The sequence below is a fragment of the Anser cygnoides genome, chromosome 1 (genome assembly GCF_040182565.1).
Source record: "Anser cygnoides isolate HZ-2024a breed goose chromosome 1, Taihu_goose_T2T_genome, whole genome shotgun sequence".
Classification (NCBI taxonomy): domain Eukaryota; kingdom Metazoa; phylum Chordata; class Aves; order Anseriformes; family Anatidae; genus Anser; species Anser cygnoides.
In genome coordinates, this window is record NC_089873.1 from 153,039,469 (window position 1) to 153,111,557 (window position 72,089).

Here is a 72,089-nt window from a genome sequence, read left to right on the forward strand (position 1 = left end):
TCCCTTGGTGTCTGTCTTGGGACCAGTGCTTTTCAATATCTTCATTAATGATATAGACGATGGGATTGAATGCACCCTCAGCAAGTTTTCAGATGATACCAAGCTGAGTGGTACACTTGATGTGATAGAAGGGAGGGATGTCATCCGAAGGGACCTGTACAGGCTTAAGAATTGGGCCCATGTGAACCTAATGAGGTTAAGCAGGTCAAAGCGCAAGGTGCTGCACCTGGGCCAGGGCAATCCTGGACATGAGGACAGACTAGGAGAAGAATTCATTGAGACCAGCCCTGCAGAGAAGGACTTGGGGGTTCTGATGGATGAAAAGCTTGACATGAGTCGTCATTGCATGCTTGTAACCCAGAAGGCCAACTGCATCCTGGGCTGCATTAAAAGAGGAGTGACCAGCAGGTCGAAGGATGTGGTTGTCCCCCTCCACTCATCCCTTGTAAAGCCCCACTTGGAGTACTCCATCCAGGTCTGGAGCCCCCAGAAAAAGAAAGATGTTGATCTGTTAGAACGGGTTCAGAGAAGGGCCACAAAGATGATCAAGGGGCTGGAGTACCTCTCCTACAAAGAAAGGTTGAGAGGGCTGTGGCTGTTCAGCGTAAAGAGAAGGCTCCAGCGTGACTTCATTGCAGAATTTCAATACTTAAAGGGATCTAATAAAAAGGATGGAGAAGGACTCTTTACTTGGGTGGGTAATGGTAGGACAAGGGGGAATGGTTTTAAACTAAAAGAGGGGAGATTTGGATTAGAGGTTAGAAGGAAATTTTTCACTCAGAGGGTGGTGACGCACTGGAACAGGTTGTCCAGAGAGGTTCTGGATGCCCCATTCAGGGGCATCAGGTTAGATGAGGCCCTGAGCAACCTGATCTAGTGGGTTGCATCCCTGCCTATGGATGATCTTTGAGGTTCCTTTCAACCCAGGCCATTCTACGTTTCCATGATAAAACAAACAAAAAAAGCGCACGCACACACACACGCACACACACACACAAGCATAGAGAAAACACACACAGACAAAACCAACCAAACAAAAAACCCCACACCTCTAATAGACGTATGTTGTTATTTAACATTTTGACAGGGGTGGAAGACCAGACTAGCTGCAATCTGAAGCTTTTTCACCAACTCTTTGGTTAACAGATATCTATCCATCAAAAGGGACAGAGGAAAATACAATAAGTAACTGCTGTCCTTTTTTTAGTGCTCTGTTCACAACTTTCTCTCACACAGACATATTTAAACGTATGCAGACAGATAGGCGGACAGATAGCTAGACAAACACAGGGAGTTACAGAATAAGCACTACAGTTAAACACAGAAGCTTACACTGTCCAAAAACTTTTAACATTAAGGAATTTTCACAGTGCTCCAGTATGCGGTCATTACAATGACGTAAGTCAGAGAAGAGAGTTAGGCTATAAAGAAAAATGGCTACAGAGATCAACCAGACAATAATATAATTCTTTATTTTCAAGCAAAATAATAGCACATTTTTTTAAAAAATGAAATCAATGTACATTATCAAATGTCATATAGAAGTATGCCATCTGTATGTTAAATATATGTATATAACCATATACGTAAATCCTGTTATCATTTCCTCTCAAGAGACTATGTATAACTTCACATGCAATAGTAAAAGTCTTGGAGACAGAATTAAGAGAGTCTATACAAGTGAGATTTATCTTCCTCTCAAAAGTTCCTCATGAGAATGCAGATGAAAATATTATTGTGAATTTTTATTTTCCTTGTCATCAAAATAGGAATAAGGAGAATATCAGAGATATTCTAGACTAGAGATTAATATGATGTCTTTACTAAAGTCACTTATCTGTGGTAGTTATTTCATGCAATAAAAGATCCAACTATTTTCTTTGAAAAAGAGGCAGAATACAATAAGTAGTGGAGAAAAAAAGATAATAAAAAAAAAAAAAAGATCTAAAATTCAACTCCTGTTAATTTGTCACCTGCTAATTGCACATTATTCTCTTTGCTATTACTTCATTTAGTATTATTTTGTGTATAACAGATAAAATTGACAAAAGAACTAAACTAGAGTCAGTCATAAAATCCATAAAATTCCTTGTGGTGATCCATGCATTGATGAAAATGCTTAGATATAATAATACGTTGCTTATAGACCAAGTAAATTAAATTAGTTTCAGAATATATCATATTAGCTTTCAAAAAGGAGTCATTAAGATACTTCTGGCCTTTGAATTTGGATAAAGAATACAGGGATGAGAACTTGCCAAATCATACTATCCAAACTTTAAATCTGTCAAAGGTATAATCCTGTATTTAATTAAAATATAATAATTAGCAGTCATCCACCAAAGATTTAGTGTATGAAGTAATTTTTAAAAATACTATTTATGTAGTACATGGAATCTCTTGACCCTTTAAAGCGTTTTTTACAGATATTATTTAATGATCTAAAAAAGGGGACATGAGCAAGGAAACAGGACACAATAAGAGTATGTTTGAAATGCCAAAGAAATAATATGTATGAAAACTTTGTCAGTGACACAATTGAATTACTTGGTCATTCCAAGATTAAAATTATAAATATAAAATTCTACAATCCTGGTTCACGCTATGAATAGCATTAAATCAGGCAGTTCTATTAATTCAGTGATACTTTTTCAGTGTTAAGTACCAGTATGGATTGCAGATTCAAGCTTTAAATGAATGTCTAAGGAGAGTTATTATTCATTCATTCATTTGAAATACAGGCCAGTGCACTATATGCTCTGTAGTGAAATGGAGTTTGATCTTGATAGACTACAAACAGTTTTCATATGTGAGTTTTCTTTTCTTTTTTCTTTTTTTTCTTTTTTTTTTTTTTTTGGGGGGGGGGGATGTCTGGATGAGATGATAAAAGAAAAAATAACTCAGGCAGTTCAACATGTACTTTCCTGGTCATTGCTTCCTTTTAAGCTCTCTGTCTCTCTGTTAAGCTAAAATGTAGACTCACACTTTAAGTTCAAATGTACCAAGAGCTTTAATCTACTTCACTCAAGTAGAAGGAAATGATTATCTCTATTGCAAGAGCATGCAATGTTGAATGCACGTATCAGCCGCAGGTCACAGAAAGATTTAAGAATATTTAGTAGGTTGACTCTTTTAACTAGACCCTTTAGATATGCCCTTTAACACCTGGAGGAAAATAAAATAAAATAAAATAAAATAAAATAAAATAAAATAAAATAAAATAAAATAAAATAAAATAAAATAAAAAGTGAACAAGTATGTTATTTATTGAAAATAATAGAATCAACTTTTTGTTTGTTTGTTTGTTTGTTTTTCATTATTACTGTGCACATGTATGTAACCATAATCCTCTGATGCTTTACAGTTTTCCCCACCCAGTTTTCCAGATGCAAGGCATATGTGAACCTGCACTTACATGCAGAGCTGCTTAGATATATTTACTACTGAAGTTGTAAATATTAATAAGAAACAACCCTTCCACTTCACAAGCTATAAGTCTGCTTGTATTCTCTTGTATCTCTATTTTTCTTGCATAGCCACCTTCTACTTTTTCCTACGTTACAACAAATGGGAGAAAAAAGGGAATAAACCTACAAAACTTGAACCAAAAACAGTAGGTGAAAATGACAGAGAGAAAAAAAAAAATCATTACAGCTGTTGTCCAGACCTCTGCAAGGGACAATGGCTGGGAAATTAAACTGGAAATACTTTCAGATATAATAAATAAAGAGAAAAAGCTTCTGAATTATCAGATTCCAGCATTACAGACAATGATATAAAGTAGTGTTCCTACCCACTGTATCTTTCTTCAAGTTTTACATAGATTTCACAGCTTGGTCAGGGTATTAGTTCTCTCAGCCATTTGCACATTGAAAAGGCCTCACTTAGTAAAAAGTGAACTATCATTGTAAGTCAGTGGAACAAAACTACAAGCAGGCTTTAAGTTTATATGTAAATATGTCTTATCATTTGATGATTTACTAAACGATTCATCTAATCAGAACTTTTATTTTCTTTCCGAGGACAAAATACACAGACATAAAATGCCAGTTGAAAATCACAATGGCAACTAACTGAGTCTTTTTGTTTTGGTTAGTACATGCCTATAAGACCAGTGCTAATTTTATTTGATCGAATGTCCCACTCTTAAAATTAATACCTACTTTATTCATTTGACTAAGCAAGTCAGATAATCATTGACTTCATAACAGACTGAAATGTAACTATCTGATATATTTATTTGTCAGAATTTCTCTAACTATCATTTTTCTTTATTATTCATCTAGCTGTTCAAATATACAAGATACCATACTGTTTAATTTTGATCTGATTGCTACTGAAGGCTAGCTTAAAAACAACTTCCAGCATAAAAGCAACATCCTTAATTATAGTACTCAGGATTTGTAGGATTACTTGAGTTTTGATTTTTCACCTTTTCACTGAGATGTAATGGGCTCCAAGCAAATGTAATTTAAAGTGGACCTAACTTTATTTTTGAAATACTATAATTCTGTTCTCTTTCTGCCATTCTGTTCTTAAAAGGAAGCAGGAACAAAGAGTGGAACTATCAGTAATTATCCTTCTATTACCCCTTTTTTTTCATATCTGTTTGCTTATTTTATTTTAGATATCACCTGTGCAGCTATAATTTTTGAAACTGTCTTGGGACCAGCTTGGAAGGTAGAGAAATATAGGCTGTCATGATCTTGCTGCATTTTCCCATCTAATTTTCTCATCTATTGCTCTGACAGGGAAAACAACTAACTGTTTCAATTTAATGTATAAACTGCAAAATCAAATTGTTCTTCTCTTATAGTGCTATGGGTTAAAATGAGGTCTAAGACAAGGAGTTCCAGAATAATTTGTGTTTTTATTCTCAGTGAACTCTGCAGAGTTTTTTGTTTATTTGTTTGTTTGTTGATTTTGGTCTTGTATAAGCCTGAGCTTTTCTAAATATAAATTGATATAAATCTGTTTTGCAGTAATCTGACATTTGAAAATAAATAATCTCTGTGAGCAACAAACTGCAAGTTGTATTTTTTCCTTAAAAAAAAAAAAATACTGACTTTACTTCTATTTATAAACTATATTTTCAGTTAAGAGAAGGTTATATTTTCAAAGAAGATACAGAAACTCTTTACTCAACTTATACAAGCAAATAATGCTATTGAGTTTAGTGTTGTTTCTTTAAAAAGAAAGGAGCAGAATGATGTGAGAAGGAGGGTAAAGTATCAGAAATTATATTCATAGTAAGAGAAACTGTTATGTCACCAGCTGTTTTCTTACAACATCATTTGCTCTCTTATTTGGACTGCTTAGATTTCTGTCTTGTCTTCACCTATCAAATTTGAAATTAATTTTAAATAAGTAAGCCATCATGGCAATTTCATTTATGCAATCGTACTTGCGTCTCTCTTCACCTAAAATTTTGTATGATAATGAATATTCCTAAGTAGTAGTTGTTTGAAGTGGATGATTTATCTACTTGTTGATTTACACAGATAATTTTGTGTGGTCCAAATACTCAGGTCTGTGAGAATACAGACTGACATAGCATTGTCATGTGAATGTCAAAGAATCCTCTATTCCTTTCAGTTAAAAATAAACAAAAACTAACATTTTAAAAACAATTTTTTTTCCTTCTCATGTAAACACAACTAGTTACAGATCAGCAGATAATACAACCCATGAAGAAAATATAAGTCACTGTTACAAGCTTTCTATGCTTTAAATACTTAGAACTATCATATATTACTGTATATAATTGCTAAGTTTGTTGTTGTTGTTTTTTGTGTTTTTTGTTTGTTTGTTTGTTTGTTTGCATTTTAATGTCTTGCATTTCTCAGCTTTGTAGTTTTAACAATGGTCCAGCACTAGAACTTTCAGCTTTAGTGAAGATTTTTTGTTCAAAAATTATCAAAATATGTTGCTCATATTACTGTTTCGCAGTGTGTCCTGCAGTCAAGAGTGATGAGATATAGATAGAGGTCCAAACAGTTGAAGAGCTGCACAGCTTTGTTCAGATCCTACGGGATATGTTATACCTGTCAGGACTGCTGGAGGGTTAAGGGAGCTGTCAGAGTAACATGGTAGAGAAAGTCATGAACTCTCAGCTGTGCACCTTACAAGGCAAGACTCCTGACTCTTATAATTCTGCAGAACAGCCCCAGCTCCTCTTCTGGCAATATGAAGATTATTATATTTATTTTTCTCCCTTAGTTTAATAATTCCTTGTGGAGCTGACATCTTTGGGAAATAAATAAATAAATAAATAAGTTGATTTAGTCAAGAGCAGAAATGCCAGGAAGGAGGTAAATGTTTAATTTACCAGCCAGGACGCGAAGCAAAAAGTAAGATAGGCAGAAATGTAACAGCCTATAGCTGAAAGAGCTAGTTCAAAAACTGTCCACAAATTCAGTGATACACCTATAACACTACAGAAATCACTTTCCTCAGCAAGTTACTCTCTTTTATTGCTGACCCTGACAAGTGTTCATTTCTCTAGGGAGAAAAGACAAATACAAGGAAATCTTATACTCAAATCACCATTTAGATTACAAGCACCATCAAGATTAGAAAGGTCAGAAAGGCTGTAAAGTGAATTGTCCTGAGATTCATTTAGGAAGATGAGCAAAAGAAAGAACTGATGAAGCAGTGTTATAAGACTGGGACTGAGTTATGGAGCAGCTGAGAGATGTGCCAGATTTCTCAAGCTGAGAGTACAGTGCTAGGCTGCCAAAAAGTACATGGAAGCCAGTGGCTTCCTGCTGACTTCAAAGGCTTTGGATTAAGATCAGGACACCATGAAAAGCTACTTTGTTTGTCTTACTGCTCTTTCTGGGCAATAATTATTACATCAAATTTTCTCATTATCAATTATTTATTCAATTCCTTTTTCTCATCATTTATTATTAATTCACTTTTGCCAGTGTTTAGAAAGCTCTTGCCCATTCATTTTCATACAGATTTATATAAATCAATCACTGTCACTTGAAAATTCTGTATTCTATTTCCTTTCTTCTTTTTAGTCATGCTGCTGACATATTTCCACATTCATAACTCTATTGTACTGTCCAAGGTCAAATTCTTTTTTTTGAATAAATTAAAAAATCGTTCATATTTAGATACTGTTAAAATACTGTTGTTATCAACAGTGAGTATATCATAAAAAAAAAAATGACAAACAACAGAGATGATTTCTTTTGCCTATAAACTCAGAGGGACTGTTGGTATCAAACGCTCTTCTGTCTTCTTTTTGTCATTCTTTAAGATATTTTATTTACATTTTGTTGTTATTTATTGTTGTGGTTTAACCCAGCCAGCAGCTAAGCACCACATAGCCATTCACTCACCCTCCCCTCTCAGTGCGATGAGGGAGAGAATCAGAAAAAAAGTAAAAGCTTGTGGGTTGAGATAAAGACAGTTTATTAGGGCAGAGAAGAAAATATTATTATTATTATTATTAATAATAATGTACAAAACAAGTGATGCATAATGCAATTGCTCACCACCTGCTGGCTGATGCCCATCCCATCCCTGAGCTGTGGTCCCCCACCGCCCCAGCCAGCCACCCCAGTTTTATTGTTCAGCATGACGTCATATGGTATGGAACATCCCTTTGGCCAGTTTGGGTCAGCTGTTCTGGGTCTGTCCCCTCCCAGTTGCTTTTGCACACCCAGCCTCCTCACTGGCAGGGCAGCGTGAGAAGATGAAAAGTCCTTGGTTTAGTGTAAGTGCTACTCTGCAACAATTAATACATCAGCATGATACCAACATTATTCTCATCCTAAATCCAAAACACAGCACCATACCAGCTACTAGGAGGAAAATTAACTCTATCCTAACCGAAAGTTATTTATTTAATATTTATTTAACTCAAAACAAATTGTATCTTCTATGGTTATATCTATGTTAGCATGTTCATCTTCATCAGAAGTGCATTCCAGAAGCAAGTGTTCCAGACATCCCTGCTGAGCAAGTAGTGTAGTGCAGTTCTGTGAAATGAAACAATGGATACTAAGAACCCAATGCTCACATGACACAATATGACCTTGAAGTAGTTATAGTCCAATCTCCAGCCACAGTCTCTCATGTAACTTTCAGTTTAGTTTCTAAAAGGTTCCACTTTCTGCTTTCCAAGCTATCCTTGTAGTAAGAAACAAAGTATAGTGAGAGTATGTAGCTGGGAAATATGTTTCCAAATTGCACACCTGATCCAAATGGAACTATCAATGTAGACATATTTTATTGTGTCTTGATTCACATCCTGGTGAAGTCTTAGAACACATGAACTGGATTTCTTTCAACAGAAAGTATACTGGAGAATGCACTTCATGAGCTTATCTAGCAAGTTCCAATTACTGTTTGAAATTTTGTCCACCAACATCAAAACACATATGATGTGTTTTCACATACCATAGGATGATAGGCCCTCAGTGTTTCCTGTTTCTGTGTTTTCCACAGCTACTTCCCTGTGCTATTTGCTAATATGGACATAGTCTATTCCACTGCAACACATTCTGACCCTTATCAGTTTCTCTCTGATGTATGTTTCCCAGCATTACAATTCTGATTTATACTATTTGGCTTTTTGTTTATTTCACTGACTGCTATGAAAACATTAAATAAGCTTTATACAACCAGAGGAGCATTATCAATAATCAGACAAATTATACAGTCTCATAAATTAATTTGAGAGCACTCTTAGTTCTTATAACATGTCAGGATACCTGTAATCTTTTATTAAATCTTAATTTGTAGAATTAATCCAGATGAATTTTTGCCAGTTAATGTAATTTATTTTACAGAATAACTGTAAACAACATACACAGTACTCTAATAATCCTGTACTAAATAGTGTAACTTCAGAGTTCATTCATTTATTTGATTTGTCTTACAACTAAACAGTAGCTCTCCAAAGTTTATGAAAAAATAATTACAAGAGAATCATAAGATTCTTGTTTTTATGACCAATTCTTCAGTTTTATAAAAAATAATCCTTATTTCTATTTAAAATGTAGTCAGATTATAGATAAAAATATGTAATGCAAACAGATGAGCCAATTGTCTTTACCTATTCCATGTTATTTGTTATCGTGAGGCCTATTAGCAGAAAAATGCAAGATCTCTAAGCTCTGATTTCAGACAGCTCATATAATCATGTTCTTATTAACAAATGATAAATTTGATATTACTTGAGACTATGTTAAATCATGTATGTAATTCCAATGGTCATTTTATACTTTGTTGCCTTCTGAAAGGAAAAATAATAATAATAATAATTCAATGTTGTGTAATGAAAGAATGGGTCATGTACCTTTCCTGAGTCCAGAAATCCTCAATTCTTTGAGGAATGCGAATTTACAAATATATATGTATATATATACACACATACATTTCTGCATTTGCACAAAGCAACCACAATGGATTTCCTACATGGCAGATAAGTAGGAGAACATAACACTAAATTCTTCCAAGCTCTTAGTCACATAAATATGTTGTTAAAGTAACCTTGGGACTAGAACAAGGAAGACAAATCAACTACCAGCAAGATCCAGTCTTTCATATCTCATCTGCAACTTCAGTGCAAGCTTTATAGAACTCAGAACTGAGCAAGAAAAAAAGTCATGTCCAGCTCTCCAACACAATATGGAGAGAACAAAAAGGCTTCAGCTTATATTTTAAATACTTTTCACTGTAAATATCCTTTCTGTTCCAGCATCCCACACCGGATCTGTTAGAAAATTAAAATAGAAACATCATAAGAACTCTAAAAGTAATAAAAATTTTCTTGAATTGATAAAGGTAGGTGTAGTCTGTGCACGAACTGAAAATGTCTTGATACTGTCTATTCCTTTCCCTTTGAGTTCAAGCATCTCCTAGACAATATACTTAGGAGATTACTGTACACAAAAAGTGCAGTTAAAATACATGGTGATAATTCAAAGTTACCCACAAAGTGGATGTAATTCCAGAAAAGTTAAAATAAAAATATTTTTTTTTGCGTGTTCTCTTATTAGTGGACAACACAAACTATATAATCAAATTTAAAAAAATATCTAGAACATTCACAGAAACATTAAAGTGTCCAATGCCTGCTGCACTGAATTTCATCAAAATGTAAGTAGAATTCTGACAATGTACTCCAAAACTGCCATTCTGCATAAATCATTAAGGAGTCTACATTCTACTTGCTACCTGCCTCTAACAATATCCTTACAAATTATCCAGAAACTTATGTATTTTATCACACTCACTTATCCGTATATTCTGTGTTCTCTTATATATATATACATATGTACATACATATTTATTTTTTATTTTTTAAATCAGTATTCCCATTAAATTCATGTTACTCAGTCAGGTCTGAAGAAAAAAAGGGAAATTTTTCTCACTTTTCATTCACACAATATAAAACATTGCAGTTCTGATTACATTAAAACTTTAGTCTCTCTTTAGCTTTTAGTATTAGACTGCAAGGTTTGTGTTTTCCAGTAAATGCAGAAAGCACTTCTATGTAAACTTCACCCTTTCCACATAGTAACCAAAATAACAACACATTTATCATTTACACCACAGTCAGCCTGACCACACTGTTGGTTTACTGTAAGCTTTTTCTGCAAATTGAGATTAGTGAGAGTCAAGGTCAGAAGAAAATGATCAAGCACAATGCAAACTCAACCATAGCTCATCAGCAGAGAATATTTTCCTTAATACTGTATTATCTATAAAGACAAAAGAAAATTAGAATCAATACATTATTGAAAATAAGTAGCTAAATTTGTAGTGTTTTCAAATATGATTGTCAACACTCTGATCTGTATAAAGCACTTATGATCAGTTATGCAAAATCTACTTTTATTTTATGTAAACCCTGAAGCAAGCAAATCAATTACAAATGTCATTCTCATTTCAGAAAACACACCAGCAGTAGGCTCATCTATCTCTCTTTTCACCATGTTTTGGGAATTAGCTTTCACTTTCCAAGTACTGGAAAGAGATTTTCTTTTATTTTTATAATCCTTTTTAATGAGATTTGGCCAAACATTATGTTTCAACTGATGCAAATTGCCTCATACAGCTGTTCAAAATCTTCTAAATGGAAGAAATAAAATGGTATTTAAAATAATCTCACTAGTAAAAGGGAGATGCAGTCCAGCTTCTTTCTTTACACCATAACTTTCTACAGAAAATATAGGGTATTCAATAGCACTTGATAACTTTATCTTATAATGATCAATAAATGCTGTCCTTCCTCCTGAAAATAATTTAGGGTGTAGTTTGAGACCACCATGTCAACTGCGTCCTTTATTATGGACTCACAAGACTATGGTCTGCTCATATGAAGCTCCATAAGTCACTTGAGGTGTGTCAAGTAGGTTCTTTTAACAACTGGATATTGTATCAATAAACGTGTTTACTCTGTGAAATGATTAGCTGTGACCTTGAGAATCAAATGTGAAGGCCAGGTTGGATGGGGCCTTGGGAAACCTGACCTAATAGAAGGTGTCCCTGCACATGGCAGGAGGGTTGGAACTAGATGATTCTGAATGTCCCTTTCAATCATTCTATAATTTTATATACCTAGGGGTAGGCACATTTGTCCTCTAGAGGGGAACACAGAGGTACATATCTCTCAGACTAGCACATCTCACACTAGAAAATCTACATGGAAATACACACCAGGAAGCACAGTACCATTCAACCTTACCAGCTCAGGTCATGTAGCAATGTAATCGGGTCTGCTTGGCATTAAATCCAAGTGAAATTGCTGCAAGACGTTTGCTTGCAAAAGGAGTCATTGCTTGCTCCCTATCCGTTTTCCGCTCACCACTTTCCCAGCACAGTATGAGATGGGCTAGCTGAGGTGACTCTGCATTCCAGTGTCCTTTAGATACACCGAAAGATTTAAGGCAACAAATTTTGCAGATATCTACTATTCATGCCTTGGCCTGACAGCTGGAGGAGGAAAAAAAATGTTTCTGTCCAAAACTCATTCTGCACAGCTGAAATACATTGGTCATTCCAAAATCAGAGTTTTTGTGTCGGTTTATTTGACATCAAAATGCTCTGTAAAATATAACTTTAAAATGAGCCTATTCTAACAAGGCAGGTCACCCATGAGTAGTACTAAAGTAGAGAAGTCTGGGAGAAGGAGAGCAACAATTCTACATGTTTTTGTGAAGACGCATCAAGAAAAAGCATTAATTTTAGATTACAGTCTATCACCTTATCTCTACTTTCCAAGTGGGTATAAATGAGCTTTTGTCAATATTGACCTCTTCTGTGCTTTTCATTGATCTCCACAGGCTCTTCTGGGCTCTGCAAGATTCTCTGCAAGACTGCCCTCTCATGCTGGATTGGGTAGCTTTTAGCTAAATCTGAGAAGGCCCCCTCATAAAAAACCTTTTGATAATACAAAACATGGCAACATGTTGGTTACTTACTTTTTTTTTTTCCCCCACATTAATTCTTTAGTTTGTGATTCTTTTTGTCACATACTAATTTTGCATGTAACACCATAATTGAAACTTTGTTAATAGTGTTTACTCTCTCTTAGCTGTCTTACTGTCAGCCACCTGCAACCAATATGCCTATTGTGTTCTCCAATTATATTTAGATAATTATGCACCACCATCTTCTCTTTTCTTCATTTTCTCTTCTCTGACTTGTAAATTGTATTGTTTTCAAAGAAAGTTTTTCTATTATTTCATACAGTGCAACTAGGAATAACAAATAACCCAAACTGAAAAACAATAAAACAGTTAAGTCAACAGCTCAAAAATCCTATTAAAACTTATAAGAGCACACTGTTTCTGTGGGAGTGATTAGGGAACATTCTCTTTCATTTGGAAAGCATATCACTAGTGATTCTGTGGTTTCACAGTTTTACTGCAGTTTAATGACTTTCAAAAGTACAAGAATACATTTTTTCACCTTATCACAGCCAAAAGAAAGTACAGCAGTCACTGCTTGCAGGTTGACACTTCTCAAAGTAGTAAGCTAAAGGTATCCTCTAGCATGATGGTATAGGATTAATTATCTTCTAAAGAAAAAATCCCAATTTCCAAAGGCAAATGCAGGCCTTATTTTATTATTATGTTATTTTTCTTTTGAAAATGAACACGTTTCCTCTTTGTACTTCCTTCTTTCCTTTCCACAATATATGAGCCCTTACACTGAGCACACCTCCTACAGCAGCAGTTTTCCCTAGTGCCTTGGAGCTTCTAACAATGCCCACCTCCTACCGGTGTCCCCAGTCCCAATGAGAGGCACAGTGCTGCCTGCACCTGCATCACCTAAGGTCCAGCCCAGAGCTCTGTCCAGCTTGAGGCCTCTCATGTGTTGGATGGCAGGAGGGAGGGCTATAAAGCCTGCATTATCTCCATCAACATATCTCATTGTCACACCATAGATTTTCATGCAAAAGAGCTTTATGCTTCGTGTTTTAAACACAGTAACCTTTAGGAAACTGTACTAACTAACTTCTCAAAATGGTTTTCAAAATTTTACTATTTTAATATGAAGTTCCATAAATTTTCTCTTAGTTCTGCACACAGTACATTCAATGTGAACAGAAAGGATAGAAAAATGTAAAATGTACTATTCTGCAGTGCCTTCAGGATTTATGATATGCAGTCATAGGTCTAATTTTTCAACAACCTTGAATCTTACCCAGGCCACTTCCAAAAAAAATGGGTTTCAGTTTCTAAATATCTTCCATCTTCATTCAGCATAAAGCTCATAAAACTCCTGGGAGTTTTGTCAAACCACAGGGTTTACGTTAGGTGGTTTCATGGTACCTTAAATGAAACAAAATTATAAAATGCGAAATCCCAAACAAATTATGTGAAGTAGGTCATGTGATAAAGAAAGTATTTTTGATTTATTGAGCCTATCCCAAAAAAGTAACTTCTTCCATAAAAGAGAATTGCTGTGAAATTTAAACTACATTTATAAGTTACTTGAAAACACTTCTTCAAAGGTACTAAATATGTCAGATTTGAGGTCTGCTTTCTCCTTAAGTGACAGGTGTATTACATACCAGAAATATCTATTAGGCCCCTACATTCATTGATTTATTCCATTGAGATTTGACATTAGTCCCTCATAACCTCCTGATACCAACAGAAGTGATTTCTTCAGGAGGCAAAACAATAAAAAACAAGGCACCACCACCACCAAAAATTAAAATTAAAATACATGTTCTTCTAAAGACCACACTACCAGTAACAATTAGCTACAATCTCCCTTCCACATAAATTTGTGTTTAAAAATGAGTTGCTTGAGAAAATCTGTTCTATTGGATTTAATTCCATTCTTTACTTCAGATTTCTAATTTCTGTCTTCTGAGTCTGGGATGTTAATATTTGTATCTTTTTAAATCTTCTATTGAAATATGTCTTTTTTTTTTTTTTCCACACTATTCTTGGAGTTTAATATTTTTTCACCACTCAACAAGATTTATCTTTGCATTTTGTTACTGCTGTCAGACATACCAGAAGAAACAGAACAGGTAGATGGTGGAACTCATATGATCAAACCCAGATAAAATGTGACCTGTATATCTTCATTTTTAAATATTGGTAGCCACGGATTCTGAGTCTGCACCAACAGAATGACTACAGTTAATGCTGGAAGATGTTAAGAGAAGATAGCCTTCAATGTGCATAACATAAAGACAAAACTAATTTAGAAAAATCAATAAAATGAAAGCTGTTATTACCTGGAACAGAGGCAAAAAAAAAAAAAAAAAAAAAAAAAAAAGAGTTGAGCTCAACATAATGTACAGATTTCTGATAGGACCTTTTCTAGATTTTCTTTAAACTCTTCACTGAAGAGGATATAAATCAAAATGCTGATGAAAAAGACACTTTGAGGTGCTATTTCAAAGCTTTGTACTAACTTAATTACTTAATTTTAGAATCAATAGAGTCTCCTTTGGAGGTGTATTCAAAAGCAAAGCCTAATTTTACATTCTGTGAATCACCTTGTGTTGGCTGTAGAAGAAACCTAGTAGATTAACCCATGTATGTAATGTAATTTTAGCTCTTAATACAGTGAAGTCTCAGTCTCTTTAACTAAAAAAAAAAAAAAAAGTTTTGTTTTGTTTTGTTTTTTCCCAAAGGCTCTTTGAAACCACATCACACCATCAGTTTAATCAGCATTTTTATAAAATTCCACTATTTCTATCACAGTGATTGATATGAAAACCAGTTTTGTTAAGTGTCTCATAGATTTGTGGAGATCACATCCATAGACTGTGCTCTTTATAGTCTTTGCCAGCGAAAACTCCATTGTGTATCATGACTCCAATAGAGTTAAAGATAATAGGGAATCCACTGACCAGTTTTATGCTTTCTCTTTGGCCTCTGACAAATACCTAGATATTGTGTTCACTTTCTAAATTTACTTTTCTATTAAAATAATGTTGTGGACTAATCCCAGTTGGCAGCTAAGCACCACACAGCTGGTTGCTCAATCTGCCCTCCCCCTCAGCAGAATGAGGAAGAGAATCAGAAAAAAAAGTGAGAAAACTGATAGGCTGATATAACGACAGGCTAATAAGTAAAAATAAAATAAATAAAATAAAATAAAATAAAATAAATAAAATAAAATAATGCTTGCACAAGCAAAGCAAAATACAGAATTCATTCACTAGTTTCCAGCAGACATATGTTCATCCATTTCCAAGAAAGCAGCACTCCATCATATTTAATGGCTGCTTGCGAAGACTAACACCATAAGTCTTAATGTTTATACCTCCTGCCTCCTCCTTTCTCCCTTCTTTTATTACTGAGCACAATGTCATATGGTATGGGATACGCCTTTGATCTGTTAGGGTCAGCTGTACTGGCTGTGTCCCCTCCCAGCTCCTTGTGCACCTCCAGTGTACTCATAGTCAAGGGAGTAGGAGAAATAGAAAAGTCCTTAATGCTGTGTATGCACCATTCAATCACAGCTAAAACATCAGTGTATAGGCCACTGACTACAAGAATGATGTTTAGTTGCTTAAGCATGTGCAGAGAAGAGCAAAAAAAGCTGGTGAAGAGACTAAAAAACAAGCCATATGAAGAATGGCTGAGGGAGGGTTGTTTATTCTGGAGAAAAGAAAGCTGAGGGGAGACCTTATCACTCTCTACAATTGTCAGAAAGGAGGTTGCAGCAAGAAGGGTCTCAGTCTTTTTTTCCCAAGTGACCAAGTGATAGGACAAAACGAAATGGTCTCAAGTTGCACAAGGGGAGGTTTAGATTGGATATCAGGAAAAAGTTACGGAGAGGGTGGTCAAGCATTGGAATGGGCTGCTCAGGGAAGTGGTGAAGTCCCCATCTCTAGAGGTATTTAAGAGATGTGTGGACATGGCTCTAAGGGACATGGTTTAGTGACTCAGTAGGACAGGCTGATGGTTGGACTTGATGATCCTGAAGGCCTTTTCTAACCTAAATGATTCTATGATTCTATGGTCAACACTGTTTTGGTCAAATCCAAACCAAAGTACCATATGAGTTACTATGAAGAAAATCAACTTTATCCCAGCCAAAGCCAGTACATTAATTCATTTTAACTGCATTGGTACAGAGGATCAATAGCAGCCCAAGGTCCCCCAAAATAGTTAAAGACATACAGTTAGACAAAAAAGAAAAAAAAAAAGCTAAAAAAAAAATCAGTAACCATATAATTCTAAATTACCTTATTTGTTGCCTAATTTTTCTGATAACTATCAGCCAGAATCTCTTTTAGCTGTGGCCATTTAAATTCAGATGAAGAAGTAACAGTTTAGAATCTATAAAATATGTTCCAAAAAGAAAATGACTAGCAATTGATGGCTTGTTGTTTTACTTTCAGCGTCACAGTTTCAGCCTTCAAATTTCTGAAACTGCATTAAACTTGAGACCTGTATGTTTTCCTGACTTAGAATCCAGATGCTTATCTTCAGAAATCAATCACTGAATCCTCAAAAAGCTGTTATGTTAAAGCTATTTTATCATTTAAACGTGCTTCTGGAAGTGCAGATACTACAAGTAAAAGTAGTACATGTTGCCACTAGATATGATAAAAATGGAGATACTGTTTTCAAATGTGAAATGTTTGCCCATAGCTATGGATAATGGATGTGTAAAGCAAACGCTTGGCTAAACTTAGCTGAATTGCAAGGAGATATTTGTTGTCAACAGAAGTCTCTGATGGCACCAATTAATATTTTGTCCCTGTATATCACACAAAAGAGGAGACATTCCCTTTTGCTCCCTCAGACTAATGTGACAAATCCTTCTGATGAACGTTATCTAACACCTAAATGACATGATTAATTCATTGTGTTCAAAAAGGTTGTAATAGGACAGGAAATATTATGCTCATAAATTATTTAAGGGGGAAAGTAAAAAAAGCTGCTTACATTACTCACACAGAGTTCTCCATTTTCCATGCTAAAAATCTTTCTTTTGACCACGAGGATTTGGTTAATTCTGTATTATTATTTCTTATTTGTATCCTGAAGGAATTGGCTGTTGTAGTTGCCAAGACTCTCTCCATCATATTTGAAAAGTTCTGGCAGTCAGACGAAGTCCCTGGTGATTAGAAAAAGGGAAATATTACTCCCTTTTTAAAAAAGAGTAGAAGGAGGCCCAGGCAAACTACAGACCAGTGAGCCTCACTTCTGTGCCTGGCAAGATCATGGAAAAGATCCTCCTGGAAGCAATGTCAAGACACATGCAAGACAAAGAGGTGATCCGAGACAGTCAACATGGTTTCATCAAAGGTAAATCGTGCCTGACCAATCAGGTGGCTTTCTACGATGGAGTGACTGCATCAGCTGACAAAGGAAGACCGACTGATGTCATCTACCTGCACTTCTGTAAGGCCTTTGACATGGTCCCACATGGTATACTGGTCTCCAAATTAGAGAGATATTGATTTGATGGGTGGACTAATCAGTGGATAAAGAGTTGGCTTGAAGGCCACACCCAGAGAGATGTGGTCAAAGTCTCTATGTCCAAGTGGAGGCTGGTGATGAGTGGCATCCCTCAAGGGTCTGTCCTGGGCCTGGTACTGTTTAATACCTTTATCAATTACATAGACAGTGGGATTGAGTGCACCCTCAGCAAGTTTGAGGATGACACCAAGCTGAGTGGTGCATTTCATACAACAGAAGAAAGGGATGCCATCCAAAGGGACCTGGAAAAACTTGAGAATTGGGCCCATGTGAACCTAATGAGGTTAAGCAGGTCAAAGCGCAAGGTGCTGCACCTGGGCCAGGGCAATCCTGGACATGAGGACAGACTAGGAGAAGAATTCATTGAGACCAGCCCTGCAGAGAAGGACTTGGGGGTTCTGATGGATGAAAAGCTTGACATGAGTCGTCATTCCGCGCTTGCAACACAGAAAATCAACAGAATCTTGGGCTCCATCAACAGAGAAGTGACCAGCAGGTCGAGGGATGTTATTGTTCCCCTCCACTCAGCCCTTGTGAGGCCCCACTTGGAGTACTGCAACCAGGTCAGGAGCACCCAGCACAAGAAGGGTGTTGATCTTTTAGAATGGGTCGAGAGGAGGGCCACGAAGATGATCAAGGGGCTAGAGTACCTCTCCTATGAAGACAGGCTGAGAGAGCTGGGGCTGCTCAGCCTAAAGAAAAGAAGTCTCTGGGGTGACCTCATTGTGGCTTTTTGGTACTTAAAGGGGATGTAACAAAGATGGAGGGTGAATCTTTGCTCAATCAGATAATGACAGGACAAAGGGGAATGGTTTTTAACTGAAAGAGAGGGTATTTAGATTAGAAGTTAGAAGGAAATTCTTCATTCAGAGGGTGGTGAGGAACTGGAACAGGTTGCCCGGAGAGGTTGTGGATGCCCCATCCCTGGAGGTGTTTAGGACCAGGTTAGACGAGGACCTGAGCAACTTGATCTAGTAGGTCGCATCCCTGCCTACAGCAGAGGGGGTAAAACTAGATGATATTTAAGGCCCCTTCCAACCTGAGGCATAAAATGATAATTTGATGATTGTATTACTGCCATTTACCTACTTTTACAATGTTGCCTACAAAAGTAGAGGTCAGAGTCTTCCAGTGAGGCACACTTTGATAAGGACAACACATAAGATCTTCAGAGAAAATCTTGGTTTTACTCAGTGAGAGATGGACAGTTCTGTCACATCCCAAGTTGTTTCGTGTATGACTTGCAATCATTTTTTTAACATATAATAGTTTTTGCTCTCTGGGTCACTGCTGTTTCAGTTTCCTCTACCATGCAGAGCCCCTGCAAGCATGATATATACCATTCAGAGATACAAAGTAATTATTTGTTTTTAATCATAGAATCATTAAGGTTGGAAAAGACCTCCAAGATCATCTGGTCTAACCGTCACCCTATCACCACCATTACCCACTAAACCATGTCTCTAAGCACCATGTCCAGCCTTTCCTTGAACTCCCCCAGGGAAGGTGATTCCACCACCTTCCTGGGCATCCTGATCCAATGCCTGACTACTCTTTCTGGGAAGAAATGTCTCCTAATTTCCAACCTAAACCTCCCCTGGTGCAACTTGAGGCCATTCCCTCTATTCTCATTACTGTTTATCTGTGAGAAGAAGCCAACCCCCAGCTCCCCACAACTTCATTTCAGGTAGCTGTAGAGAGCAATAAGGTCTCCCCTAAGCCTCCTCTTCTACAGACTAAACAATCCCAGTTCGCTCAGCTGCTCCTCATAGAACATGTGTTCCAGATTCTTCATCAGCTTCATAACCCTTCTCTGGACATGCTCCAGGGCCTCACTGTCCGTCTTATACTGAGGGGCCCAAATTTGAACACAGTACTCAATGTATGTCCTCACCAGAGCAGAGTACAGGGGGATGATCACCTCCCTGGTCCTGCTGGCTACACCATTCCTGATACAAACCAGGATGCCATTGGCCTTCTTGGCCACTTGGGCACACTGCTGGCTCATGTTCAGGCAAGCATCAACCAACGCCCCAGATCCTTTTCCTCTGCAGAGCTTTCAAATTTCTCTGCCCCAAGCCTGTAGGGGGGCTTAATACACAGTACAGGCCAGTGGACTACTAATTTGAACATTACATGCTCTCCATACCTGTATCTGATGAGTCTTTTCAGGCAACCAGGTACGAGTGGTGGAGGAAGTTCAGCCATCATTGATCCTTTTAGCAGCTGACCCTTGATATTTCTGACTTAACATCTTCTAAAGCCATTTTCCTTAGAGTTTTATAACATTTCAGAACAGAGTGTTTGCTTTTCTACTACTGGGCTGGCTTCCTCTCAACAGGTATGCTTCTGTCTGGGTTCTTTCTTACTTTACATTGTTTTACATCACCTGCTTTGCTACCAAATAACATTTTTTCTCAGCAAAATTGAGCGAAGGCCAAGCAGTCATATTGTACCTTGTGTCTGGGCTTTGAGGGAACTGAGGACCTACGTGACCCTATCCAGCCTCCCGCAACCCTGCCCAGGACCCAGGACCTTACTTCATTCCCCTGAGGCCATCTGCCCATGCCACAGAAAGGCTGCAACAGGGCTGTTTTCTACCTCCCTGTAGTCCTGCCCTCTCTGGACAGGGGCCTATCTGAGCCAGCCCCAAACATGGGCCTACATCCCTGACTGTCCTCAGCCTGTCCCCATCCCTTGTGAGGTGTGTGATGCCCTTGGGCTGGGATTGCTCTAGTGACTCCCAGCTACACAGCTCCTGGCTGGGGTGGGGGCTGCTGGGCCCTGGCTTCTAGGCCCTGGATTTTACACCCTGCCCTGGCTCCACAAGGAGCCAACGGCCCTATAGTACCCCTTGGGGTACAGATGGCTGAGCTCTTGGAATAAGGGTAGCAGTAACAGTTTTTAGGCTTGCTGGTTGGGTGTAGCAATCCCTCAAGAAGCCAGCAATAAGATTTACATTAGCCTAGAGTATGGCAATTTCTCCCTTGCAGATGGGTTTGTCTTCTTAAACTGTTAAATGTCATAAGCATGAGGCTGCATGCTAAAAGTAGATATTCCACAGAAAAAGTCTTTCTCTAGCAGAGAAGAGTCAAATGCCCTAAGACAAAGAAGTATTTAAATACTGTAATGGAGAAATCAATACCAAAGAGAAAACAGCAATACCTCATCATTAAGAGGAAACAGTAAAACTCACACAAAAATGTTTGCTGCCCCAGAATGGTAGCTTTCATCCCTAGAATGTTATGAGTATAAATGTATAAATGTTTTGCATATAATAAAATTGATATTATTCGTTTCTCTTACCTTAGGTTTATAACTCTGCCTTAGAGTACAAGAAACCTAAAAGCGTTTTGAAAGTGTACCAAAATCCAGCTCAGACACATCCTGATGTCCTGACGGAACAGACAGGAGAAGATAAATAAAAAGCTTCAGATGCAAAACAAGCTAGGAAAATAGAAAAGATATCTGCTATTCTATGATTTCATGCTTATAATTTTTTTAGAAAGGACAGTTTATGTTGTTGCTTTAATTACTTTTCATGTTTAAATTAAACATATTTTTATAAGACAAAGGAAAGACAAAATTGGGAAAACATTTTCTCCCAGTGTGATTCTTTTTTAATTTTTTAAAAATATATATCTATATAATTTTCTCAATTTTCAATTTTCCATCAAGCTACTCATAAATAAATAAATAAATAAACAAATAAATCCAGTATTCTCTTGGCTCTAATTACAACCATATCTATATCAGTATGCTGGCTTGAACTGAGGATTGCCATTTGGTTTTAGAAAATGTTAAATAGTTAATAGTTAAATAGATAAGTGAAATCCTGGCCCCGATGGTGTCAAAGGAAGTTCTAATACTTACTTTGATCATGTCAGGATTTTAATTTATTGGATTCTTTTTTTTCCCACAGTTTCCCTTTCTTTATCTATATTTTTTTTATTAAACACTCCCATTCTCATCTGTCTTCAAAACTAATTATTTCTTCAGAATATTACCTCATTTTCACATCTGTAGCCCACTCCTCTTTGCTACCCTGAAGTAAGACAAAGATCAAATCATGGGGTATACTGACATTTAAAAAGGTAATGGAAGGGATAAATATAGGGAATGGAAAATGGTAATGGAAAGGAAAACAAACAAATAAGCAAACAAACGAAACTAGAATCTGCTGTCATAATTTAAAAAGCAAATGAAATCCTTGAAGTACAAAACTAAGAAACTCATGGGGCATTTGCAACTTAATGGAGTGGGAAAGTAGTCACTATTTTAAATAACCTGCACTGTATGTACCACAGTGGCTGTAAATGATTGCAGGAAGCTATAGCATGCAGCTTGTTCTCTGCTTCATTTTCAATTTCACTGGGAAATCCTAATCCACAAAAGTATTAGTAAGACCATTAGTACAGTATTATATCACGTTTCAACAACCATGCTTTAAGGAAACTTTGCAAAAATCCGAAAAAAAAAAGGGGATCAAGAATAGGTAAAAGCTTTAGCCAAAGCCATAGAACAGTCCAGGCACCTAGTTTTGTGTTTGCAAATTAAACTTACCACCTAGTACAGAATGGGGGAGAGAACCAACCAACCAGCCAAAACCCACAAGTAATATCCCTCCATCTTTCTTTTACTCATCTTAGAGAGAAAAAGAACTCATCAGGATTGTGTTTCTTTTCTCACCTCACAGAATTCTGTAATCAATATTCCAAGAGATTTTTCATCTCCATGTTATGTCTTGATGCAATGCTATGTAGTGCATACCCAGTGCATAGAGATGATCACTTTAGCCTTTTTTAGATCGTATCATGAAAAAGTAGCATATTTCCTGATTTAAAATAGCAAATGCTGCCTACTAAAAGCAAATTTCTGACCAATAACATCCTAACATTTCAAATAGGAAGATCAAGTCAAAAACACGAATAATTTTCCTAATAATATCAACTTTTTCTGATGGAGTGTAAAAAAATATACACAAAAATGTGTATGCGTATCTATAGCATCCAGGGTTGCAGTGTGTCGCTATTTGCAAATTTCTAAACAAATAGCCCTAAATATGGCCAAAAGCAGAAGAGAAGAGGACACAAAAGAGGGAAGGATGAAGTCAGTAGTCTTTGTAGACGACATTTGGTACAAGCATATATATATGCCCTCTGCATAATTCTGACACTCAAAATGGAAAATAATTATTTAAAGTGGATTTAATTGCAAAATAGTTAGTAATCAAAGTATACTTTTCAGAAATATAGAGCCTAATTAACACTCTGGTAAAGTATGGATTACATAATATTTTAAATAAAATTTTGAATGAAGTTTGAATAACTTTGGATTTGATCAAATGCGTAGTGTCATTCATCTCTAAAGATGTATAAGGCTTCCTGAAACCAGAGGTAGCTGTGATGAAGTTGGTTGTACAAAGTTGTTATTTATCAATTATAGCAACATTGACAACATTCCGTACACAAAGAATGAAAAATATGTTGCAACACAGTCTAGCTTAATGTCTTTATTTTGTATTTTACTGCAGTTTAAAGGGAATGTCTTTAGATTTGTTTCAAATGATCCAAAGACAGAGCTGAAACCTCATGGCTAATAACACAGTCACAGGGAGCAGCACACGTACACACATCCACTTGAAACAGAAAACATCAGCCAAATAACTGGATACTCGATAGATTTTTGGAGCATTTATGCAATGACACTTTTTGTTTGTTTGAATCATAAAGTGAATACTTGATGGATTTTCATCTACTTAGCTTTTTTAATTGCTTGTCTATGGGTGTTAATATCTGTTGAAAAAATATGTCTAGCAGTTATTAGGCTGTAACAGTTTTTTCTTCACATAAATAAAACAAACAAACAAAAAACATCATGTGGCTAAATTAAAAAATTCAGAGCTTTAAATATGAAAATTGATCTGCAAAGTTATTTGTCATAAACTTTAGTCTATGAGTATTTTCTTAGTGTCAATGGACAGAATGTTCTGTCCCACTATTGATAGTTATTATTATTATATAGGTATAGTCATCCCTAGATACATAGGTATAGTTATAACATTGCTAGAGTTACATTTTACTTAGATAACTTACTTAGTTATTTTTACTTAAATATGAAATAGTGGAAGTTGAAATTCAAATTTGTTTAATTATTTGAAGATTATTTAATATGTAGTATCTAAAGACCAAAATCTTGCTACTGATGAAACCTATTTGTTCCATAAGAGGTTTTTGTGATACTTCTTTCTCTCTTTTTTCATTCAATATAACTAGAAAGAGGGATCAAACCAGGTAATCATAGGAAACAGCCTCAGCTTTAGATAAAATCTTAAATACAAAAATAACTGATAACACTGGAATCATCCTTAGAAGGCTTTCAGGATCTGTAATTAATGGTCTATTAATTATGATCTAAGGATTTCACGAACATCTTTGAGAGGTTCAAATCTTTTCCCCAAATCATGAACGAGATGAGGGTATATTCAATTCAAATGCAATATGTTTAATTTATTTTACATACACAAGCCAAAATATTTTTCTCTAACATTTTTATCAATGAAACACTATTTTCACAAAATGAAAATATTTGTACCTTAATAAACTCATTTACCAATCAAAGAATACTTCAACGCAGACAAGAGGAAATTTTCAGACTATAATAAACTACTTTACAATGGAAAGTATTTTATATAACCTTATGTTTTGATAACACTAACAGATTCACCAAGTATAAGGGGAAGCGGCTATTGACATTTCTTTTTCATTTATGCAGTGGGAAAAGAAACACTAATTTCAAGCTCCTTTTACCAAATGTATAAACATATATGTGTACATATACATATATATATATACTTGCTTTTTTTGCAACCTGATTTATTATGTTTGTTTAAAACAAATTAAGGAAGGTTGAGGAAATATGAGTGAAATATTACATCCAAAAAGTCAGCAACAGTGCTCACTGATGATTAAATGGTGTACCAACAGACAGAACTTCAGTGAATCTCCTTGGAACAATCTATTTTGTTGGACTATCCTGTTTCTTCCTTTATAGCCAGTCTTAAAAAATGTAAAATCAATGAAATGAAGTGTAATTTGTGAAAACATCCATAGTACACTTATGGTTTGTTTGTCTGTTTGTTTTTAAATTAGAAGTACTTTATTCACTACTCACTGGTTATTCTTCATTTTCTCATGTATAAGTATTTCCTATCTCCCAGTCAAAAAGCAGATGCAGTAACATGTAATAAGAAATATTGCCTAGTTTATTTATGTAGTTTTGTTTGTTTTGTTTTTCTATCTCTTCTCTATTGCATTTAATATTTCCTGACAATAAAAAATAAATCATCATCATCTATAAGTAGAAAAATATTTTTTTCTCATTTCAGAACATAGAGTATAATTGTATAAAAAGCAAAGATCTTAAACATCAGAATTATTTAGTGAAAATATTTGTGAAAAGATTTATTTATAAATATGATATTAGTCACATTTTTAGCACATTACATGAGTTGCATTATCTTTACAAACTTTTGACTGTATGATATAAGTGATTCTTTGTCTTTAATAATAAACATATAAAGAAGTAGCTTATAAGTTTAGTTGATAAGTAAGTAGCTTATAAGTTAAGATAAAAGTTTTCTCTTTAAAATTTCATTGAATTTTAGTCAAGATGAACATCTATGAGGGATACCTGTGGAAGGTTTGAGTAAATTTAAAAGTCAATTTATTTACATTCATATTATTAACAAAAAAGGTATATTTGCATACTTTGTTAGTAAAATACTATTTTAACAGTATTTAGTACACTATGAACTTCATCGATGCAAATGTTTTCTTCAGTCATGCTTTCAGTCTTTTGTTTGTTTGTTTTTGGTATCTGAGATTCTGAAAACAATTTGCACACCCTTCTACTCCTTCACAAATCATAATAATTTAAACTTATTTTCCACAGCAGAGCAGGCAAATAAATTTAAACATTTATATTCTAGGAACCCAGCAACTAATTTCCATAACTGCCATGTTTGGTATATTTATCTTATGTATCATCTCTACTAGTCACATGAAAAAAACCTATCTTTTTAAGACATTTCTGACTATTGCTTGATCATATTTTGGATATCTCTCTGAGGACAGTGTGCTAAGTTTACCAGGTCAAAGACTGTCTTTGTGTAGAAACATTAGAGACTTTTAGATTTTTTTATTTTTATTTTTTTCAGTCAAGATGTTGGGTAAAATAAATAGCAAATAAGCCAGTTATATGATATAATTTCAAAGTCTTTATCAGGAGCAGTCAACAAACTCCTAATAACTCCCATTTTTCACACAATGACATGTCTTCACTTCTATACAAAACTAATGGGCAGTGGAAACATTCATCCCCAGATCAGTTTTTAAATTAATAATGTCATTAGATAAAAAAATGATGAAATGCAAAGTCCATAAATACCGTTTATGAAATTAATGGAGAGTGCTATATGTACTTCATTTTACTAATCATCCTGACTCCTGAAAGATATTATTTCTCTTTTATGTTACTTATACAGCATAATTTGCATCTGATTCTAATTACAAATATGCAGGCCAGCCCTATATAATTGTCCCACTTTGTTGCTTGTCATGCTTCACCTAAATTTTCCATAAATACATCTAACAATAACTTCAGTTCATTTAAGTGAATGTTCAATTTTTTTGTGGTATATGAAAAATAATCTATAGGGTTCATGTATAGAGAAAAAATTTATTCAATCATTATTCATCCAGCCAAAAATTTCAGAGCTTCAGAAAGTAGGTCATACCATAATAGTGGCATTGAACTTTTCAACTGGGAGTAATTAGGTTTTATTTCCAGTGCTCAGTGACCTACTCTGAAAAATAAGATAATACAATAGTTCAGTTTTATTTTTCATAATTTAGTGGCTTGCTTTATTATTATTTTTTCTACTGTATATTTCTTAAGAATCTATAAGTATTACCTATCCAGAAAACAACAGCTGATAGCTGTGTAGGGTACTTCTGCTGTTTAATATGTCGTTAAGAATCTGTTGCAGTCAGTGATGATATCATTAGAGAATAAGGATACTGTTTATTATTTCAGAACCAAATAATTCAACTTTAAATCATTTCAACTGCAGTGTCACTTGCAGGGAATGTGAAAGCAGGAGAGTTACTGTGTATGAAACAAGCTTTGCAGTCGTACTTACAGCATAGAGGGCATTTGAAGCACACTTGCTTGTATATTCCTTCTAGGGTGCTTTGGAAAGCTTTTATTGTATTTAAGGACTGCTTCTTAATGCAAAGAGACATAATAAAATGCACTTGCATCTATTAGCTCAGATAACAAGGCACATTTTCCTTTTTGGGACTGGGGTGTCCTGAGAGCTGTTAGACACAATTCAGACTACTGCGTCTGCAACATGAACTTATTCCCTCCAGTGAATTTTAATTTTTTATTTATTACTAATGTCATTACAACAAGAAATCTCCCCCTCATCTTTGGTCATGTTCTTGTCCTATGTATAGGTGTATGGGGTGGCTGGCTGCGTCATGTCAACCTGTCTTGTAAACAAGAAGCATAAATTGACAGGATGTGACAGATGCAAAATAACACTAGAAGGTATGCATAAAGCTTCCACAGACAAGACACCATGATAATTCCAAGGCAGACAGTTGTGAAACAGGAACAGAAAGTCTGCTGTGCCTCCATTCTGTTACACGGAGCATACAAAACTCAAGTTTTTAATACAGTCACGCTCACAGGGAGTGTTTCCTATGCATTTATACTAAGTATGAATGAATATCCGTAAAAGATATAGAGAATGCCAAGCATAGTAGTAGATGTGCCCTGGAGAGGTGCAGAGTATCAGGTACCCAAGAACTACTGAAGATTTTCTTTGTCTCTTTTGAAATTCATAGCACAGGAGAGTTTATCAATGTCAGAGTTAAGTCTTGACCATTCTACCTCCAGCATCATCATTAGCTTTTTCCACTGACTCTAACAGGATCTTTCATAAAGATTACCACATAGTTTTCCATGTATGTGTCATTTTATTTTATTTTATTTTATTTTATTTTATTTTATTTTATTTTATTTTATTTTATTTTATTTTATTTTATTATTTTATTTTATTTTATTTTTTATTTTATTTTATTATTGTTTTGTTTTATTTTATTATTGTTTTGTTTTGTTTATTTTATTTAATTTTCATGAGAAATGGGATTAAATGCTACATTTATGTCTATATAATTTGGGATGGTTTGGGTTTCTGGGTTTCCAAGACAGAAACATGAAGTTTATTCAAACTTAGAATTACCTAAATACTCCTATAGTTGTTTGATTAAGAGCCCAGTTTGAAAAATCAGAAATGCTTTGCCAATTGATTGCTGAAGTAAACATAGCCAAAAATGGATTACATATAGTATCTTCATGTTCTGACAACATTTGTGGCTAAGCAGCCCAGGTATCACAATGTACAAACAGTAGCAGTTCATTACCATCTCAGCAATAACCTTCAACAGATCACTGTCTTTATTCAGTAAATTAAGGTTTTGTCTTCTTTTCCAGGATTCCAAAGTCAGTGGCAGCTGACTGATAATGTTCCTGTGGATACCTCTTCTCTCAGTTTTGTGATGGATTAAGTGTGCTTTTTCAATTAGCACAGTGACTGTGGGAAAGAAAAGGAAAAAAAAAAAAAAAAAAGGATATTTAAGTACAAAATCTCCATGTCTCTTCTTGAGATCTAGGTCATCAAGTTTTTCTAAATATAACTTCCATGATATTTAAATGTGCAAAAAAATAAAGGAGATATTACTGCTGTGTTACACTAAGCAGGAGAGGAGAAAGTTTATTACTATACTTTCACTGACATACCAAGATAAATACACACTTCCTATCAAAGATCACTCAAGAGCTCATAAGAGCTTTGAACCAGTAGAAGAGTTCTTTTCCCTACATTTCTAATTCAGTACATTCAGTACATGTGCATTTAAGTTTATTCTCATTATTTTCATTCAGCAGAGTACTAAAGAACATTATTAAGTACTTTATTGAATAAAAGTCTATAAGAATATATATCAAATAATATCTGGAAAGATCTCACTTTTTCAAATGAAGGGTATAGTTTTTGTTGTTGTTGTTGTTTTTCTATATTCTTACTAAGAAATATTTTTGTAACAACATCCAATGCACATAGCTACAATGGCATGTTTTTTTTTTTTTTCCCAAGACAGGTAGAACTAAGTCCTAGGGTTTTAATTTAAGTTCTGAAAAAATATAAAATTAGCTCTGTAACAAAATTTGTCTAAGAGCTCCAGAACAAACTGTTACAGGGAAAAGAACAGAAGCCAAAACAGATGATAACATTTTGCAAAAGAGAATTCTTTTTGGTTTTAGGCACGTGCAGAATCTAGATTTTACTATGTGGTACACAAAGTACATAATATTTTATTTCTCACTTGCAGTATTATAGCAATGATGGTGCATTCACAAAAGTCTGAGATAAAAGCCTGAGAAAATTCAGATGTGTAAAAAATAGGCTGGATTAAAGTATGCCTCAAATTTAAACAAACAAAAATATATTTTGAACTTTAAAAATTATATGAAATCCTCCCCACCCCCGATGCATCTGATGACTTAAATTTCAAAGAGATTAGAGATTTTTACATTACAGCAATCAATTTTTTGCACTTGCTTTTAAATATACACTTTTTTTTTTTCTGCTGAATTTACCACAGTTTACAGTACTCAGGAGCAATTATAAAGGTGAGGAAAGAAGCAAGAGTCCATAACACTTTCTGAACATGCTTTTCAGAGAAGTAAAGTTTTAAGTTTGAATGTATTTTAAAAGCATGTGTTAATCACATAGTAAGTTACAAACAGACATGAAGAAGATAATTATCTGTGCAGCTTGTACCTTACTGATATGAATCAATAGCCTTTGGACTTTGAGCTGGGTAAAACAGAATTTCACACCACAGAAGAATCTGTCAGTCTAAATGCATATTGATTCTAAAACATATCATTAACTACATGACAACCTTCAAATTTTAGCTGAATTTTGCAGCTACAGTGTGAATACCGTTTACCTACATGAAGCACTGACTTGTGTCAGCAGGACTAAATATCAGGTGTGATATGAAAGGAAAAAACAAAGGCACCGTCATACAAGTTTTGCTAATTATACATGAGAAAGTAGTTTTCTAAATATAGGTTGCACTGAGTTAAGTGTGTCCAAAAGAAAAAAAATAATAAAAAAAAAATTTAGAGGAACTGTTTTGTAAAAGACATGGTCTGTGGTTCAAACTCCAGTCACATCATTTCTGTCAGTCCTGTTGATATTGTGACAAATATTTGCCATAAGTATATCTAACAGATATTAGCACAAATTAACATATAATCACTGTGTTTCTAGCCATGTAGTCACAGTGTGCCACTTACTGAAAACACACTTTAAAATTCATCATTCCTAAGCAGTCTGTTCAAAAGACATGAGTGAAAGACATAGAGTCATTTCTCTTAATCAGCAATTTCTTTTTAGCAATAAGTTCTTTTTCTGAGCTGGAGCTGGAAGGGAGGGGTTGTAATTTTCGGTAAAGGAGAGCACTGTAAGGGATCAGGCTGCACTCAGGAAGCATGCTGACCTTCTGAATATCATGCAGAAAGATAGTTAACTGCATCTCCCAACATTTCGATTTTGGTGTTTCAAAAATACTTTTCTGTTTGTTGTCCTTTGTCAAGCTACAGCAGATTTGCATCAAATAACATTTACTCTGCTCTTTGTGGTTTGTCTCAGACAAAATCCTTTCTAATTCTGTAGAGTTCGAGTCTGTTCTGGCTACTGCTGTTCTAAAGGTTTAGGTTTTGTTTGGATATTTTTCATTATATATATATATGTTTTAATTCTTTCAGAACTGAAGTACCGTATGAAAAGTATGTAAGTGGATAATGTCTGTGTCCAGGCTATCCACTCACATAACTGTGTTGACATTATGAAAGGGATAAGGAAATGTGTGCTTAGTCTGCCATTGGCATAAAGTGAACTTTATCTGCCCTTTTAAAAATTTTTATTTCTATTTTTATCTACATAAAACAAACAAACAATGTAAAAATCATATAGATTTTTATCATGCAACAGAAACTTGGAATAGGTCAACCATCCACCAACAGTAGAACAAAAGACAAAAAGTATAGACTATCTCTTTCTGAGCATGACACCGAGAGTGACCCTCTATCCCTCACATTAGCTGAGAAGGAACAGAATACAGTATTGTACACGACAAGCAGGAGTGCAAAAGATAGTATATACAGAATAGCATTTGTCTTTTTTTTTCTGTTGTTGTTTTGTTCTGTTTTGTTTTTCACATTTGTGAAAATACATCAAAAAGTCCAGTCACACTGTCACCTGTCAAAAAACATTTGCATCAGTGTTAATGGATACCACATTGTTGACACAACAGTGTTGCATATATTATTCTTTGAATCACATAATATAAAATAACCCAGAGCTTGAAATCACTAGAGGATTTTGTCATTATTTGCAGCTGAATGTTTTAAATTAATCATTCAGACTTTTAAAGTTTCAAAACAAACCTTTATACTGAAATAGTTAATTGTAGTAACACAATTCAAGTAATCAAAGAGAATTCAAGTAACCACATTCAAGTAACCAGAATGAGTATTTAAAAATATGCTTAAGAAACTTAACTGAGATCCTGTGACTTGATTCATTTTCACCTTTTTGGAATCTTGAGATATTTTGCCAATGCTAAATGACTAATCACAAGTTATCATGAATATTTGAACTCTCCCATTCAAAGAGATTCTTAGTAATTTTTCATTTCAGATGCATTATCAGGAAATGTAGTGGTCACAAATTATCAGTGATAGAGGGAGATGGCAATGTGATTTTCAAGTCGCTGCATATCTGATTTCCCTAGAGAAAATTCAGCATGTTAAATAGTACTTTATATATATATGTAAAATACATGACATCCTACTCTAATTCCTCTGAGTTGCTAAAACATTTATCTTAATCATGCTATAATTTGTTTCTACTGCAATGTTGCAGAGTTAATGTAAAAAAAAAAAGGAAATGAAACAGAAACCCTAAATCTAATTAATATTAATTTATTTTCATGATAAAAGGAATAAATGTTATGCAAAATTGGAACAAAATAGGGTTGCTCAAAGCCTAAAATTTCTTAAAAAGAAAGCTCTGACGTGAGGAAGGTACCTGACAAAAGCAAATGCAAGGTAGATCCTTAAAGGAGATCGTATTTGCTGAAAGTCAAAATATCAATTTCTATCATTCCTTTGCAGAGCCAAGACCACTAAATGCCTCCTAACAGTGAATTAAATGCTGACAGTCAAAGGTTCACACAGAACTAACACTAGCAGCAAGCTAGCCAAGAACGTCAATGTTTTTTGAAATCCTACATTTCCTGTGTAATGATGCATGGAATGGCAGTCATTTCAAGGGAGTAATTTACCCTAAGTGTTCCATTTTTGCTAAAATAGAAAATTATGAGTGACTGACATATACTATTCTAGAATTTCTATTTTTATTTTTATAGCATGTTGTTTGTTGAGTTTGTTGTTTTTTGTTTGTTTCTGTGCACATAGTTTCAACTCTAGCCCTGCTCAAGCCTTTCTGTCTGTTTCTCAGGTCAAGTACCACTCCCAACTATTGGTGTTTGTACACCAATAGAGAGACCTCTTCTCTCTTTTTTTTAGGGGGTTCAAAGTACGTTGCTCTCCAACCTGGCAGGAACCACAGAAAATTAGTGACAAAGTCAGCACAATCCTTGTTTTGAAGAAAGAGAGATGTTTGATTAATTCTAACTGTAGCATAAACTGGGTATTATTGAAAATTGGTAGCTTGGGCTTCCTTCACAGTCAATAGATAGAAATAGAGAGAAAGTCAGGTCACATTAATTCCTCCCAGAATGTTCACAAAAGTATCTGTTTAAGGAAAAATCTACAAATAGCTATGACAGCAAGCAGCAAAACTGCTTTTTTCTTCTTGTGGGCTAGCCTATCCAGCTAATTATTTTAGTTTGGTTTTCTACAATTCAGCACACCTTTCCCTTATTCATGAATCCTTTTTTTTAATTATTATTATTTTTCTTTTCTTTTCTTTTCTTTTCTTTTTCTTTTCTTTTCTTTTCTTTTCTTTTCTTTTCTTTTCTTTTCTTTTCTTTTCTTTTCTTTTCTTTTCTTTTCTTTTCTTTTCTTTTCTTTTCTTTTCTTTTCTTTTCTTTTCTTTTCTTTTCTTTTCTTTTCTTTTCTTTTTTTCTTTTCTTTTCTTTTCTTTTCTTTTTTCTTTTCTTTTTTCTCTTCTCTTCTCTTCTCTTCTCTTCTCTTCTCTTCTCTTCTCTTCTCTTCTCTTCTCTTCTCTTCTCTTCTCTTCTCTTCTCTTCTCTTCTCTTCTCTTCTCTTCTCTTCTCTTCTCTTCTCTTCTCTTCTCTTCTCTTCTCTTCTCTTCTCTTCTCTTCTCTTCTCTTCTCTTCTCTTCTCTTCTCTTCTCTTCTCTTCTCTTCAAATCCTGGTAGAGTTATCAACTATGGCTAAAGAGAAGGGAGAATATTGTTACTGGCTGGATTTTTGTGCTTCAGTTTTTCTCCGTGGGTGATGTTAGGGAGCTTAGTATCAAATAGATACATAACAAAACTGATGACAGACATATTTATGTGGCAGCCAGGTAGGATGGTAGGTCTGGGAGTAAAATAGGCTAATAGAGTAGCCTATCAAGTAGCAAGTAGTCATAATGAGAATCCAAAGCTGATGTGTGCCAAGATTTTACACTTTAAAAGTGTATTAGTGTAGTGTTGTAGTGATAACCTTTGCTATAAAGTTGATACATGAACCTATCAGGAATACTGGTCCAATATCTAATTCTTTCTCATTTTGGATTGAGATTTTTCCCACTGCTATGTCTCAATGGTAATTTAAAGTACAATGAAGGGATCTTTAAAAAAATGTCCATCACTAATTATTTTTTTCTAACCTAATGAGCTATCCTATTTAACAAAATTTATAAATTTATAAAATATATAAAATGTAGTTGTGTTAAAAACCTTAGTAAATTGCAATAAAACAACAATTAAGGAAAAAAAATCAAATGCTTAAGGTTTACAGAATCATAAATTTAACCATCGTGGACATTTAAGCACATAAAGGCAATGTCTGCTAAAAACTCAGTCATATCAGGTTGCAGTTTCTGCTCACTAGATGGGAATTTTCTAGTCTGCTGAACCAGAGCTTTACACTTTCATTAGCTCACATTCTCTGTCATGACACCAGTGCCCTCTCATCAGATCGAAAGCTGAGCTGAGTGGTGCCGACAGAGAGAGGCAGATAAAAGGAAACTGATGAAAGTGCTAAGTGTTTGCCTTCTGGGTAAAAGCTCCATGTGGCTTTGCTGACCACTGATTTACTTTGTCCTGTTCCAAGAAGATGGGAGTGTGTCTTGGCTTAAATGTTTATACATTAGCAGCTTCAATTTCAACAAAATATTTTTTTTAGTTTGCATAAAGTACATTTTTTGCCTGAGCTTGAAAAATGACAAACATTTTGATTTCTTTCATATCAATTACCCAAGACTGTGATTTTACAAGATAAAAGATGGAAAACATCAGTATCCAGCTGAATTTTCAAGATCTGCACCACATTTACACAAATATAATTGCTGAAATTTACAAGGACAGTTTAATTTCTCTACAAGGAAGAAATTTTAATCAGGTCACCATGGCAGAAATTTATTTTAGTGAAGGACGAAATTATAACCTATCCCTGTTTCTGAAATTTGATTCAGACTCAGAACTGACCTGAATGTATCCAAGCTGAACTGAAAAAAATATCTGTGGGTCTCAAATATTTAAATAACTGCTTCCATTTGAATCCTAACACAAGAGTCAAAGGGTCAAAATATTGTAATTGCTGCACAAACAAAAACAAAGCAAACAAAAAGGACTAAGTGGTATTTTGAAATTAGAAATTTCTATATAATATATACATTAAATATAACATAAATATATTTTATAAATAATATTGCTAAAATATTTTTAACACAATTTACAAGCAAAGTTATTTTTCTCAATAAGTCAATATTCACTGACTTCCTAATTATCAAGTTTAGGACAATTTCTCATTTTCAGAATAATATATATAATATATTATGTATGAAAGGCAGAATTATTAACACATAATGCACAGTGGTAAAGGGTATTTGACTTTTTTTTTTTAATTCTATATTACACATAGCTGCTAACAGTTGAACAGAAGTCAAACAAGAATATATAATGACAAAAATTCAGTCTCAAAAATTATTTTCAGCTTTGAAGTCTGTTGGAGATGTATTATCATTCACAGCTGAAACCTATCAGGCTAGCAGAGTTTTGAAAATAATTTCATATACTAAGACTTGAGAGTTATTTCTCAGCTGGAGACTGGTAGTCATGACACAGTCTTGGGGTAAGGAAAACTTTCATCCTCGAGTCCCAGGTTTTCCCTTTGCCAACTACTACATATGTACAAATATGTCATTCCCAAAATTAACATTTTTAACTTAAAGTTCATACAAAAAAGTTCAATTTTTAATAAAGAATTGTACCAAATTAAATTACTATCAAGCATAACTGATATTTTATGATTATGTGCACAGTCTTATATGCAGAAGTGTGATATCAATAGGAACTGTACAGACCATTGCAATAACCACAGTGAAGCTGTTTTTCTACAGATTTCCTGTATTCCCTTGTTCAGCTTCTTCATGCAAGCTACAGAAACGAATCTTCAGTTTTTAGTATATAGATTGCCAATCCTATAAAATGTGAAAATACAATTTATCTATACCACAAAAAAAATGTTATAGAAAATATCTGCATGTTATCATTTCAAGTGTTACTAAAGTGTTTTGTTGTTGGTGGTGGTGGTTTTTGTTTGTTTCTGTTTTTTTTCCATTCTGTTACTTGATAATATGAGGCAGGATATAAGAGGTAATTCAGGTAATATAGATATCTCCAACAGATGACAAACTCACCTAAGATAGCATCTCTATAATGCAAAAAAGTGTTAATGTAGTTTCTCTCAGTTTCTGAAAGCCTATTCTTAAAGAACTCCTTTACCTGAGAAGATGAAATTCAATTGTAATTTTTTTCAGCTAAGACAATCTAAATATATTTCTAAGATTGTGCCTTGTTTCATATTGGTATACATGCTATTTCATTGACTTTTCCTTATTAATTTCCTTTTACAGTGACAATATTTAGATTTTTTCATTTTTGCATTATGAAAAAATAGAATATTGACACAATATAAGGTCAGGTGCATCTTATTAATACTGCGATGTATCTACTCAAATTCTGGACCTTGAATTACTTTGAGTGTAACTAATTGCAGAAGAGACAAATAAACTATAAACTCTGTAACAGAAATGTAAACATAGGTCATTTTTGAATGGCAGAAAGTGCCATTTTTGTCTGAGTTTGAAAAACAGAAAAAAAAAAATCAAGACTGCAGTTTTACAAGATAAAAGATGGAAACATCTTTTCCAAACATCTTATCATTGAATGAAAAGAAAATGGTCTTATTCTGTCATTAGTATGTTATATACTATAAGCAGATTGACAGTGATTCTTTACATTCATATTATGTTTTTTTTTTTCCTCTTTAAACAGAACAAAGAAAAGCAGAAGCAGTCTTAAGAATTAGTATTCAAATCCTTCCACTGCTCAGGTGATTTTTTAAAATGCTTCTGATTAAAAAGATGAGACTGGGCAGGATTTGCACAGATTTAGCTATGTTTTGTTTTACTATAGACATTTTACCTACTGATCTCTCTACACTTCCTCACCTATTGAACCTTTTACCTGGCAAACACTCTTCTGGCTTACAGTCTGTTGAAATGGCATTGTTCTATATTTGAATTTGAAGTTTGAAAGGAACAATACTACTCCTTCAATACTGCATCAATCATTGCTCTCTGTACATTTGACCCAGAGATTCATTTGTTTGTCTCTTTGCCTTGTTAACCTTCAATTCAAGTGTCTGGAAATGAAACAGACAGCAACAGGTGGAAAGTGAAGTGATATAGATCCAACACTTAGCAAGCATTTCACTTAGAACCTGCGGATAAAAATGAAAGGGAAGGGAAGGGAAGGGAAGGGAAGGGGAAGGGAAGGGGAAGGGGAAGGGGAAGGGGAAGGGGAAGGGGAAGGGGAAGGGGAAGGGGAAGGGGAAGGGGAAGGGGAAGGGGAAGGGGAGGGGAAGGGGGGGGAAGGGGAAGGGGGGAGGGGAAGGGGGGGGAAGGGGGGGGAAGGGGAAGGGAAGGGGGAAGGGAAGGGGAAGGGAAGGGAAGGGAAGGGAAGGGAAGGAAGGGAAGGGAAGGGAAGGGAAGGGAAGGGAAGGGAAGGGAAGGGAAGGGAAGGGAAGAAGGGAAGGGAAGGGAAGGGAAGGGAAGGGAAGGGAAGGAAGGGAAGGGAAGAAAAAGGGAAGGAAGTGAAGGAAGAGAAGAGGAAGAGAAGAGAAGAGAAGAGAAGAGAAGAGAAGAGAAGAGAAGAGAGAGAAGAGAAGAGAAGAGAAGAGAAGAGAAGGGAAGAGAAGAGAAGAGAAGAGAAGAGAAGAGAAGAGAAGAGAAGAGAAGAGAAGGGAAGGGAAGGAAAGAAAAGAAAAGAAAAGAAAAGAAAGAAAAGAAGAAAAGAAAAGAAAGAAAAGAAAAGAAAAGAAAAGAAAGAAAAGAAAAGAAAAGAAAAGAAAAGAAAAGAAAAGAAAAGAAAAGAAAAGAAAAGAAAAGAAAAGAAAAGAAAGAAAAGAAAAGAAAAGAAAGAAAAGAAAAGAAAAGAAAAGAAAAGGAAAAGAAAAGGAAAAGAAAAGGAAAAGAAAAGGAAAAGAAAAGGAAAGAAAAGGAAAAGAAAAGGAGAAAGAAAAGAAAAGAAAAGAAAAGAAAAGAAAAGAAAAGAAAAGAAAAGAAAAGAAAAGAAAGAAAAGAAAAGAAAAGAAAAGAAAAGAAAAGAAAAGAAAAGAAAAGAAAGAAAAGAAAAGAAAAGAAAAGAAAAGAAAGAAAAGAAAAGAAAAGAAAAGAAAAGAAAAGAAAAGAAAAGAAAAGAAAAGAAAAGAAAAGAAAAGAAAAGAAACAAAGTCCCCCACAATTTTTGGTGAAAAAAAATGTAAATATTTTTGTTACTTCTTGAATTTCAACGTCATACTCATTTGCTTTTTTCCAAAGTTCACAATAAATCTGTGACCCATATTTCGCTGAGGTGCAGCCATCTTGAAAATATTGTAGCACAGAGATGTCAATAAAATGAATACGAGACATTGAATTTACTCTGTGTTTTTATGTGAAAATGTTTTGAAAAGAAATCTGTTTCAGAAGCATGGCTCTTCATTCAGGATACATTTTGGGGGGGAAAAAAGTTCTTTTATATATTTATGCTTTCTGCAGAGGGTAAAATCTAAGGGGGGGGGGAGGGGGGGAGGGGGCAGGGGGGAAGGAAATGGGAGGGAATGAATGCTCTAAATTTTCTCATTTTCCAAACTTGATGTTATTAATATGGACTGTCAAGTTTGGGTCAAATGTTTATACATATTGTGCCTCAGTACTTTCAGTGTTTCAAGTATATCTGTCATGCACAACAAATGCAGACTGCAGCACAGTTGGTGGCATTGGGAGGCAGACATGAATTTTTCTACTAGAAAGAAGCCAACGTCTTTAGCTCATTTATCTGAGATGTCACCATTTCTAATAGTAATTTTATTTGACAGCTGCAGACATCTTTTAAATAAGCAAATTCTTTGAATTTGTTGATTTGCAGTATTTTTAATGCATTTTTTGTTTTGTTTTCCTTTTTTAAAATTATTTTTAAAGGCTTTTATATTAAACTGAGGGAGTAGAATATTCATGCTGCTAAGTATAGATGTTTATTTATAAAAGAAAATATCTATAAATATGTACAGTACCTTTAATGTTAAAATAAAATTATTGGTGGAATGGTGTTATGCTAGCTCTAGGGTATATATGATTGCTACAGAAACAAATTCAGAATTTAATTAACTCTGAAGTCCTCCTCTAAACAGGGCTTATGTGTCTGTGTAAAGTTCGAGGCAGCCAGCCTGAATCTGTAGAAGAAAACTGTTTGGAGGTGCTGGTGTCCTAGAGAAGCAAAACTGCCCTATCTGAGGCAGACAGACTGTACCACAGGGCTACACATACTAAATTAAGAAGTGGGGAAGTTCATCCAAAGTGCACAGATTAAAATTTTCAATAGGCCTAAAAATGACTCTAAGGCATGAATGAGCCTGTCACTTTTTCTCTGCCTCTTCAGCAAATGATGGATTCACTCTATGCTCATAATATAACCCGTGAGATATGCCTGGCTTCATTGGTTATTCTTCATTCTCAGTCATGCTGAAATAGAGGTTGTGGTTAAACAAATCTGCTTTTATAGAGCAAAGCATTGTGAAACAGAGCTGATTACGGCCTGACACATCGAATTAGGCTGCAGTGTAAAGCAATGCTGATGATTCCATTGTTTCAGGGTCTGGTCCCTCTGCCTGAGCTTTTCTCTGTGTCTCCAGCCACATATGTTTCTCTTTTCCCTTTGTATTAGGAAGCTGGTTTTTTTCGTTTTTTTTTGCTGTTGTTGTTGTTGTTGTTTTGTTTTGTTTTGTTTCTTTCCTTTAATTTTTAAATCTTTCTTTAAATCTATTTACTATTTGTAACTGAGTCCATAGCAGAATATCATTTATAGGCTTCAGAAGAGCTTTGGTGACAAATGCATTAAAGGAAGAGAATCATATTTTTGTCTATCATAATTTTCAAAGAAAAATTCCAACTTTTGCATTGTACAAACAAATGACATAATTTAAACATTTTTAATTTTCATTTAAAAAATATATGTAAGAGGTTAGTGTACCAGCTAATTAAGGTAACTGAGTAGCAATATTTACTATTCTGAATACAGAATTAAGACCCAGAAAATACTGAGTTCCAAGACCTCATGATACTGCATCTCTGTTCTTGCTCTGGAGACACAAGAAGTGCTTAATCTTTCCACTTAGTTGTCAGTCTTTTATGTCATTGGTCTTGATGGGAGATGGCAATGAGTTCCTTGGTCTGCTTCCTGTGTTTGAATATGCTGGCTACACTTTCAACATTATTTCAGTCCTTGCACTGTTAAAAGAATCAAATAAGAATATCTGCTGAGAACAATAACTTTCCTACCATACACTGTTTATTATTATAAGAAACATATCCCATTTTCTATAACTCCATTCACCTTAGAAATCCCTGTTGTTGATTATGTGATTAATTTTTATTTTTTTCACTAAACTGTTTTCCATCTGAAACTCTTTCATTCCTGATAAGCTTTGTTTCAGATGAGAAGTCCAGGACTGCTCAGTCTCCAAGATGAGAGAACAGCATGCCAATGCTTCAGGCACTGAGTCACTGTAAGATTCATCTAAGAAACAAAATCTATTTCTCTGAGCCGCCATGTTTAATTGATACTGGTACTATAGTTAGCTAGCTTAAAACACACTACAGCTTGTGCTGTTGGTGGCAGTCCCTTTAGCACAATGGCACTGAGTGGAGTGGATACGTATGTGCTGGCCACTTATTGACATTTCTACTACTGAGTCTGGCTCAGCTCAAATTCAAAAATCTATGTATAAATATATCAGCCAGTCTGAAATACCTGTGACTATGAAAACAGATTCAACACCTATTTTATCTGGAATAAAGCAAGGTTTGTTTTTTACAGGGAAGTTGAAAACAGCATAAAGCATGGAGAGATTAGCATTTATACAACAGTAATCAGGCACAGATATAAGAAAGATCAATTAAATCAAGTTCATCTATTCAATAAATACAAATGCAATTATACAGTTGTGAAGCTTTTATTTTTTATTTCTCTTTTTTTTTTCTTTTTTATTTTTTCTTCTCTTTTTCATTTCCCTCTTTTTTCATTGTTTTTCTCTCCTCTCTCTCAATGGTATCTTATTATTATACACTCTAGGTTTTCTCTTGTCATTTATTTGGTATATCTATTTTTTATGAGGCCTAACTTACCAATTCAAACTGCTGATTCTTGGCTTGTCAGTGATATCTTGTTGGCAGCACGAAAAACATATATTATAGAAAGACAGACTGAAGCCAATTTGTTCAAAGCTTCTCATCAAGCAAAGAAAACTACTTACATCACTTTAATATAGTTTCATCTGTAGTGAAATTTGCCAGTAAAATAAATAAATAAATAAATATTTTTAAAGTACACTTGTATTGCTTCTCTCTAGAGGCAAGAGAGCAGTCAAAGAATACTTCCACAAGGAAAACACTCAGTTCACCTCTTGAAAGAATTGCCTTCCATAAAGAAATGCCACAGAGAAGTAGGCTGATTCCTAATGTTCGTATCAAATAATAGCATATCTTACTAACTAACAAAACAAATCCAACAAGCTTAAGATTTTCACTGCTATCAGTTACTTGAAAGCCCTATTTATTTATTTATTTATTTTTATTTTTTGCTTTTGTTTTGCTTTTAATTTCGAGAGCTTATTCTTACAAAAGTACAGATTGATAACACAAGAGACCGGTGTTCTTTCTGCAAAAAATGGGTAGACAGTAGATAAATGATGCAAGTTTTCACATACTACCAAGCTAATACTTTAAAAATGTTGTAGTTTTTCTATAATTATAGTTTTTATATATCAAATATACAGTTCTCACTAAAGTCTATGCACAGGGAAAAGGTTTTAGCCTTCTGAATTATGAGATTTTTTCTTTTATCTGAAACATACCAACCAGTTTTTGCATCATGAACCTCTCTGCTGATTAGAAACACTGAATTTCATTTGCTAAGAAACAGCTTTAATCTAGACTGCTCTGGCTCATTCTGTGAGAAATGAAGTAGGACTATGCTTTGCGTATATCTCTTATACCAAGGTTTAAGAAAAGGTCAAAGCAAATTCTCATCACATGGATGAGTATTCTTTATGACAAGCAAGTGAAGAAAAGACATTATTCTGAAAAAGAGTCCAAAATATTTTCATTTACGTTATTCAATGGATCCTTTCTTATAAACACCTATTTTAATACATAAAATAAATTAGCCATCAGCTACAAATGCAGCTCCTACAGTTTTAATGCATACATGTGCAACTGACAGGATAACTGGATAAGTAATTTTTAACAGGAGCATTATACATTGCAGTACTGTGCAGTAGTTTCATTATGCTGTAACAATGCAGGTGACCAGAGAGACAGAATAAATACTAAATTTCAAAATAAACAAAAAATGAAGGTCACATCCATGTTTTCATAATGTTGACCAATAATGTGAACTTTAAGCAACTTGGAAGTACACAAGAGTTTCTACCTTATGTTACTTAAATGAGATCAGTAGGATGTTTTTCACTGACCTCTATTGGAGCAGGATCAGGCTCCAATTAAAGTGCTATGGTGGAAAGCAGTTCATAGTGTCGTTATTAGTTTATTTCAACATCAATGCATTTAAAAACTTCAGGGACAAGTGGGGAAGGGAAAAGGGGAAAGTTTATCCTGGAACTGCTAGTTTAAAATCATGTTCTGTTATGTTAAATATTTTTATACCTTGGTTTCTATATGTGCATATTTTCAATTTCAACAGTAATTATTTATACGAAACTTTTAAATAATTTAGTAACATGAGTTGTATCTATTCCTGATACTACATTCATACAATCAAATTCAGTGCAATCTTTTTACCTTCAATCTGCTTTGTAGTAACCCATTGTGAAGACAGTTAAATAGTATTCCACCTTTGCCAGTTACACATTTCTTATTATCTTTAATAGCTTAACAGTCTCCAAATTGTTACCTTAATCTTTTTTATGGTGATGAGATATTCTTCAACTGTCAACATTTTACATTCATTGTATCTATTAGAAATCTCTATATTTCAAATTATGTCCAATTAATGTAAGAAATAATTACAATGTTACATTTAATTGAATGGAAAATATTGAACAGGTTTCTTTTATTTTTCCTTTAGATGACATTTCCATTGGAAGCACTATGCTTCTAGATATATACAAACATACAGATTTACTGTAATGCATCCTCATAAAAACATTTAATGGTTATGTTGAGTTCTTCAGATGTGATTTATATTGTTCATTGTTTAGAACCATATTCTTCCTATATTATGTAAGCTGATAAGAAGATAGGCTTTCCTTGCTATAGTGTGGGACTCTATGGGTTCTTATGTAAAATAAATAAATAAATAATAAATTATATGCCTCTGCATATAACTTGCATAGTGATGCCTTACAATGGTTTCCCATATACACATGCATACACATAAAAGTACTTGGTTCCATTTCAATCATTTAATTCTCTGCACTGAATTTGTACAATTACAATTTATATATTGTTTTTATATGATGCCACACAAAAGAATTATACCTTCCACACTGATTTGATTGCAAAGTGAGAATAAGCTAAAAAGGCCACAAAAAGCTAAAAGTCTGTAGAAACTATATACTTTGTTATGCACTGGATATGGTTAAAAAAAAAAAAAAAAAAAGACCATTGCAGACAATGTTTCTAGTGTGAGAAAGCATGGAAGGAAGCACAGATGTCTGAAGACATTTAGAAAGATCCATTTCATCTCAAGGAAAACAAGAAAAGAACAAATAGGAATTTGTTTTTCGAGCTTCCAAAGATCATTCACTTCCCTCACACACTTAGCTGAATAAAATCATGACATTTTATTAGCTCATGTAAATTTGCTGTAAATGCACAGCAAAGAATATTTGCAGTTATTTCTGCACAGCCTCCTTCTGACTGAGCTTAAGGCTGATGATGAAGACGAGTCTTCATAGCTAAAGGCAAGATCGCAGTTCATCAGAGGTTCAAGTGGTGATGAACAAGCCCTCTAGCCCTCTAAGGGTCACTTATTAAGGAATGCAAAAGCCACCTGACATTTAGGCTATACGTATGATACCTGTCTAAATTTCCTTCCAAATTCTATTCACTCCAGTTTATTCACAAACTTACAAAATTGGGATTGTGGCATGTAAAAAGCCTTGGGGAGATAGGTACATACCTCAGCGTTATTCAGAAATGTGTTTATCTGATGGTGAAGCCTGACAGGAAATGAGAAAAAGACAATGTGAGCTAGTAATAAACTCAAGGAAATGCCCAGTAAATCTATTTCTTTTTCGTTCCTTCTTTCCTTCTTTCTTTCTCTTTCTTTCTTTCTCTTTTTCTTTCTTTCTTTCTCTTCCTTCCTGAATATATTTTTTATTAATATTAATCAATTAAACTATGGGTCAATGGGTCTTTTAAAGTTTATGAGTTTCTTGATAACATATTCTGTTAAATTTTAACAGTTTTCTGTGAATGCTTTGCTAGCTAATTAAATAGCATCGTAAAATCTATACTTAAAGTTATTAAAAACAACAACATGTGCTGATGTTTTACCAAATTAATTTAATATCATAAAATAAACAGGTACATCAAACAAGTTATTAATATAGCTTTTCTTCCATCAATATCTAGAAGGGATTTCTGTCTTTTTGTTTGTTTTGTTTTTTCAATATCATGTTAATTCAAATATTCTATAAATTTGAAGGTAAAGTAATATTAATGTAATATACTAATTAAAGTTACAATTTCATTTTCAGAAACTCTAAAAATATCTAAAGTATTGGATAAAAATAATTTATATTTTGAAGACCTAGCTTTGTATACAAATAGAACCTTCATTCGTTTCTTGTAGGATTATTAAAGGAAAGATGGTATGAACTGATTTTAAAATGGAAATTAAAATGTAAAATGCTAATTAACAGAAAGAGAAAAAAAGAAGATCTGTACAAACGATGTTTTTTCTGTACATTAAACAAGATTGTCTTCTCTCTCTCTTCTGCCTCTTTATTATTATTATTACTATTTTTTACCAGTTCATCTCCAGGTCAAATCAAGTTCATTTATGTCCAGTAGATTATTCCAGTTAAAAAGAAAGGCAGAGATTAAAGAATATAGCAAAATACTTTCCAATCTGCCATGGATGCAGTATTTAATATTAAAGTCAGGTGACATGAATACAGCTAGGCCTTGGTAGCTAACCTAGAGACCTCCGGGTGTTGAGCTGGAAGAGATGAAGTCTGATTTTGACTTCATAGTATAAACAGAATGTCATCCACCCATCAAAATTCCACCCACAGTGAACCCCCGGCACAGTTAATGATTATAATCTTCACATTTAATCATGGGAACACAGTGACAGGCAAACAAAGGTTAGCAAAACTGACAGTTCAGGCTGTTTGAATGGAAAGGGGGGACTTCACAAGTTTTATTTTAAAACATGTATACTCTTCCAGCAGCACTCTTCAGCATTACATGAGAAGGGTGTACAAAGCCTGGTTGCTTGCAGAAATTGGCAGTGTGCATAATTAACCTTTAAACTGCAGAAAGACTGGAAACTTCGATGCTTTCTTTAAAACAGTTGCTATGCCAATACTACTTTCAAGGTTAAATTAAGCTAAGGGCACTTAAAGGGTAAAGGAAGAAATACAGTACTAACATGTCAAAGTGTCAGAAGAAAAAATGCCATTTTAGAAATGACATAGTTATCTTGTAAGGATATGCTTTTTTGCTCAGGTTAAAGGACAGTGACAACTTACTGAGAACAACATTTCAAGGTACATTTTTATTCTCCATACAGTTCGTTGCTCATTAAATCATATGGGTCCTTTTCATGTGATGGATCCTTTCATTGTGATGTCTGGAAAATTAAAAATTTAAGAACAAATGCAAGTAATTGAAACTTCCTTATATTAAAAATATATATTCCGTGGTCTTTCAGACATGTATGCAGGAAAAATACTCAGTTTTGGTACAGAATAATGAATCAAAGTGTAAAGTTTTTCCTTACAGAAAAAAATTAACCCACCAAATCCCTGCAACAAAGAAGTGACATTTGCAATAGGAAATAAACATTGACCATAACATTCAAATTAAATATTTGAACAAATGGTCACTGGCTCTTTAGCACATTCTGAATTATTGTATTGTTTCTGATCCGCTTCAGGGGGTACTACTTCATATGTACTATTAATAAAAAAAAAAAAGAAAAGAAATTCACACTAGGTTGATAATGTTTATGTATGTGAATATTGCTATTGCAAAATATTCACATGAACGTCTCAAGTCAAAGTAAAGTACAAGAAGAATGAAGATCTACTCTCATGACATGTGAGGAAAACCACATCTCATGTACTCCAGGTGGGTTCCAAGACAACAGGAACAGGCCTGGGGTTAGGGGGTTATTAGCCACAGAGCTAGGGGTCTTACAGGTCACAGGGACTCTCTATCCTGCAAGACCCTTCTGCCTCATATGCCTTCTTTGCCATTTAGAGGGCAACGTGTTGAAGGCTAACATTTCTTCTGCTTCCCAGCCAGACACACCAAGCAGGAGGGAAGTAGTACTGAATGCACATCTATGGCATTGAGGATTCTGAAATGCTGAATGCCCAAAAGCTGCCAGAATAACAGGCAGGGCAGGAAAACAAACAAACAAAAAACAATTACCAGCAATAACCAGGAGTAAAACTGATGGCCAAGAAGGTCTCTTACGATGCTATGTTTCTACTTAATTAAATATGTCAAGTCTAGTTCAAGATTCTAGCCACTAATTGTAACTAAGTTTAATGATTCCAATATGCAGAAAAATGTGTGGTTTGTCTTTTATTAGTTTAAACTATTAAATAACTGTAAAGATCAAATTCTTTACTGACTGGCAATTTCTTTCACTATTTTGCAGTAAAAACTTTCTAAACTTTCATTTTCCCTTTTTATTATTTAAGCTTTTTTATGGCTGGGAAAAAACTACTTCCACAGTTTACACCCTCACAGTAGCACAGAGCAACCAACGTGATTGAAAGGGCACACTTATAGGAAATTCATGGCGTTATAGAGGACAAATACATAAGCAGTGTTTCCTTGCATGCTGCTTCCAGGGTATTATGTTCTGAACAGAGTACAAAATATCTGATAATGATTGGATTTACATGTTGATTTTTTTTTTTTAATACAGATTAATGCCAAAGTAAAAATAAAACAACAACAACAAAACCACAAATAAATTTAAGTATTAAAATCAAAATATTAGAATGATTTTAATTAAAATTAAAAATATGTAATTGCTCACAAAACTTTTTCATACAGTTAAAGTAGTATATTTGAAGTTGACTTGCAGATTAAAGTGTGATGAAATTTCTAGACATAAACGCGTAGTCCTCACAAGAACTGTTTGTCATGGTTACCCTGAATGGTTTAAATTGCTTTGAGAAGGAGCTACCATCTTCCCTTCTGCATTGCAAGATTATTATTGGTCTCTCTTACAACTCTTAGGCATCAAGACAGTAGTAGGTACCACTCCACTGACTCAAATGGTATATGCTTTATAATCATCATTAGGTTTGCCATCATAGATCCAAGTAACTGAGCCCTTGAAACTTGTCTGTCATTACTGTGAACTCCAAGAAATGCAATTTATGAACTCACTACACTTTTGTTTTCACTAAACCACACAAAATTATGGCTCTTTTTAGGGAGGTTTTTTCTCATCGTACTGCTGAAACACAGATCCAACTGTTGAGCTGTTTACATATTCTTTAATCACTACTATTATGTCACAGTGTTGACTTAAAAAAAAAAAGGAAAAAAAAATAAAAAGTCACATTTCATTGTCTTTAGAACTATAAGAAGACAAATACCTATTCAGGAGGGAAAGGAATAAACAAACAAACACAAAAAGATCCTAACTCCAAAACAGAAAGGCGTACCAGACATGCTACAGGGAAGTATGTCAAACAGAAGATTTTCATCGCCATCATTCTTCTGATAGACAGAGAAACCATTTCAGAATAGTGAATTCTTTCTCCTTTGCACACTAATAACTGAACGTTGTCTGAGCTAAACACACCACGAAATGTATTGATTGTACTGTGAGAGATGTCTGACACAGGGAAAATCATTTGCTACAGCTGTGGTCTTGTCATCTAGCACAGCAAAAGAGCAGTGGAGAAGAACAGCTACTTAAGTTCATTCCAGTAAAAAAAAAGAGGACCAAACTATACCAGCAAACTGTAATAATTCCAACCTGATTAACCTAAGTCTGTCTGTAAACTCCATCTTTATTCAAATTAACAAATCTTTGGATAAATGCAGAATATAAAATGTGTTACACTTTAAATCCTTAAAATACTGAAGACATACAGATAAATGAGGAATAGATTAACCAGAGTGGACTGTAAATCCAGGAAACAATGCTTATTAATTACAGAAATCAGGTCTATAATGTGGTAATGGTTTGAGGTGGGTAGGTGTAGTAAAAAGAAGAAGATTTTAGCCCTTTTACCTTTGCAAGAAAAGAAACATTGTGGAGGGTGTACAACCCACTGGGAACGTAAAGACAGGAAAAGTTTTTCATTTTTCTAGTGAATTGAAACCAAGGTTGGATATTAGGAGAAATTTCTTTACTGAAAGGGTTGTGTGGCATTGGAATAGGCTGCCCAGGGAAGTGGTTGAGTCACCATCCGTGAAGGTTTTCAAGAAACATGTAGATTTAGAACTTAGTAGAATGGTTTAGTGGTTCACTTGTCAGTACTAGGTTAAAGGTTGGACTAAATGATCTTAAAGGTCTTTTCCAACCTGAATAATTCTATGATTCTATAAGGATGAGCCCTGAAGCATGCCTTTTTTTCTAGAATAAAAGGAGACTAGGAGTAAGGTTTATGGGAATTTTTATTTTCCTCTTTCAGAATTTTCTTCCTCAGTTTTACTGGAGGAGAGGAGGGCAAGGGGAGGGGATGGAATAACATACACTGAAGATTATAGAATCATAGGTTCTAGGAAGCTAGGATCTGAAAATCATAGAATCATAGATTGGAAAAGACCCTACTAGTAATGTCACCCACTGAACCATGTCCCTAAGCACCACGTCCAACCTTTCCTTGAACACCCCCAGGGACAGTGACTTACCACCTAACTGGGAAGCCCGTTCCAATGCCCAACTACTCTTTCTAAGAAGAAATATCTCCTAATTTCCAACCTAGACCTCCCATGGGGCAACTTGAAGCCATTTCCTCTAGTCCTATCGCTAGTTATCTGTGAGAAGAGGCTGACCCCCAGCTCCCCACAACTTCATTTCAGGTAGTTGAAGAGAGCAATAAGGTCTCCCCGAGCCTCCTCTTCTCCAGACTAAACAATCTGAGTTCCCCCAGCTGCTCCTCATAGGACATATGTTCCAGGCCCTTCACCAGCTTCGTAGCCCTTCTCTGGACAAACTCTAGGGCCTCAATGTCTGTCTTGTACTGAGGGACCCAAAACTGAACACAGTGCTCAAAGTGTGTCCTCACCAGAGCAGAGTACAGGGGAATGATCACCTCCCTTGTCTTGATGGCTACACTGTTCCTGGTACAAGCTAGGATGCCATTGGCCTTCTTGGCCACCTGGGCACACTGCTGGCTCATGTTCAGGCAAGCATCGACCAACACCCCAGATCCTTTTCCTCTGCAGAGCTTTCAAATTTCTCTGCCCCAAGCCTGTAGCATTGCACAGGGTTGTTGTGGCCAAAGTACAGGACCTAGAACTTATCCATGTTGAACCTCATCCCACTGACCTCTGCCCATCGACCCATCCTATCCAGGTCCCTCTGCAGGGCCTTCCTACCCTCTGGTAGATTGACACTTCCCCCCAACTTAGTGTCATCTGCAAACTTGTTGAGGGTGCACTCAGTTCCCTCATCCAAATCATTAATCAAGGTATTAAAGAAGATGGGCACCAACACCGTCTTCTGGGGAACACCGCTCATGACCAGTCGCCAGCTGGATTTCACCTCATTCACCACTACTTTCTGGGCCCAGCTGTCTAGCCAGTTTTTAAATCAGCAAAGAGTGTACCTGTCCAAGCCATAGGCTGCCAGCTTCTCCAGAAGAATACCATGGGAGACTATGTCAAAGGCCTTGCTGACATCTAGCTAGACTATGTAAACTGCTTCTCCCTCATCCACCAGGTGGATCACCCAGTCATAGAAGGAGAGAAGGTTGGTCAGGCAGGACTTGCTTTACATGAACCCATGCTGACTGTGCCTGATCCCCCAGTGGTTCTGCATACATCACGTGATTGCATTCAAGATGACATGTTCCGTAACTTTTCCTGGCACCAAGATCAGGCTGACAGGCCTGTAGCTCCCGAGCTCTTCCTTACAACCCTTCTTATAAATGGGCATCACATTAGCAAGTCTCTGTCATCTGGGACCTTTCCAGATGACCATGACCACTGATAGATGATGGAAAGCAGCTTGGCAATCACCTCTGCCAGCTCCCCCAGCACCCTCGGGTGGATCCCATCTGGTCCCATGGACTTGTGACAATCCAGGTGGAGCAGCAGGTCTCTTAGCTGTTTTCACCTGAACTGTGGGGGGTTTCTTCTGCTCCCTGTCCCAGACTTCCAGGTCAGGAGGCTGAGTACCCCGAGGACAAGTGGTCTGGCTAGTAAAGACAGATGTAAAGAAGGCATTAAGAAGCTCAACCTTTTCCTTATCCTCAGTATCCATGTTCCCCCTGTGTCCATTAAAAAGTAGAGATTCTCTTTGGCCCTCCTTTTGCCATTAGTATAAAAACATTTTTTGTTATCCTTAACCATAGCGGCCAGGTTGAGCTCGTACTGGGCTTTAGCCTTCCTGATTTTCTCTCTGCATATGCTGGCAACTTTCTTGTACTCTCCCCCAGTTGCCTGTCCCTTCTTCCACTGGACATAAACTCTCTATTTTCTCCCGGACATACAGCAAAAATTCCCGGTTCAACCACACCAGTCTTCTTTCCCGCTGGCTCTTATGGCACACGTGGACAGCCTGCTCCCGTGCCTTTAAGACTTCCTTCCTGAGAAGCATACAGCCTTCCTGGACCCCTCTGCCCTTCAGGACTGACTCCCAAGGGACCCTCCCTACCAGCATCCTGAACAGTTCAAAGTCTGCCCTCTGGAAGTCCAAAGTATCAGTTTTACTGAACCCCCTCCTGACTTCACCAAGAATAGAGAACTCTACCATTTCAAGGTTACTCTGTTCAAGAGAACTCCCGACGACCACATCTCCCATCAGTCCTTCTCTGTTCGTGAACAGCAAGTCTAGTGGGGCACCCCCTCTGGTAGGCTCACTTACCAGCTGAATCAGGAAGTTGTCTTCCATGCACTCCAGGAACCTTCTAGACTGCTTCCTGAGAGCTGTATTGTATTTCCAGCATATGTCTGGGAAGTTGAAGTCCCCTATAGGAACAAGCACTGACAACTGAGCGACTTCTACTAGCTGCTTATAGAACGCCTTATCCATCTCTTCATCCTGATTTGGTGGTCTATAACAGAACCCCACCAGGATCTCTGCCTTGTTGGCCAATCCCCCTGATCCTTATCCAGAAGAACTCTACCTTTTCATTCCCAACCCCGATCTCAACAGCACTGAAACACTCTATATCAGAGCCATGCCACCTCCCCTCCTTATTTGCCTGTCCCTCCTGAAGAGCTTGTAACCATCCATTGCGGCACGCCAGTCATGGAAGTGGTCCCATCATGTTTCAGTGATGGCAACTAGGTCATAGTTTGCCTGCTGCACAATGGCTTCCAGCTCCTCCTGTTTGTTGCACATGCTACATGCATTAGTGTAGATGCACTTGAGTCTTGCCATTGCCTTTACCCTCAACCCTGGGACTGCTCCCCCAGGCTTATCTCTGTTGTGCCTCATTTCCCTCCTGTCCCCCTTCATACCTAGTTTAAAGCCCTCTTGATGAGCCCTGCCAGCTCCCAGGCCAGAATCTTTTTCCCCCTTTGAGACAGGTGGGATCCATCAGCAGCCATCAGGCCAGGTGCTTAGTAAACCTCCCTATCATAATAATAATAATAATAATAATAATAATAATAATAATAATCCTGTGACTGCATGAGCCTCTCAGCCATGTATTAATCAGATGGGCCTTCCAGGTGCACTCAGTATCCCTCCCTACCACTGAAGGGATAGAGGAAAACACCACCTGCGCACCCACTCCACCCAGTAACTGCCCCAGTCTCATGAAGTCCCTTTTGATACCCTTCAGTCTTAGCAATTTCATCGCTGCCAGCCTGAAAGTAAGGGGTAATAACTGGAGGGGTAAACAAGGTCAGGAGGTTTCCTGGTAATGTCCCTAATCCAGGCCCCAGGTAGGCAGCAGACTTCCCTACGGGAAGGGTCCGGCTGACACATGGGGCCCTCTGTTCCCCTCAGAGGGAAGTCATCTACAACCATTACCCTTCTTGCCTTCTTGGTGGAGGAAGTCTTGAGCCATGGAGTCAACTTCCTTGCCCTAGAAAGCATCCTGTATGGACCTTCCCCCACATCCTCACCACCCTGTCCCTCAAGCTCCAGGGCCTCAAACCAATAGTGTAAGGGCATCTGGGGAGGCGAGGCAGGTAGGAAGGGGACTCACCTGTGACACCAAGCAGAGACCTGTTTCCATTCCTCTCCATTTCTTAGGTCCCCTCCCTCTGCCTGACAGCAACAGGGCAGGGGGTCCACACTATTTGGGGTGTGTCACCCCCATGCCTTTCTCTCAGGCATGGCAGGGAGTGACTCCACCAGTCTAACTCCTGCTCACACTTCCTGATGACCTTTAATCTCTCCACTTCCTCCTTGAGCTCTGCCACCAGGCTGATCAGATCCTCCAACTGCTCACACCTCATGCAGGCAGTGTCTCTGTAACCCTCCAGGGTAGCAACAGGCTCAGGCACTCCCTGCAGCCAGAGACCTGAACAGACGCATCTTCAGGCAGGCACTTGGTCTGGGTTGCCAGAGATTTTTTGGCAAGCGCTTTAGTGAGTGCTTGCCACCTGATGGTGACCATGGCTGGGATTCTTGTCTGGGAGGTAGCTGGTAGATGAGCTGGTCTCCAAAGTGGGGAGGGATACTTCCTACTCGCCACACCTTACTTGCCCTCCCTGCGTGCCCTGCAGCACAAACTGCCACACCACACCCTGACTGCCATGCCACACCCTGTTTGCCTGCCCTGGTCACTTGAGCTCCCCAGGGGCCACCTTTGTATGATGGGGGAGCTGCTGGCTCCTCCCGTGCCTCGTCAGCTGCCCTCATGAGGGCTGCTGTGTCCTGGCAGCTCCCTCAGCTGCCTCGAGTGGCCCCGATGCAGAAAAGCGCCTGCTTGCTGTGATCCCCCACGCCACTGCAGCATGTGACTGCCTTGGAATATATAGCTACTGACAATCACATACAGAGATAGCTGAGTGTAATACAGAATAATTATGACATGAAGATATGACTTCAACAAGTAACTTCAAACTTGCAGAAAATACTGGGAAGAAATCAAAACATTAAAATAGTGAGAAAGTCATAGGGTGAGCATATGAGCAAACAAGTCACTTTATTTATTATTAAGGAAGCATAGGAATAGTTAACTAGTCTCTGCTGCTAGGAGGAATAGAAGCAAAAACCTCCTTGTCCTAGTGATAAACTTTTGTCAACCCATTGTCTAAAGCCAGCTGCTTTCTTCTTTCTTGTAAAAGTGGAATAAAATAAGGAAAAGCTTTTCAAAGTTAATGAGCAGAATTTCTCAGATCCTGGGTATTGAGAAAGTCCTTAGGAAACATCAGCCAATAGAGAGAAGATCTCCAGAATGATACTCAGAGCTATGAGACTTTGATGCAAGATTTACCTGCCCTTTGGGACAATGATGCTAAGGTACTGTAGACTTGTGTGAGAAACTCTTCTGGATATGTGAAGCTCTCAGAGATAATATTATCCTAAATTCTAGACAATTAAAATATTTTTGAAAGTAATTCCTCATGCACATTTTTGTTGAGATGGTGAAATCTCTATGACCTTAACACACAAAAATAAATAAATAAATAAATAAATAAATAAATAAATAAATTGGTCTGGCTGTCTATTCATATTCATTATCAAAAATGTTTTTTTTCCTGCTGATAAACATAGACTGCAGCATTTGGAGATAAATAAAAGCTCAATTTTGCTTGTATTTGGAAAAATACTTTTTTAAGGCCAACATCGAGGCCACATGGTAAACTGAATTCAAATTCCTACAAGGGAGATCTTTAGCAAACTAGATGCTCTGAAACTCTTCAGCAGATTTGTCCCAGCAACTGTAAAATGCTAGGAAGTCAGGATAGAATAAACAAACAAACAAACAAGCAAACAAACAAAAAACCTCATTAAATAAAGAGAAAGGAAAAACATTGCCATAGCATGCATTTAAATAGGCAAACCATCTTGGAATTTCAGAGGAATGTTTGACCTAATAAGGTTTCTCAATCTTTTCCTCAATCAATTTGAAAATACTTTTATTTTATTTTTATTTACTTTTTAATAACTTCAAAGGTTGTTTGGAACACTGACAAGCAGCAGAATGTGGTTTCATCCATAGTTTAAGTTTCATGAGCAAAATACAAATAAATGGAATTTAGCATCTGTAGCTTTGACTGCAGAGAATCAGCAGATGAGCCCTGAGACTGTTCATATATCGATTTTAAATTCTGTGATAAATTAATCTGAATAATATGTATGTTTTCCTCTGCGTAAACCAAAAACCTTTTCCCTTTTTCCTTTTCCTTTTTCCAACTTAACTTACCATGCATAGTACTTTATATAACTTTCTACAGATATTGGATCAACATTTCTGAATTCTTCCTCCTTTTAACTTGTGTATAATACTGCAGATTTCTCTGTGAATAACCTCGGCATTTATTTCTAAAATGCTCTGTAATGCTTTGTCATGTTTATTCATTTTGTGAACCTCTTAAGTGGCTGACTTAAAACTGTTATTTTAAGAAAAAGAAAAAAGAAAAAAAAAAAAAAGTGGATTTGCGTTAGTTAGGAAACCCTCTGGAAGTCCAGGCAAGGCAGTAGGGATCACACATGGAAAGAAAAATACAAATAACCAAGAGTCCAAAATTTATCCTTCTTCTACAAAGGGTGTCTTCTTTTTGAGAAGAATCTATTCAAAAGTTTAAGAGGTCATCTAATATATGATGATTTCCTCACCCACTTGTTACCTCTTTAAGAAGAAATTATGTTAAATCTGACCCAAAGTCTACGCTTGTAGAAAATCCATCTTTACATGAAGACAAAATCTGCCCCACTAAGCTAATTTAGAAAATAAGCAAGCTGTTTTATTTGTTTCTATGTGACAACATCACTTTTTCCACACACTTTTACATACAAAATAGAAAATACAAGGTCAACCAGTAAATCTATGATATCTTCCTGAAGATGCTGGGGTCACAGGGACAAAAAATATAGTTTGTTCAAATAGGCAGAATATCATGACAGAGTTTCTGCCTACATCTAGCTATATACAACTAAATTCTCTATACGTTTATGGAAAGTTAAGAAAAAAGATTATTGAGAGAAATTAATCAACAAATCCTGACCCTCAGAAGACCTGGCTATAAACTCTTTAGAAGATTAAATTTTTTTACATGACCAACTTGAAAAAGAAAATCCTTGTTGATGACATTTTAAAAATGCCAAATTCTCTCTATGTTGCTTTCACAAATGATTTCATATTCCAATTCTTCATTAAAATTTAGGTTCAAAATGGTGAATTTGTTTCCATTTTTAATTACTGAAATTCTCCAATAACAACAAAATAAAGTGTAATCCCTCAAATAAACATTTTCGAAACTTTTTGAGAGTTTTCTAACAATTGAAATGGTAAAATGTAAATCAAAATTATACATAGTGATGACACACACTGTTTTTATATTTCTTTCACATAAAAAGGTGGTTTGTGATTAACAGTAAAAGTTGTATTTTCAAAACAAAAAAAATTTTCAAAAAATATTTCTATACATTTGTTTTAATGTTTAATTTGTATTGGTTATCCACTAACAATATTTTCAAGATCAGAGTAAAGGTCTGACCAGTTTCATCTTCACCAACCTTTATCCATTTTTAAGGACTTATGAGCAATGTCTCCTTCAGACTCTGTCTACTGTTTAATCTTTCACAATTTTAAGGTAGGAAAAATATACACCCAAGTGCAATAAAACAACAGATTACTCATCTATATCCCTACTCTCTCACTTACCCCAGGGAGGTCAAGATGTGAAAGAGGAGAGAGATGTTGCTGAATTTTTACTCAATACCACAACTATACAAGTATAACTCAGTTGAAGCTGTAATTTTTAACACAAGATGGAAAATAATAAATTATGACCCACTATGAAGGATAGAATGTCTGTTCTTAAATTGTCCAGCCCAAGGCAATAAAGATCTCGTTATGCTGAGAAATAAAGATTAGGCTCTTATTGCATCATTGACTTGTTACCAGTTGGATCTCTATGAAACAGACAATAATTATTTCAAATTACAACATTCGATGTCATGAACGATGGTGAAAAAAAGAAGAGGAAAAGGAGTTTTTAAGTTATGCTTAGTTTTGTTTGCAGCACAAAGGAGACAAAGAGAATATTATTCTCTCTTACAGAGACCTTGTCCTTTACATTGTGAAAACTCATAGCGAAGATGTTTAGAAAAGTAATGGGAAATAATAGGAATATAATTGGAATGCTGACATTTTAACCATTTAAACTAGCTTCTATCTCTAAACATCTCTTTAGTGTGAAAACAATAATAAAATTCTTTTTGATCTATATTGATGATAAATATGAAGCAGAGAACAAAATATTCAAAAACCTACAGCTCCAAAACTACCATCAGGCTGTACCTGAGAAGTAGAGAAATAATACATAGATGAAGTACAGATCAGTGTGAGCCGTGACAAGCACTGTTTTGTCATTTTCAGCTATGACATTTAACTTGGGAAACTTTAGAGAAGTAAAAGTTTTCTTCACTTTTTTTCTGTCTTCAAAATTAATAGAAATACTTAACACCTTCCTAGCAGTATGGTTCATAAAATCAGCCCTTATTTATGTGAAGTTTTGTGGAAATTTTAATTACTATTAAACATATGGTTAGAGCTTGATGATGTGAGATGATGTGACAAATTTACTATTACTGATAATGTTCATACTTATTCTTGCATCCGAAACCAAGCTAGACACATGAACACTTATAAAATATTTTACCCATGGATCTTTTGTTTATTTACAGTCAAAAAATAGACTCTTGAAGTGTGGTACAATCACAACATAACAAAAAGATCAAAACCCATCTGAGGCAGACAAGGTGAAAAGAGCAGGAAATGATCTAACAATATCACAACCATATGTATGGAAACAGCTAAGACTCAGGATTACAAAGATCATTTTCCAGCAGTCAGTAGCAATTGCAGTAAACATAGTCTTCTACAATTAGGGAAAGATGATAGAATAAATTTATCCACAATTAAAAGCATGCAAGCTGGCAGAGGCAATTATAATAATACATATACAGTCAATATATTCACTAATTAAAAAGGCAATATTGAAAATGGATGTATTGGGAAATAACAGAGAAAAGCATCCCATTCAAATATAATTCAGTATTTGAGATATAATTCTTTGGAAGACTCCCCAGTTGACAGCAATAGCTTAGAAATTATGCTGTATACTATATATAAAGCACCCTCTGAGTGAATACTTGTGCAGCACCAGTAAACTCAGTCCCAGTTCAGAGGAACATAAATAGTTTGGCTTAATTCCAAAAATATGGAGTATGTTTCTGATTTTCCTGTCATTGAACATCTGTACAATTTTCATCAGGAATTTCCACTCCGGGGCATTCTGAGAGCACAAGAGACAGATTTTCTGATCTGAATAATTATTCCTTGATAAGCTAAATAGTATCTCGTGGTAGCATTTGCCTGATGTAGATTAGCAAAAGACAATGATAACTATGCTATTACGCTATTTGTTCAAAGTCATAGTAAAATTAGATCACACAACAAACCTCAAGCTGGATTCTTTTTGAAGTCACCGGACTGCATTAGTATTTATTATAACTAGATTACTGGATCTCAGAAATGTATAAGCATTACAGAAATTGTTTTTAGTCTTGTTGATATTGAGATCAAGAGACAAACTGATGAGAGGTGCACAAAAAAAAAAAAAAAAGTATTTACACCAGTATTTGCAATCATTTTTCAAAAGACATGCAGAGTATATGGCATCAGATAGACTTCTGAAGATAGACTTGTGATTGTATTTCAGTAACATGACTCTTTGATGTTTTTGTCCTAGGAAGAAAGTTTGGAAACACCAGATTTGTTATTTGCTGTCCACTGGTGGACTTTGGTTTCATTTCAACTTTCCAAGCTTCAGCCTTTTCAGGGAAATACTTAAAATAGTTGCATCCTACATTCAACTGCAAGCAGTTTTAAATTAATGGTTACATGAGGTCATGAAGGGAAAGTAAACTATAGTGCCCCATTAGACACTAAGAGACAAGTAGTAAATGTAACTCCCAAAGAGAAGGATTAAAGCAGGAGATCATGCTAAGGTATAGAAACATGATATACTTAAATCTCAACTTCCAGACAATTTGTTCCACTGCTTTACTCTGCTGTATCACCTAAGGAAATGATAGCTCTAATGCAGAAGAATTGTAATAACTAAAAAGAGCTAGTACACACCATGGAGAAGAGGAAAAGAGCAGGATATTTTACAGGAGTATCTTGAATACTATCTACACTCTGAACAATATTAAAACAGCAAAGTCTTGCTCTCCTTTAGTATATGTCATCGCATGGGTTACCAGAAACTTATCTTTTTTGAGATTATAGGAATTAGACCTATGGATAACGTTACATACAAACTCCGGTCTCTTGAGAAGGCATTGAATAATTTAGGAAAATCTGTGTAAAGCTTAATAATAATCAGAGCAGCATGTATACTATGACAGCATAATTCTCAGTTCTTGGCATGTTCTGCTGTCAGAAGGGAAGAGATAGCATGCAGAGCAAAATATATAGCATAGATCAGATTCTCCAGCAAATTCTGGGGGATCTGTAAAACAGTGAATCTGTGATACTTCCACATCTGTACATTTCCAAGACTATATCCTGGCTTGCTTCACACTCCATAATCAGTAGAGTCAGGACTCAACTGTTTGATTTAATCTGCCAGCATGACTGGTGATTGGGATGACAGAATGAGTGAAGAAATGATGAAGTGCAGTCAAAAGAAATCTGCTAAACACTCATTTTAGTTGCAGATACATTCCTTATCCCCAAGCATATAGCCAGATATATATGTCCTATTATTTAGGGAGGAAAACAAACATTAACTTGACTCATGAGTAATACAAATTTTTAAATTAGCTCTTCAGATAGTCTCCTGATTTCTATGGGACTCCTTAGAATAAGCTAACTATAAATAGACCTGGCAGTGACAGAACTGTATTTTGGCATTAAGTACTTTGTCTTTCCCTAAGTGTCTGTGAACAAGACCAATTTACGTCTGAAATGCTCCTCTGTTTCTAATACTTCTCAGATATCTTTACCAAAAAGTTTGTTAACAAAAATGTTTGTAGCTATTTGGGAATAGAACAGCCATAGGGGAAGTAGAAGAGTGAAGTTAGCAAAATCTACAAAAATTGAATTAATTATGAACAAGAAAATGTTTATTAACTGGTAAATGCCTGGAGATAGTGTGGGAGACATTTTCAACTGGTGTAAATCATATTTCTTCCCCATGTCTGAGTGGAATCATGCTTATTAACATGTGAGAATCTGTTCTGATTTTTTTTTTCTTTTGTATATTCTCTTTTTAATATTGTAAACTATTACATATAATATACGAACTTCTGTAAGGAGACAGGTTAAATATTTCTTTAGCCTAAAATAGTGTCTCCTGCAGAACTGAATTAACGGTGATCAGGAAAACAAAACAAAACAACAAAAACCAAACCAAACCAAACCAAAACAAAAAACAAACAAACAAACAATAAAAAAAAAAGGAAGCAAAACCAGACAAAAATAATGAGGTACTTTTTTAGTTTCCAGAAGTAAAAGGCTTAGGGATTAGGGATTAGGGATTTCCTCATCTGTGTTTCAATATATATAAATATATGTTTTAGCTTAATTTACTGTTGCTTTTCTGAAAGATTCCTAATATATATTTTCAATCACTAATCAGTATTGATATTTTCAGAGATTATAGTGATTAAAAATTGTTTTCTTGAAAAACAGCATTTGATTCTATGAAGTTCTTATTCCTTCCTTGCATTTTTTTTTTAATTTCACAGCTCATTTTAACCACCAAGTCACTCTAACTAAACCATTCCACAAGTTTTCAGTTCACATTCACATGTGATTGTCCTAAATAACTTCCTAACCTCATGAAATTTCTCATTTCTACTGTCCCTTTGCCATACCCAACCCCTACCCTGCACAGCCACCCTGTGTGTCTCTGTACACCAGGAACAGGATTTTCAGGACAGTTATCTTCTCTGTGGGCACTAAAGTAACTGTTCAAGCATTCAGAGGCACTCAGAAACTCTACTATTCCTCTGAAGAACATGTTTTTCATAGATTCAGGACCCAATAAGATGAACTGCTGAGACCATTAAATTTGATGCTCAAATAAGATCTGAGCTTTTTAGAAGTCCTAGCTGAGCAAATCATAAATCATCAATTGCTCACTAACTCCTTTGTTCCCCCACTCTACAGGTACTGCTATTAGCTGTTCTTTCCATTTCTGCTGTCATTCCTCCATGAAAAAAAAAAAAAAACAACAACAATATATCAAATTGTCTTATTTGAAAGAGAAAGAAAGAAAGAAAGAAAGAAAGAAAGAAAGAAAGAAAGAAAGAAAGAAAGAAAGAAAGAAAGAAAGAAAGAAAGAAAAAGAAAGAATCCAGCAAGAGCTCCTGCACTGCAATATACTCTGTGAGCACCTCTATTCCCTTTGCTCACTAGGAACGTAACAACAAACACAAAAAGGGTGTGTGTGTGTGTAGGTGGGGGGGCATTGACGAAGGGGGGGTGAAGGGTGTGGGATTGGGGGAAAGTAGAAGTAAACAAACAACTTTCTGTGCAAGTCTTTTTGCTTCATTTTCATACAAAGAATGTTTCTAATGTTTCTAAAGATATTGATATGACTTAACAACTTCAGCAAATCAATGAAAAGAGGGAGTTAAAGGGAGAATTGAAAAATGCCATTAAAAAAAAAAAAAAAAGGAAGCAAAGCATCACTGAAAGACCAAACTATGCACAATGAAAAGTATGGATGTTCAGAAAGTGTTATATGAAACACTTAATACATTTATTTTGGTAAAAGGTCCAGTTCTGAAGTGAATTAAAGGTATGTATTATGTAATTGTAGTATAAAACATTCTCACTTGCATCTCTCTGGTTAAGTGGCAGAACACAACCTGCTTTTTCCATGAAGCATATGTTATAGTTCTCATCAGCAACACCCCACATGAGCACCACAGTGCAGTTGCCAAGGAATAATCAATTGAAATTAGACTTGTACTCTGAATACTGAATTGTGCCTGGCACACATTGACTACCACCAGGGAAGAATCTGCTGCAGGTTTGGAGCTCTGCTTTACTACTTTCTGCACAAAACATAGTGGTAGCTATTTGTAATACTTTATTAAGTCTGTGTTGAGATTTTCAAAAATATTTTGCAAGTTTAAATCATTGAAAGGTTTTTTTTGTTTTGTTTTGTTTTGTTTTTTTGTTTTTTTTTTTTACAACCTGAATAGTTAGCAGTCATTGCAATTACAATGAATGAAGTAAAGATTTCTGTTCTAGTTTGTAATCTTAGACATTCTCCCTTTTTACCTGCAATTGGTTGGATAGGTGCAGGTATTTTTGTTTGCTCAGAGGTCCATAAGTTTGGAGGATGCCAAGTAACATCCAGATTTACTTGAAGTGGTTGTACCATTCATTTATTTAGATCTCAAGTTTCAGTGCTACTGGTGTTTGTCTATGGCTCATGCATCACAACTCTGGTGTCTCTAATTGTGAAAAACAGTAGGTCCACCAATGCCCATCAGTGCTCAGGGAAAATATTATGGCAGATGTGTCTAGCTGGATCCTCCCCTTGGAGCTCTCCTTCCCTCCTTCTTCTTGTCCCAGATTGTCATATTCAGTATTGAATTTAATAAATGCTGATGAATCTGTCCTCTCTTAATTCATTAATCTAGACTTTTTTGGAAACCTTTGGTCTCCACAATGTGCTATTGGTAACCTAGTCTATATATTGTGAAGCATAAATGTTTGTTTTAACCATGTCCTCCTAAAGTCATTAAGTAACCACAGCCTCTTATTTTAGTAGTAAATTATTGCTTTCTTCCACCCTTCTCCCAATTCTTCCCAATTTCATAGCCTACCATCACTGAACCCAATCCCCCTTTTTCTGTGTAAATTTGGCCTATATAGGAAACAGATGACCATGTCTCAGGATATACACTGCACATTTAAAAGAAAGACTTTCCAAGTAATGTTTGCCAGGTGGCTAAATACTCATTGTTTGCATAAAAATTAAAATTCAACAAAATATTTTTAATAATAATTTGGTAATAATGCAGAGTTCCGGTAACTTAAGGTGTGCACTTATCTAAGTGCAGAACTGGTACCCGTAGCACTGTTTATCATGTAAGCAGCCATTCACCAGTTACAGACCTACTATCCCACTTAGACAGATCTTCAAGCCTCCTTTTCTGAAAGCAAATGTTTTGAAAGTGAAACCCACTTGACTAAATTAAGAAGACATATTTAGCAAACTATCTTAATTATTAATCAGTTTGCAGTTGTGAAGGTTTTACCCACTTGTGCCTACTCTGTGTAATAAACATTTGTTAAGCTTTTCTTTTTTATATCATGGATACTGCTAATGTGCTTTTGAATTGCTCAGAGAAAATAGCATACAACATTTTGCTCCAAATGACATTAATTGCAAAAAATCTAGATCTGGAGATTTTTTATTATTTTCCCCACTAAAACATTCTGAATTCCTGTGTTAACTTGTTTTGGTTATCAAACTATAAATTTAAGATAAGACTTTTCAAATCACATCTTTGAAATCACTTGCTTATTTAAGTAGATGTATATGTAACATAATAAAATATAATAATAAGCATACTCTTGTGATTTTGATAATTTCTAATGGTATATAGATAACCAAGAAGTAATATATGCTATAAAGTAACAGCAAATGCAGGAAGTACATATTGTGTTTATTTAGTGAACATCTGAAACAATTAATAGATATATGCAATAACAATGAATAATTTAGATCCAATCCTTTTCTGTTTACAATTTATCAGGAAATGGATTTCAGATTTTACAAATAAATTCATTATTCAAATAAGTCTGGAAAGGTTGAAAGGAATAATGCATATTCCCATCAACTCCTATCCATTTTCACTCATTACCCAGATATATTAGTTAAGCATGTTTCAGTCTGGCTTGATTTAAATTATTTATTTTTAAAATGAACATCATGCATTCAATAAGATATATGAAATACAAGTATTTTATACTTTTACACCAAACATTTCGGGGGCTTAACAATCAAAATATATTCTGTTCAAAATAAAGCTGATATATTCTGGGCAAGAACATTGTTGGTAATATTTTTAACTTAGTCTTTTTCCCCATTTTTTTTTTCTGAGAAAATATAGAATTAAATTCATTTCTTAACCACTCCAACATATGTTTTCAGTTCTCACCATATCACTGAGGAGCCCCTACAGATCTCCTACCTGCAGTGTGACCATGGGACAAACTAGTGAGGACTACTCAGACTGTAGTGTGATATCTCTCTCTTATATCAGTAAGAAATTCCTATTAACAGCCAATGGCAATGGATCAGTCCTTAACTTACCTTCATATTGAAAGTATTTCTGAAAAAATATCATGCAAACGTACGTGTCATATTGACAAATCTTATGAAATCATGACTGGAAATAAAATAGTTTGTGTGAAATATACAGAAAATAAGTGAGAAGGTGTCCTGGTTCCAGTTAGGACAGAGTTAATTTTTCCTCCTAGTAGCTGGTAGGGTGCTATGTTTTGGATTAGGATGAGAAGAGTGCTGATAACATGCTGATGTTTTAATTGTTGCAGAGCAGTGTTTACACCAGGCCAAGGACTTTTTGGCTTCTCGCTCTGTCCTGCCAGCGAGCAGGCTGGGGGTGCAGCAGGAGCTGGGAGGGGACAGACCCAGGACAGCTGACCCAAACTGGCCAAAGGGGTATTCCATACCATCTGACGTCATGCTAAACAATATATAGGGGTGGCTGGCCGGGGTGGGGGGGCCGGCTGCTCGGGGATAGGCTGGGCATCGGTCAGCGGGTGGTGAGCAATTGCATTGTGCATCACTTGTTTCTTACACATTATTATTATTAATACTATTATCATTATCACTATTATTATTATTATTGTTATTATTATATTCCTGTCTTAATAAACTGTCTTTATCTCAACTCACCGGCTTCACTTTCCCGTTTCTCTCCCCCATCCCAGAGAGGGAGGGGGGAGGGTGAGCGAACGGCTGTGTGGTGTTTAGCTGCCAGCCGGGTTAAACCACAACAGAAGGTTTACCAGTACTCCACTAAGTTCACATTTTTCTTCAAGGGTAACAAATATCCCTGACTATGTACTTATAATATTTAACTATATATTGTATGTTACAGTTCACACCAATAAGGTATCTATATTAATAAAAATTAATCCCTATTAACATAACATCCCTAATACAGAATTATTTCCTTTCATTTTAAGATTATCAAGGAGAACATAAGCAGTTATTAGGAACAAGTCACTTTAGGATCTATCTTCTTTTGTGTCCATCAGGTCAGTCACTGTTTGCAACGCTAAATTTCAGTGTTCAAAAAGTTCAGAAAGCATTCAAAAGCATTCCACAAAAAATCATAAAATAAAATAAAATAAATTAAATAATAAATATTAAATAATAAATAATAAATAAATTAAAATAAATTAAACTAAACTAAACTAAACTAAAATTATATATATATATATATATATTTTGCTATATATATATATATAGCAAAATTTATGTGTACCTGAGTATCAAGATCATGAAAAAGAGTTCAGGAGCAGTGCCTGGAACCCAGGGCTGTGTGATGGAAGAAAAGGTCTGTAAGTGCAGCCTAACCGTAGAAGCCTAAAATCTAATCTCCCAAGGCCAGAGCCTGTCCATGTGCCCAGCAAATACTGATGATGCCTCTGAGCAGACCATGGGCCCCAGCTCCTGCCTGTGGAGATAAGAGAAGTCTGCTCATCTTGCTAAGTATGACCATACTGCAAACAGCAGAGATCTTGTAGGCAGATCTGAAGGTCCTGAAACCAAAAACTGGAGTTCCATGCAACTGAATTTGCTCTCACTTGGGAATTTTCACTTCATTAAACTGCATACAAAACATACATTAAAGCACTTTTAAAGATAAAGGCTAAAGATGTGAAATGTACATGTTGTTATGCATTTTGATGTTGTGCTGAAATAAACGGCTATCTTTCTCCTAAGTGTTTGGTTCTACGTAGCTGTAGCATCAACACTGAGAGCAGAGTAACAGGAGTGTTTGGGAAGCTCTGCTGAGCTTTAGTTCCACTCTAAATCAACATTTAGTCTTCACCTTGTATCCTGAGACCTGAAGTGTCTCGTGAATCATGGAAGCCTAAGAGAAACCCAAGGTCACCCAGGAAAAGAAGTCTTTGGGGATCTTCTCATCTGTTATCACAAGCTTTGTTGGATCCTGTTAGGAATATCCAGACAAGGAAAGTATATCTTTATTCACACACCAAACAGAGACACTAAATTAGCTGGTAAAATCCATCTTTGTGGTGGGATACTCTGTATGCCACTAGCCACATTATATGTTTGATGAAAATTTTGTCTAAAAACAAACAAACAAACACTAAGCATACAGCATTTTTTACTCAGCCAGACAGAATGTAGTTATAAAGCAAAACCCGATTCCCTTGTATAAAAGTGGATATCGATTACCTGATTAGATAAAACCTCAGAAACTAAATGTCCTGTGGTTTTGAGAAGTAAGCCAACATGACATCTGGGCAATAAATGCTGTGCAACTAAATTACACATTTCAAAAGGGCATTCCTGATACAACATGGACAAGAAAAACTAAACCAAGAGAGGGGAAATTTTCTCATCTCCCTACGTGCTTAGTTTCACACAATTATATAAACCAACAAAACAAAATAATAAAATGAAATAAAATAAAATAAAATAATATAATAAAAATAAAAAATAAAATAAAAAAATAAAATAAATAAAATAAAATAAAATAAAATAAAATAAAATAAAATAAAATAAAATAAAATAAATAAATGAAAAATAGAAATTGTTGAGTTACTATGTCATTAGAAGCATACTCACATTAAGATTATTTCTTTATGAGGCTGGAAAAGAACTAAAATATATACAGCCATTCTCAGCTAGGGGAGTCACTGAAGTTTGTTTTGCATTTGCTTGAGCATCATAATTACAGGCCATTTCTTCAACCGATCAGGTACAAAGGAAAAACATCTTGTCATTTCATCTCTGACACATTTAACCAAGCCTGTGTTAGTCAATGAAAATTCAGTAAACAGCATCATAATAACAAGCAGAGACTTTCAGAGAAAGCAAAATAAGCTGCTTTGGACAAAGTAAAACCCTGAGGATTTAAGTCCAGCTCAATCACTAAACTTAACAAAATATTTTGCTAACTGAAATCGAATCTGAACGTTTAGGCAATTCGGAAGTGTGTTAAGTAGACTTATTTAGATTTTTTTTTATTACCTATAACTTGATATTGCTCTACTTTACATGAAAATGCAGAGGAATATTATCCTGTGGCAATTTTATGAACCCTTTTAGCTCAGATTTCAAGGCAAGTAAAAATGCACCCATATTAAACTGAAAATTGGAATATTGCAAGGTAAAAATATTTTGTAATTTGCATGTACATTGCTCACTTTCAATGTTATTTTTGGCATTTTTTGGAAAAAATATTTTTACCGGTGTATGTATGTATGTATATATAGGGGTTCTCTTTGGTTGTTTGTTTTTAAGGAATATATTAAATTTATATTTTTTGACCCAATGTTGCTACAGAAAAAAAATCAGGAGAAGAAGAAAAGTTTCCTGAAACCTTAATGCTTAGTACTGGAAATAGATATCAGGAAAAGACAAAGGACAATTGATAAAGTATTCAGCATAACTGGAAGACTGAAGAGTCTGGAATTTTCCTCTTGACTGATCTACACTCTGCACCGACCTTACTTCCTCTCCTGATTTCCCACATTCAGTTTATTTTTGACTTTTAGAAATATAATAAATGAATCTGTTGCTACTCCATTCATATCTGGTTTAATTTCTTAGAACAAGTATCAGATTTTTTTTGTTGTCGGTTTGTTTTTTTGTTCAAGAAAATAGCAGTCTTTAATGTTTAAGAGTTGCATGAACATAGAAAATCAGGACTTATGCTTTTCTCCTTCTTTTTAAGGTTTTTAACAATTCTTTCAAGTTTATATCACATAGAATTTGTATCTCCCACTGATGTATTGTACCTATGCTGCTGAGTATTTAAATTCAAGTGTGTGAAGACATCCTTGAACTTGTAATTAGGCAAGCATATTGATAGCTGAGAACTAGGTTTCATAACAAATTACAAGGTGTGACAAAATGGATTAGATATTTTTATAAGTTCCATGTAAGTATGAAAGTGCTGTGATATAACACCAATATTTCATTATATTTTAGAAGCATGATCATTTTTAAAGATGGAAGGTCATGTTTATTTTGACTGTCTTACTGGATTTTAACACTTTAGCTTTGTGGTTATACATATATATTATTACCATAGCCATAATTCTTTATGATGGAAAGACTTCTAAATGGAACAGAATTCATAGTGCTTCAAACTCCAGGACAAGGGACTCAGACTTAAATAGAGTTCTGGTAACGCTGGAGAACACGCTAGAGTCACAGCTTTTCCTCTTTATGTTTCAAAGAATAGCGGTTGCAGAGTCTCATCATGTTCCTATGTCATTCCCATCTCTGCCTAAATCCATGCTGGCTCTCCTCAATAGAAGTTTCACAAGCTCTCTCTTACTGTGATACTACTTCTAAAATAGTTAACTTCATCATCTTTATAATGCCTCCTAGTCTTTAGTCCTTGAAGTTATTTCCTTAATTCTGAGCATTTAAATTTTATTGCCACCTGGAGCTGCCCGCTGCTTCCTTTATTAGATCACACAGAAGTCCAGAGAGTAGAAAGTCAGTAATATGAGATTTACACTTTGCTGCAGTTAAAATCTAAATTGCTCTTTAGAGACAATGAGTTATAGAATTGTACTTCAGAACAGGACTTACTCTTTTTTTTTTTTAATTATTATTAAATATATATATTAATTTTAATTATTATTTTTATTTTTAAAAAATGGTTAAAATACTTCTTCCAATCAATAAATGAGTTAGACCTAAAGAAGGACTCAGACAGTTACAGTTTAGGTGCAAAAGCTGACTTTTAGCCACCTGTTCCAAATGGATTCCAGAAATGTGTTAGCTGCTTGGGCTTGAGGAACTTGATATGTCCTCTAGTGAATGAAAGGGATATTTTAGCTCTGATAAGGGTACCAGCTGGAGGCTAGCTGACACAGAGGGAATCACAATGGTTTCTTTACAATCCTGTGGTTCTTTAGAAGGAAAACACTGGTGTCCAGCACCTTCCTGTTCCAGTCAACATTTACTTTCACAGTATGGATAAAGAGACCTCTGATCTAATCTGGTGCTCTTAGGGGACTAAGAGGTGCAGTTTTGAGCCCCCTGGTAATAAAGGGTAAGGACATGGGATATCTTAACTCCTCAATGAGTTACTAATAGCATTGCATACACCAAATTATTGTGTAAAAGTCACAGGCATCATGTACACTATTTCTAGGAAGCAGCAGAATTATATTCTCGTATCTGCATTCTTGTGTTAGTTAAAAACAAACAAACAAAAAAATAACTAACTAAAACCACCGTAATGTACGTAGCAACTTCTTTTTTCTGAAGATGTTTTTACTGTGAAATCTATACAAACTGACAACCATCAGCATTTCTTATTCTGAACTGGGGTCAGATCAAAGGGAAATAAAAGGTAAGTATGACAAAAAAAGGACACAATGAAAACCAAATTCATGCATTCATACAAAAAAACAAAAAAGACAAAAAAAAGTAAAATTGCATTTGATTTAGAGAGAAGATAGATGCTTTACTATATTTAGGAATGACCTAAGAACATCAATTTCATCTCTAAGGGTATTGGGGAAAAAAAAAAAAAAAAAGGAAAAGAAAAAGAGGTAGACTTCATCAGGCAATTGTTTATATTAAGAAAAATTTCTGCAATGCATTGAGAGATACTGTACCTAAAATATATTGTATTTATTGGCCAGGCAACCAGAATAGACAAGAGCTTCCCAGTAAATAATTTTTCTGATATTTATTTTTGTCTAGTCTTTGCATTTTGGTGCCAGACCCTGACTTTACAGAAGAATTAGAAAAATGGATGCCCAAATGTACATGTCCAGTTAATTTTAGACCTGCTTTTTTTTAGGAAATGTGTTACTTTTATAGAGAAAAAAAATAAAAGAACTTTAGGCAACTGCCCCTCTTAAAACATTTGAAGTGATTATTTGTTCAACTTAAATAAAAAAAAATATACAGTAAATTGAAAAAGCTAATCAAATTATTTATAAATGAAAAAAAAATAAAATAAAATGCTGACACAAAACTTTAGAGAGTCATATAATATAGTGGAAATAAATAGAACATGTTATATATTGGCCATGTTTATCTCCAAATGAAACTGACACTTTTCATATTCAATAAAAAGTAGAAGTTATAATTACCTACAGAATTTTCAAGGAACACTTCAGTAATAAGATAGCAATAACTTTGAAGGACTTCTGCAGCAGAAATAACAAATCATGTAAAACCTGTATTTTTATCATGATTGAAAGACACAGAAGAAAGCGCACTCATCAAAGAAACATGGATAGAGGGTTCTGGGGAAGAAAGGCAAGTGGCAGTTAGAACGTCAATGGAAAGTGCTACATTCAAACAAACAAACAAACAAAAAAAAAAGCCCAAAAAAACAGAAAACGTGTACAAGACAGAAATTCCTTCCTAAGTATATTATCTGGAATAAAATGAAAGCTCCATTTTAATTTGTTATTTCAGATGATGAATCAATCCTGTCTTTCTTAAACATACCTTTCTTTTAACGTGCTCAGTCATTGGTATTTTCCATTTTTCAGCTAAGATTTATTTTTCTTTTTTCACATTCTTTATTTTTCTTAACTGCATATCATGGTTTTTAAAAAGATTGATATTTCCATACAGAAATAGGAACTTACTTTCCACATGCATGTATCCCGATGCCTTAGATCTTAGAAATTGCTCAGGACTAACTGTAACAAAGTCATTCAGAAATTAAGCTAAATTTAGAAATTTAGATCCCATCATATTTGTGTTGTATGTAGCAATGTATATTTTATACACAGCAAACACTGTAGCTGTATTTTAAATGGAAATGTCAAACAATGCCATATATTTGAAAGCAGCAAGAAGTGATTTAAATAAAATTTTAATAGTTTTAACAATGAGGTATTGGTGTTATTGCTTTTGTAATTTACTTATTGTTGTTATTACATCTGATCAACATCACTGCACCAAAAGGGTTAAACTTTTACAAGCACTGGATTTAACAAACATCTGGACAACACAGATTTCAAGGTATTATTGATAAATTTGGATAATGAATTTTTAACTATTAAAGTACTTCTGCTTTGTAGCAATCTGTAGTTTTTAAGACCAGGCCTTTAAAGTAGGTTGTGGCTGTTAACCACAGTCATAAGATCTAAGTAACATGCTGTCTTGCCATGAATAGAGTTTAACTAGCTTTTAAATGCAGAATATCAAGATTACTTGCAACTTGGTGTGTTGACCACAACAAGAGCACTTTTTTACTAAGGAGAAATGACATCTCAATAGCCATTTTGTGTTGTTTAAAATATATCTGGCTTATTCTGCCAAATCAGAAATTGGAAATAGTTGTTCTGTTAAGTATTTACAATACTTGAGAAATAAGTTCTTTATGAGAGTTTTTTGTATCTCATGTTTAATTAGCCAAGTGATTACAACTCACATTTAAAGAGGTCCCAGTGAATAACAGTCCACGAAATCTACATGCCAATATTATATTATATTATTGATGAGTATCTCCTTGAAAGACTACACACTGTCAGTTTCTATCATACTTAATATATTAAGGGAGCATTTTAATTTATCTGTTAACATTGCCAACAATATTTAGTGACTAAAAGAGATCAACAGAAAGGAGAGGACACATCACAACCTCAGCTTCAAGTACAGTTTCTATCTTTGGACTCAGAAGCAGGCTTCCCTATCAAATTTGAAAGTATTTCAGGAAATTTCAAAGTAAATTATGATATTATTTTTTTTACCCAAAGATGCATAAACCCAGTAGTGAATTGATTTAATGATTTAATTGTATGTACTTTATTGTATTAGACTTTCAAAACTATATAAAAGCAAAGATTTTTTGATAATTCCATCCCACTGCAAAATTCCAAATTTTGATTTAAAGGAAGTATTGTTCAAAATGCACAGAACAGTTACAAAATGCTTGTGAATGTTCAAATTATCCCAAACAAGGAAAATAAAATAAGAAAGAACATGTCTATCCAGTTCTAGCATTGAGACTCCATTTTTATCCAAATGTGTAATTCATAATAAAAGTTGTCTCATCATTTTTCTTTCTAAGTCCATCTTAATGACACTAACAATTAGGCAAGCTTCATTACTGAAATGGTCACTTTTCCACAGTAGCAACAGAAAGAGAACACCTAAATAATAAGGTATAAAACTTTCTAAAATCTTTATGAAGATTTTTTTAACAACTAGCTATAAATCTAGAATTTTACTTTCATAGTATGTGCCAGGTATTCACTTTGTCATAGAATTAATCAAGCAAAGTTAATCTGCTTTAAATTTTCACCTTTATCCAAACAACTTTTTCTGAGCAGAGACCTGCTAAGACATTACTTCTGAACATCTAGCAACTCTGAATTGACTAACACACAGTTAGCAATTTAAAAAATAAAATAAAATCAGGATATTTATTTAAAGACAGC

The 72,089-nt window shown here is 35.1% G+C and overlaps 1 long non-coding RNA gene across 1 annotated transcript; it reads right to left on the reverse strand.

The window, feature by feature from the left end:
- Window positions 1-39,167: 39,167 nt before the first annotated feature.
- Window positions 39,168-45,683, reverse strand: LOC136788095 (uncharacterized). The gene is made up of 3 exons (XR_010827099.1): window positions 45,594-45,683; window positions 44,015-44,054; window positions 39,168-40,101 (listed from the first exon to the last, which is right to left on the reverse strand). It is a non-coding gene; the product is annotated as an uncharacterized lncRNA (long non-coding RNA).
- Window positions 45,684-72,089: the final 26,406 nt, after the last annotated feature.